Source organism: Pinus tabuliformis, chromosome 6, assembly GCF_031772625.1.
Source record: "Pinus tabuliformis cultivar Carrire ecotype Pingquan chromosome 6, CPIR1, whole genome shotgun sequence".
Taxonomy (NCBI): Eukaryota; Viridiplantae; Streptophyta; class Pinopsida; order Pinales; family Pinaceae; genus Pinus; species Pinus tabuliformis.
Genome location: NC_142292.1, coordinates 2,005,232,263 through 2,005,304,351, shown reverse-complemented (window position 1 = coordinate 2,005,304,351; position 72,089 = coordinate 2,005,232,263). Strand labels below are relative to the sequence as shown.

Here is a 72,089-nt window from a genome sequence, read left to right as displayed (position 1 = left end):
ATGGAAAATGGGATAGTCACATGTTTGTGATGTAAAATAATCTAGAAGATTATATTTTGTAACTCTAGTTAAGAGTTGATCTGGTCAAACTTAACCACTAGTAGGCTATTGAGCTGTGTTATAACCGAGCCACTAGGAGGAAGAGGCATTCCATTAGTTCGAGAGAATTTTGTTCCATAGTTGACCAAAGATAACCAAGAGAGATAGGAGGTAGAGAACACAGAGAGGATCTATGCACTATAGAAGCCAACAGGCCACATGCATTACTTCTTTGTATCTGCAACCATATTTCCAGATAGGGAAAGAGAGTGAAGCAGCCTCACCTTCTAGCTGGGTTTTCTCCCAAAAGGGTTTCGCAGAGAGAATATCTTTTGTATTATGTGTGTGTGATCTTATTTTGTCATTATCTACTTTTCTTATTGATTTACATTTTACATGTATGCACTAATTACAATTAATTTTATAGATCTAGAAATTAAATAAAATTGTAATAGTGTAGAATCTCAGATTTTTAACATAATATTATCAGATCTATTCTGACGAAGTGTCCAATAGAATATCCACGAAATTTTATGGATCCTTTGGTATCAGAGTAGGTTTCTTTGGCTATTTTGTGGATATTAAGGGGATCTAGATTGGTGGGGCCGAAAATTGTAAAACCCAAATCATGGGCGACGAATCTGTAAACGAACCTCATGATATTGCAGAGGTGAGGTTTTCACAGCTCGAACAACAAGTCATAGATATAAACCGCAATGTAAACCTCCTCATGGAGGCCCTAAGCAATAAGCTGGGGATATTTGGAGAAGAAGGGGGTTTGAATGCAGAGGAAAAATCATAAGGGGGATCGGGAGATTGGGAAGACACAGATAACCAGCTGAAGAAAGAACCCAGAAAAGATCAACCCAGTTCGAGTGTTGTGAACCAATCCCTGTTTAAAGTGGAAGAAAAATTCGATATCAAGCCATACCATGGCGAGATCGATGCTCTGAAGCTAAACCACTGGTTGCAACAACTGGAATTTTATTTCAATGTCCATCAGATCGATGAATGGCAGAAGATCTCATTCACACTGCTGAAATTGGAGAGCCATGCACTGACTTGGTTGGAGAGCCACACAGAAACCCTGAGGTCGAAGGGAGGACCTCCAGTGACTAAGTGGGAGGATTTCAAAACCCTCATTAATTCATAGTTTTATCCCATTGGGTATGTGGAAGACCAATGGATTTGGTGGAATTACTTCAGGAAAAAGTTGGGCTAAAGCGTACAGGAGTACACCACAAAATTTAGAAAGATGGCTATAATGATGGGTATCTCTCCAAAGAATCCAGATGTAATCCTCAAGTATTTGGGGGGTCTGCACCACCATCTACATGAGCAAGTGATGCTGTTCAGGCATAGTACATGGAGAACATAGGCCTAAAAAGAGCACAATCAAGTGGATTGAAGCAAAAGGAGCAAGAAAAATCCTACCACTCACAATTATAAAGATGGAAGTATTGTTGCTCCTAGCCTTCCACAACCTACAAGGTTGACACCACAACAATTGGAAGAAAATACACTAAAGGTCATAAGTGTGCAGAGAAGAAATTATTTTACATTTATTGTGAAGAGGAGGAAGAAAAGGATCAAGAAACATCAAAAGAAGAGGATATACACCAGGAACCAACCCCAGAGAAAGAAGAAATGAATTCGACCATATATTGTAATGCATTGGAAGGAATTACCACTCCTCAAACTCTCAAGATAGAAGGACATATCAAGAAGAAAAAGGATAACCTCACTTTCGCACAGAATCAAATGAAACAATAGGCAGATCAACATCACAGCGAAAGAAGTTTTGATATAGGTGACTGGGTATTTTTATGAATACAACCATACAAACAAATGTCCCTCAAGAAAGCTAAGAAGGATAATAAATTATCACAAAAGTACTATGGTCCTTACAAGGTGCTGCAAAAGATTGGTACTATGGCATACAAATTGGAGCTTCCTGCATCTTCCCGAGTGCCCCCAGTTTTCCATGTTTCATGCTTAAAGAAGGTTATAGGTGACAAGCTCCCAGTTCAAACAATATTGTCAGAACTTGATGAGGAAGGAAAAATCATATTGGAACTTGAAGCAGTCATAGAAACAAGAACTTTGACAGCTACGAAATCGATCAATTCTAGAGTATCTCATTAAGTGGATGAACGTACCCGCTTAAGATTCCACATGGGAGGATGAGAATTTTATACAGAAGCATCTAGAACTACTCAAGCATTGAGGACAACTCTTTTTGAAGGAGAGGGGCATGTTAGGTCCCTATATTACTTGTGTAAACCCTTATTGTTATTAGTGCAACCCCATTATTATATTGTTGTGCCCATGTAGTCCCCATATTGTTATTATTGTGCCTCATAGAAGCCCACTATTGTTATTGTTGTGCCCTTACATTATTATTTTTATGTCGGCTCTGATTATATTATGACCCGTTAGACTCCTATATATAGAAAGGAGGTATTGTCATTTGTAACATCCAAGAATTTTTCATTTGTGTAATGTAAAGGAGGTTGCCCCCTCGAAGAGGTTGATTTTTAAGTCGTTGATCTATCTTTTCCATATTTTTGTGAGTTGGTTTCATAACAATTTGAGGAAATTCAGAGCCTCGTTTTAAGCTGTAGCAGCACTGCTCCACACCATAATAGCAAGTGGCAAGAATTTCTAGTGGGGAAAAGGGAAGCAAAAGGCTTTCGATGAGTTAAAGAAGAAGATCAATGAAGCACTAGTTCTGGCATTACCAAAATTTCAACGTCCCTTTGAAGTGGAGACATACACGAGTGGGAATGCTATGGGAGCTTTATTGATGCAAGGAGGAAGGCTCGCTTGCTACAATTTTGAAGTCTTTCATGGGGCAGTTCTTAACTACCCTACCTACGATAAGGAGCTCTATGAAATGGTGTAGGCTATGAAGAAGTGGAAGCACTATCTAATGGGAAAGGAGACAATAATCCACACAGATCACTAGCCATTACAGTACTTGCAAGCCCAGAGTAAGCTACAACATACCAGTCATTACAAGTGGATGGGTTTTTTACAATAGTTTCATTTGGTAATCAAGTATAAGAAGGGAAACACAAATAAGTTGGTTGATATGATTTCAAGGCCACCCACATAAAATATTACAACTTTGGGGACTCTTACACACATGGATCCATTCACCCATGAAGCATTCAAAGAGGAATATTTAGAAGATGAGGACTTCAAGGAGGTGTATCTGCAGTTGTAGAGTTAGAGTCATGTGCATGATGGCAACAACACCATTGACTATCATTTCCAGGATGGGTTACTCTATAGGATAGATAAGCTCTGTGTTTCTAAAGGTGAGTGTTTGCATTTGATTAGAGAGGCTTATACCTCCAAGGTTGCAAGGCACTTTGGTGTAGGGAAGAGTGTGGCTAACTTGTAGAGGTACGTGTATTGGCCCAAGATGCAAGAGCAAGTAGCTAGGTTCATAAGAGGATGTGTGATTTGTTGTACCAATAAGCCTAGCAACAGGAAACATGGTTTGTATCATCCCTTACTTGTACCTACTCATCCTTGGGGAACCATTTCCATGGACTTTGTGGGAGGTTTACCGACAACCAGGAAGGGACATGACTACCTGTTCGTGCTAGTTGATAGGTTCAGCAAGATGTGTGCTCTGATGCCTTGTAAAAAGACCATTAGTAGATAAGAGGCAACAAACTTGTTCTTTGGACAAGTTTGGGTACACTTTGGGATACCAAGGAGCATCATTTCAGATAGGGATACAAGATTTCTTAATGCATTTTGGACTACATTGTGGGAGACGATGGACACGAAGTTGAAGAGATCTACAAGATTCCATCCACAAACAATTGGGCAGACATAAGTAGTCAAAAAGACTTTGGTGCAACTTCTGAGGGTTTACAACCAGAAGTATCCAAAGACCTAAGATGAAAATACAATATATATACAACATTCTTATAACAGAGCGATCCATACTTCTACAAGAAAGTCCCCATTTGAAACTTGTTTTGGATATTTTCCACCTTCACCTTTGGATATTGCACATGGGCAACAAGGAGGAGTGAATGAAGACATTATGGGAGATGATTTGAGTGTTGAAAATTTTATAAATAAGATTAGGAAGATCCATCTACAGGTACAAGAAACATTGCAGAAGTTGTAGGTGAAGTATAATTCCAGGCATGATCAACATAGAATAGAGAAATCGTTCAAGGTGGGAGCCAGAGTATGGCTACAATTAAACAAGGAGAGGCTACAAGGGCCTGGTAAGAAAATCAACGCTCTAAGGTATGGTCCCTTTGACATATTGGAAAAGGCGGGTGATAATTCCTATCGACTTAGTTTACCACCATATATGTGCATTACTTAGTTGTAAATGTAGAGAATTTGAAACTCTACGAGCCTTCCATTCTAGATTAGGAAGAGGAATAGGTCCTACCTTCTGTGGAGGATTTGGCACCAAACGCTTAGGCAGAGTTGATAGAAGATATAGTTTTGCAGAAGAGGTCTATAACTACAAGACAAGAGAAGCAAGACCTTTGGCAGATAGGGTTGCAGAGAAAACTTCCAAGCAAAGCTAAATGGTACACCAGAGAGAAGGTGGAGGAAAAATTTCCTCACCTCATTTGGTAAAATATTTTGGAGACAGAAATCCTCCCAACATGGGGAGGTGTGATCTGAATTGGATCATTATATTGTTTTTCATCCATCTCGATGCATTTGGAGTGGAAAAAGTGGAGGAATCAGCTCACGGGACCATTTTTATCGACGGGACCCAGTTTGGCGAAACAAGGTAGGAAACCTTCTGAGAGCATTTTGAGGTATCAAATGACGTTTTTTTGGGTTAAAAATTTATTGTCCATGTGTAGCACCTTTTCATGGTATTCTACACATAGAAATCTTTCCAATGATGGAAGAATCACGTCGATCGGAGTTTGTATGCAAACGTTATGCCACTCAGAAGTTAACCTTCCTATTTTCACCCTTATAGTTCAGGAAGGTGTCGCATCAGCCCCCATTATTCATGGAAAAGGGACTAGCCACATGTTTGTGATGTGAAATAATCTAGAAGAGTCTATTTTTTAACTCTAGTTAAGAGTTTATGTAGTCAAACTTAACCACTAGTAGGCTATCGGGTTGTGTTATAACCAGGCCACTAGGAGGAAGAGGCATTCCATTGTTTTGAGAGAATTTTGTTCCATAGTTGAGTAAAGAGAGCCATGAGAGATAGGAGGTAGAGCACACATAGAATATCTGTGCACTGTAGTAGTCCACGGGCCACATATATTACTTCTTTGTATCTGCAACCATATTTCTAGACAGAGAAAGAGAGCGAAGCAACCTCACCTTCCAGCTAGGTTTTCTCCTGAAAGGGTTTCCTAGAGATTATTTTTACATTCTTTATTTTTTTGCTTGATTTACTTTTTACATGCATGCACTAATTACAGTTAATTTTATAGATCTAAAAATTAAATAAAACTGTAATAGCGTAGAATCTCAATTTTTAACATAATATTATCAGATCTGTCGTGACGAACTATCCAGTGGAATATCCACGATAGTTTATGGATCATGGATTGATTACAACATGATATTATCGGTTAGTAGATAGAAAAGATAGATTAGTTTGAATAGTTTCACAAATTCTCTGAATAATAGAACCATCTTCCTCACGTAATGAATGTAATAAGCCATTTTCTTTTAACTAGTTACACACTGCACTAGAATTGTAATTGTCTAAAGAAGTGAAAAGGAATGCCAGTACATGAAACCAATCATGTTACAATGAGTGAAGAAGAATTTGATTCGCCCAATAACTGATGCATTCACTAGTATTCAAGAGTATTTAAGGTGTGATGAAGAAAAATAATAGTCATATAACATTCACAAGAAAAACTAGGAGTTGACTATCCTCAAATGCATCTGATAGACAAGATTCCTTCGGCCAAAGGTAATCTTTGAAATGATCAGCTTCACACTTCCATGCTTCTATGATAGATACACACTCCAAACCCAAGTTAAGTAGAATATCCTTACATGGAGATAAATTAACTAGAATAGAATCTTGAATTCAATCAAAAACCAAATCTTGAAAGTTCGAAAGACTATATCCGAAATACCACACATAGTTTAAGAAGGAATTCATATCCAATGAAACTATGTGAAGAAAATAATTTTGAGAGAAAAACCAAATCTGACTTAGTTCATGGATCTTACTAGAGTTGTGAGGTCCTGACATAACCATCAAAGGAAGTTGAAGTTCCTCAACTTCCTGAATAGTACTAGAACTTTCAAGGATTGCAAAATCACATTTTGAAGATTGAACTATATTATGGATGGAGTAAATATAACTACTACCACTAATTTCAATGAGACCACTATTAATCGGATGGAAGCCATCTCTATGACTAATTTTTGGATTTTACAACTTCAACAACCAGATTACTCAAGTAGACAAATTCTTATAATCACAAATCTAGAGATGTATGAGTCAGAGAGATCTCATGAGCAAGATGATTTGAAGAGTTGTCCTCATGCAAAACTAAAAATCACAAGGAGTTGAATGGATACTTAATAATTTGATTGTTTCCATTTTCATCATGGCTAACCTCACTACATTGTGTCAATGGAGAAGTTAACTCATCAGATTAAGAACTTGAAGAGCATGGAGTATATTAATTGCAAATAGATGAATTCCAACAGTAGAGCACAAGGAATAGTGAGATGAAGAGGAAGTTTTGATAAGAGCCTCTTCTTTGATTAAATCAGATTCTAGATCTAAATCTTTCAAATTAAAATATTCATGAGAAACCGAAATATCATTTGGTGCACTTGGGCATTCATCATTGCATACATCGAGAGAATAATCATTATCAGAATGATTTTTACTCAAGACTATAGATTGATTAAGAAAATTGACTTCATTCAATTGACTATAGAGATTAGTAGATTGAAAAAAAATCCAAGAATGAAGGAACAACATTGTGACCTGGAGGGTTTTCAAAGAGGGACAAGAGATCAAGAGCCTCCTCACTTTCTTGCTCCTATACATATGTATGGTGACTTCCTTGTACCTGATTGCAATTTGAACCAACAATTTTCAAATCAAGAGAGTGAAAATACCTAGTTGGTGGAGAAGATTGATTGTGAAAATAATGATACAAGGAGTCATGGCATGTAGATAGTAGAGGTGATAGATGTCCCTTGAAGAAGTAAGACTTTTAGTTGAACCAAATTCAGGATTGAGGTTAAGAATGTTAATATCATCTTGTAGAGTGGAAGGATTAGCCTTGATTGTAGGCTCCATGAACTGTTCCAAGGTTTCGTCCATCATAAATGGATCATGAGAAATGAATGAATATTGAAGATATGGATTGACGATTTGATTTACAAATTTCCCAACTTCAACATCATTGCAAGGAGGCACCCATACCATAACTGAAAAAGGAGGGAAGGTAAAAAAAGGAATAATAGGTTACCCCTCTGAAATTAGATTTGTATCATGATTTACAAGAGTTGAGGAATTGAAAACATTAGGGGGTTAATATTCACCATGAAAAGAGACATGAAAAAAATTCTCAAACTTTTGTTTCACGAAATCTCAATATGTATCTTCTTCCAGAAATTCATAAAAAAGGTGAAGGAATCCATTAAAAAAATCCTCAATTGATTCATTAGATTTCATTCTTAGTTAATTTATTCTTTTAAGAACATCTTGGTAATCATACCTATGAAACGCTAAATGAATCTCTTTAATGAGGTGTTCGAAAGATTGAATGGAAGGAAGTGGTAAAGTATGACACCATTAGTTAACTTGACCTTAAAGTGTAAGGAAGAAAAGAATACAAGCCACATCTTCACAATCAATTCCATAGTATTCATAGAACTCAAGAAAGTAGATGCACGCTCTGCAATGGATGTATCACCCTCAATATCAAACTTAAATTGTGACAAGTCATCAAATTCATCCATGGTGATGAAACGTTTACTAGGGGATATGTTAGAGAAACATTATGGGATTATCATTTGAGGAAGTGCCATTTAAGATAAAATGTTCAAAACATACTCAATAGGAATATCGTGTCATCTGACCCTCCTTCTAGTGAAATTTGTTGACAGTGTTGGAAATCTGTCAACCAAGAGGGTCTCCTTGATGAAAATTCCCAACTAGAATTGGCAGCAGTTGGTGTAGGAGCCATTCCAAAAATAAGGTACGATTGCCATATACTTTTAGAGCTACGCCTTAGCTACAATGTTCAACATGAGAGAGTAATGCATGTGTACTTTCATATTAGCATGCGAGTATGCCTTGTGGAATGTATTAGGGTTCTTCTAGTGAAAGGGGAGAGAAAAGTGAGCCTTTAAAAGAAGAGTAATAGTATTGATCCAATAAAGACACATAATCACACATAAGAATGAATCATTGATCAACCAAAAAAATAGTTTACACAGAAGAAATGATTGTCAAAACAAATACAACAAACCTTCAACAAGATAAGTACCAAATCCATTGAAATAGTTCAATATCCTTAATATAGATGAAAACACCATACATCGCAAAAATTCAAAGAATAGTCTTACAATATTTACAACATACGCATGAAAGTGTGTTGGTTCAGTGAGCTTCACAATTAAGCTAAAGTTCCAATATACACCTCATTATCACTTGTCTCAATTGAAGTTTGATGGTGGGGATGAAACATCCATAACCGAGCACATTTCTATTTTTCTTAAATTTTGTGAATATTATTGTTATGAAACTAGCTCACAAAAAGATAGAAAATATAGATAAACGCCTTCAAAATAAGTCTCTTCGAGGCGGCAACCTACTTTACATTACAAAAATTAACAATTCTTGGATGATACAAATGACAAGACCTCCTTTCTATATATAGGAGTCTAAGGGGTCATAATATAATCAGAGCTGACATAACAATAATAATGTAAGGGCACAATAATAACAATAGTGGGCTTCTATGGGGCACAATAATAACAATATGGAGACTACATGGGCAAAAAAATATAATAAGGGAGTTGTACTAATAACAATAAGGGGTTACACTAGTAGTATAGGGACCTAACAATTATGAAATCAATGATCAAGATTTTGCTTGTGTGGCTTTCTTCTTCACCCTTGAAGGTCATGTTAATAGATGGTGTCATACCTTACCATCTGCTTCCATCCATTCATTTAATCATTTCCTCAAGGAGATTAATCAAGCCTTTGGTAGGTATGATTATTGAGATGTTTATAAAATAATTAATCAATTAAGAATGAAGCCTAATGAATTAGTTGAGGATTTATCTCATCGATTCCTTCACCTTTGTTATGAATTTCCTAGTGAAGACACAATTTGGGATTTCTTTAAGCACACGTTTGAGCATTTTTTTCACATCTCTTTGCATGGTGTATCTGAAAATCCTGATATTTCTACTTCCCCAACTCTTGTAAATAATGAGACACCCCTAATTTCAGAGGAGGAATTTGTTGTTCCTTTTGTTCCTTGTCCTCCTCCTTTTCTATTGTCTATGAGGGTGCCTCCATTTGATGATAATAAAGTTGGGAAGTTTGCACATCGAATTCCTAATCCCTTTTTTAATCCTCTTTCCACTTTTTATGATTCAAATTCAATAGAGGAAAACTCAAAATGGCTCACGAAGCCTATGGTGAAAACCAATTTTTCCATTTCATAAGATGGTATTAACTCTCATAAATCTAGTCTTGAATTTTATTTGGATTTTTGTTATCCTCTAACATATATGTTCCATGACTCTTTGTACCATGATCTTCTTGATTAGTCTTCTCCACCAGCTAGTTTTTCACACTCTCTTGATTTTCAAGTTGCTGGTCCAATCGTGATCAGGTTCAAGGTAGTCACATTACATAGGTATAGGAGTAAGAAGGTGAAGATTCTTTCAATATTTCTTCTATTTTTCAAAATCCTTTGTGTGAAGATGGTGTTTCCTCATTCTTGGATGATATTGAATCTGGTAATATTGGTAATTAATCAAATGTGATCAATTTTCATAGTCAATCTCAAGTATTGTGCAACAATCATTCCGACAAGGATGAATTTGTTGATACATATGATGATGAATGCCCTGGTGCCCCAATTGATCCGTCAGTTTCTTAAGAAGATTTTGTTTCAAATGATTTAGATCTTAAATATCTTTCGGTCAAAGAATATTCAGTTATGAATACTTCTTCTTCTTCACCTCCCTATCCTTTGTGCTCTACTATTTACAATTCATCAACATGTGATGGAGACTCTCAATGCTCTTCAAGTTTGTTATCTCCTCAGTTGAATCTTGAAATAACACAAGATAGTGAGAATATCCATGATGAAGAAGAAAACAATGAAATTATAGAGTATCCATACCATCCCTTATTATATCTTATTTTTTATGGGAGAAACTCCTCAAATTAGCTTGCTCATGAAATTTCTCCAATTCATGCATCTTTAGATTTGCGATTAGAAGAATATTTCAAATTGAGTAATCTGGTTGTCAAAGTTGTAAACCCCGATCAAATAAATGATAGATATGGATTCCATCTGGTCAATAGTGGTCTCATTGAAACTAATGAAGGAAACTATCCCCACGCCATGCATGATCAGATTCAATATTCAGAATGCGATTTTACAATCCATGAAAGTTATGGAACTAGTCAAGGAGTCGAGGCACTTATACCTTCGTTGATGGTTATGTCAGGATATCGCAACTCTAGTAAGGTCCCCGAACTAAGTTAGAAATGGTTTCTCTCATGAAATGTCTCTCTTTTCATGGTTTCAATCGATGAAAATTTCTTCTTGAAAGATGTTTGGTATTTTAGTAGTATTTTGAGCTTTCAAGATTTTATTTCTGATCGGATTCATGAAGCTTCCTCAGTTGATTCACCTTCATGAAAATCTCTTGCATCACACTCGGGTTTGGAATGTATATCTCTCATAGAATCATGGAACTGTGAAGTTGATCATTTTGAAAATCATCTTTGGCCTAAGAAATCATGCCTATCAGATTCATTTCAGAATATTCAGCTCCTAGTTTTTCTTAAGAATGTTATATCGCAAATATTGTTCTTCATCACACTGGAAATCCTCCTAAGTGCTAATGAATGTGTGAGTTACTGTGCAAATACAAATCTTCTTCATCCACTATGTCTTGACTGGTCTCATATGTTTTTTATACTAGCATTCCTTTTCACTTGTTTCGATGATTACCATAATAGTACAACATACGACTAGTCACAAGGAAATTGTTTGTTGCATTTATCATGTGAGGAATATGAATCATTTTTTCAAGGAATTCGTAAATATGTTCAAACTAATATATATTTGTTATCTTCTAACTGACAATATCTTGCCACAAATAGTCCATCTGATCATAATATTAATGTCATTCGTTCTACCATTTTCCCACTAACATATTTGATGATAGTTGTTTCACATCGATTAATCTCTATGGTTCATCTTACTATTAGGATACTTGTCAGTCAGTTGAGGCACTTCAGCCTTTGATGATGGTTATGTCAAGCCCTCACTATCTCGACAAGAATTCTAAATGTGATTAGATTTATTTTTCCTTACAAGATTCTCTCCTGATCCCTTGCCCTTAATTACAAATTCAAACTTTCAAAACTTTCAGGATTCTCAAGAGGATTATTCTGAGTTTCATGATCCAATCGTTGAATGGTTGGAGAAATATTACATGGAAAACTTCATCATGATTAATAGGTTTCAATATTTCCTCATTCTTGCTAAGAAGTACAACGTAGATGAAGAACCATACAAAAGAAGATTCCAAGATTTGTTTAACTATGGTCTTCGTCGAAAAGGTAAGAATGTAAATTGGTTAAAAGTAGCGGTTGTGACACATCTTTCTGCCGACTCAAAATACCTTCTTTTTGTTGTGAAAATTCTTCAAGCTATTATCTTTTCTGTTGCACATTGTTTTATCTCAGTTTTAATCGGTCATATATTTATGATTGTAGGTCGGGAACAATTACGGTGGCTACATTGGAAGTTTCATTATACATGACCCTGACCTTCCAGCTGGTTAGGTTAGGAGTAGGTCTACTTGCATGTTAGTTTACTTGCACATTTATTTGGCATTCATTTTCTGTAGTTTGTCTTGTGTTTTCTGATTTTTGGTTTCGCATCATGTTTTGTTTTAACCTCCTTCTATTTTGTCTCCTTGTGTGTATTTTCTTTTCTTTCATTTTGTAAGGCCTTGCATGAAGATCCTTTGTTGGCTCGAAAAGCAATGTGGAAAAATAGAAAATGACTTTGTGACACTGCAACATTTGGCTAACTCTATGTCCTTCTTCCTTAGGTTGGTTACACCTTTTGGTCGATGATGTTCTGATGGGAAATACGATCCTTGCGCAAGGAAAGCCTTGTCTCTAATCATGATCTCCATGCCTATTCTAAAATCCTCATGACTACACTTGGGGCTTTATTTTTTGGTGTTTTCAAGCTGATCCAATCAAGTAGAGAAGGATAAGGGGAAAAAATAAACGAGCGAATCAATATCAAAATCCTTATATATTCTTCTCTGAAGGGACAACCTCTTCTACTTTCTGAAGAAAACTAACAAACTAATAAAATAATACACTCACACTCATAAAATAAATATCAGAAATATAAAAAACCCAGACATGGCGGAAAAGGCATGAGAGACTCTCCTGTAGTCTCTCATTCTCATGAATTTCATTATTAAAATAATGTTTATGATACATATAAATACATGAGGAAGTTGTCTCAAGATAGTACGTCTATCTTAGACACTATGGTTGAGAAAATATCTCAATAACACACTAATCTAGGAGCCTAACTAGTTGGAGAGTATCTCTCAACCAACTAGGCCTAAACTGACTCCTACCCATGAGGAACAAACTCAATCTAGAAAGGTAAGATTAAATCCTAACTTTCATGATTTTAATAAATTGATTATTTTGGACTTAGAATTGTTTTCATCACATGAGAGTGAGGCTAACATTCCCCCCCCCAATGATAAGTCCAAAAGAAGAACGAGGAACCAACTCCAAGTTCTCATGTTGATCCTCAAAAATGCTGCCTGAAAAACCGCCAACGCTGGATGTTGAAGAAATTGCAATATGAATAGACCATGACTCAACTGCATGTTTGATTCATCTCTGAATGTCGCTTAACAACTCCATCAAGTGCCAAGCTGCAAAAGGATCCATCAGTACTTTGCTTGCAATCAACATCCTTTGTCCACTGACAAAATATAGAGAATGCCCACTAGCTGATGACATTGAAAAACAACTCACTGTTTCTTTTGTTGTGTTTGAAAACTGCTCATGGCTAACTTTGCTGTTGATCGCCCACTGGCGAATTTTGTTGATGCTCACTCGCTGATGAAAATGCCCACTGGCTTCTTTGTTGATGTTGTCGAGACTTTCAGTCTGACAACCACTGAAAATGCCCATTGGCTGCTTTGCTGATGTTGTCGAGACTTTCATTCTGACAACCATTGTCAATTTCATTAACATTTCCCCCCCTTTGTCAGCTGAAAGGAGAGACAATCTTCTTCAAATTATTGTTGAACTTCCCCCTTCAGGTGTAGGAGTGTTTCACTGGTGTACTCCCCCTTTCAACTGCACAAAGTACCATCTTCATTTTCATTGTTGGTTGCATTATGTGTGAGTGAATTCGATCGTAAAACTTATACAATCTTTTGACCATGGATGACCATTCCCAGGGATCAATCCATGAATAATTGATCTTCAATCTCATTGATTGTTGTTGTTTGCTGCATCATGTTGATGAATGATTTGACTTGCCACAATGGTGACAAGGATGGAGATCAAAACACTGATCTTCTAGATGATCGATTCTTTGACAATGAAGGCAGTTTGGTTTGACTGCAACTTCAATTTGCACACATGTATGTTTGTTTGCAGCTTTCTCATGGCTTGTTGATGTTATTTGATCAAGAAAACTTGCACTGATGAACTTGATTGGCTTAGAATAATCGGGGATATGCAAGTTGTTTTCATCTTTGTCATATCGTAATCCTCGTCAATTTTTGTTAATTTGAAGTTCTTCCCATGGCTTGATGATTGGTTTGGAAGAAAGTTGAACTGGATCAGGAACCACTTCGACACTTGAAGTTGGTTGGATCAGTGACTTGGAATCAACATCTTTATCTTCATATGTACGAATGAAAGACTTGTAAACATCACTCTTCTGTTGCAACTCATCTCTTTGAAGTTGCGACTCTAGTTGAAGGAACCCAATTGTTTCATGTGCTTGTTGTAGATTCATTGAAATATCAACAAGAGTTGCTTTGCGGATTTGCACTATGTCTTCAGCAGTTGAGAGGATCAAATTGTTAAGAATCTGTAATAACTGAATGTTTTTCACCATGTGAACTTGTTGGAACTCACGCTCACTTGCTTTTAATATTTGCCAGATTTTTAGAACTCGCTTGCTTGAATGCTTGATATTGCTTGCTTGAATTCGCGCTCGCTTGTTGTAGATATGAATAGGCTTGATTGTTGGTTGAATATCTATTTTCGTTAAAGTTGAACGCACTCAGTTTCAGGCTCGCTTGATGTTGTGAACTTTTCACTTGCTTGAAATCACACTCTTGAGTGATCAAAAGAAGGGTGCCAAATACTATCGAAAATGCACCCAAGAGAAACGCTTACAATGATTTGAATGACGCAGTTAAAAAATAATGGATGAACTTGGTTTAATTAATTCCCTATCAATTCAAAGCGTGGGTGTCGGTTTCAACCGAGAATGCACCCTTACAATTCAACTTAATTTGACTTAGATTATAATCCAACTTACAAATTATGATTTGCAAGTTACAGTTTTGTATTGAGCTTATTAAAAAATGGTGCAAGTTCAATTTCCAAAAAATTGTTGTTGAATTGCTGCAAAAATTGTTGATGTAGATGGCAGCTTGATTGGATGTTGATGTAGAAATGTCGTTGACAACTTGACTATGTATTGTTGCTTCTTGATTGCTTGTAGTTGGCTTGATTAAATAAGCTTGAATGGAATTGATTATGTGCATGCAATTCGCTAATTTGTTGTGTGCTACATGTGTACCATATTATAAAGATACCACATGAAGGTTAGTGTCAAAACTAGACACAAAACAAAAACAATATCAAGAATCATGCGCCATCACAAACATACACATGATGTACCTAAGATCCCCTTATTCAATTTCAGGCAGATCTAGGACACAATCACCACCAAAAATATATGTCTTTATTAAATAGTGAATTACATCAACCTTCACCTTCACAACATCATGAATGGAATTTCTCAAGCACAAACTTTAAGAACTCCTTGAAGCAATCTGTCTTCAAAAATGAATTCTTTCAATAACGAACTTCCCTTTTAAAAAAGTTCACATATCACTCTAGATTTACAACATCCTTATCGCTCCAAAATTACAAAAAGAATTTCACCTTATCACTCCACAAAATCACTTCAAAAAAATTCACACCTACAAATTATGATTTGCAAGTAGAAAACTAAAAAACTAATAATAACACACTTATACCTCCACTAAAAAAAGGTACCTTTTCACTTTAATAAAATAATGTAATTTCTTTTTAAACTCTCATTTAAAAGAAATTAATAAAGGGAATAAAAAAATGAATTCAGGTTTATGGAGTCACTTTAAAAGTGAACGAATCTCCTTTTTGAAAAGTCAAAGCACACTTAATTCATAACCTTAATTTAACGCATTCACAAGTCTTCCTTTTCTGCTGGTTTCTGCTTCAACGCTGGTCCATGCACGCAGGTTACACGTTCACAAATATTGAAGGAACGTTCCAAAGGTCTGTACGCTATGCAACGCACAAGTCTCCAGGCAAGGCAAACTACTCCACGAAACTCTTCTTTGGTGCAAATCTAGAGCAGTACACACAGGAACTCGGTGAGGCACCAATCCAAGCAGCTATCCACGCAGGCACATCAACGTCCAACGCTTCATGTAGACGTTTTACAACTCAGCTCTTGTCCAACATTTTTACCGAAGTTCTCTTCCAAATTTGAACAACAACAGACCATCCATTATACAGCTGCGAATTCCCAATTTTCTCTGCCAATTTTTGTTCAGGGTAAATGAGTTTTGTAGGGTCGAAGGCCAGGATTTGCTGAGTTTTTGGTGGGCGATCTTAAGATGAATACGAACGCGAAGGCGGGGCCTCCTACCTTCAAACTTGTGCTCTTGGGCGACGGTAGAGTTGGAAAAACGTCCCTTGTGTTGCAATATGTAAATAATGTCTTCTCTGACTCACAAACGACAACAGTTCAAGCTTCCTACCTAACCAAGCGCCTCAAAATCAAACGAGTAATAGTGACACTTGCCATTAGGGATACAGCAGGACAAGAACGATTTCATGATTTGACAAGTTTACTAAGCCGATTTCATAGACAAACATGCACATAGCGTAGGAGACTGATCAACACAAGTACTAGTACCACCCATGAACATTTCATTTTTTTTTTTACAAAATTGTAGCAAAAAAAAATTGCTACGGAACTTTGAAAACTATGTAACCCTGAATCAAATTCCGGCGCACGTCGCAATCCCACTGCCTATTAATTCTCAAAGAGCTGAGGAGCTGTACACCAGTGAAGTTATTATGGCATCGCTACAACACCGACGAATGTTGTGGTTCTAAGTACCGTGCAACGAGTGTGGAATCTGTTTCCAAATTGAATGCAGGGAAAACCAACACAGATATTGCACAGGTTAACTCTCTTATCACTCAAAATTCCAATGGAGTGACACAACAAATCCTAGCCTTTGATACCACATGAAGAAAACTAACAAACTAATAAAATAATACACTCACACTCATAAAATAAATATCAGGAATATAGAAAAACCAAACATGGTGGAAAAGGCATGAGAGACGTTCCTGTAGTCTCTCATTCTCATGAATTTCATTATTAAAATAATGTTTATGATACATATAAATACATGAGAAATTTGTCTCAAGATAGTACATCTATCTTGGACACTATGGTTGAGAAAATATCTCAACAACACACTAATCTAGGAGCCTAACTAGTTGGAGAGAATCTCTCAACCAACTAGGCCTAAAATGACTCCTACCTATGAGGAACAAACTCAATCTAGAAAGGTAGGATTAAATCCTAACTTTCATGATTTTAATAAATTAATTATTTCGGACTTAGAATTGTTTCATCACATGAGAGTGAGGCCAACACTCTCAATAAGTCAGGATCCCTCTTCTGCCCATAAATTAAATAAGTGTCGATGCACAGTCCTATATAAAATAAATAAATAAAGGCAAGATAAGAGAAATTCCTCCTGCACAGAGAGGTGAAGAAAGAAACTCCGTCGGGGTACTGTCATGGTCTGTTGCTAGCGGAGCAACACTAGAGATGAAAAATTACACTCTAAAAATCTAAAGCTCGAAATCTTCATTACCCTTTCCTAATTAGAAACATTATGTGATCGCTCACCTTATGTTTGCATTTAATTGAGTAAAGCAATGAAGGGGACGATGTTTAGGCACGAGGTAAGTGGGGAAGCCATGGTAATCTTAATGATGAACGAATACTTCCTAAATAACTAGACCCTGCATGAAAAAATTGACCAAGGAAGAGAAGCTAGAGTTCTACGAATGTGTCGCCGAGTGTTGTCGTTGTGACAAACACCCTCTAAAATTTTTCCAGGAGCCTACTATGGATCTTGTGATCAATAATTCCATATTCACTTGTTGCTTGGTCGATTCTTTGATAAGTCTTTGAGATTTCTTTTGAATCATAAGTGTCGAAGTCACCTCCTCACACATGCTCAGTCTATGATGCATTCATGAAAGCATTCCTTCACGTAAGCTTGAATAGGTGTGGCATAGTCCACTAAGGAAATTCCTGTGCAATGTTCAACCCGTGTTGGTAGTCACTATGCATTTTCATTGACAGTACCTCACTTTGTTTGTGATCGTATTTCTATTTTGGTGAGTTTCTTCAATTGTCACCTTTTGCGCACTTTCATCTTCACAAGTGTCATTTTCATGCTTACGACTATCATTTTTGCTTGCATTCACTTTAGTTAGCATCATTTTCATGTTATCGTCATCCTATCATGTGTTTTGTTCACTGTTATTCACATATCGCAATTGTCATTCACACTTTTCTTGTCATATGGAAAGTGTTGTATTTTGGCATGGGAATTGTTGCTTATTGTGTAAAGTGGAGTTTTGGCTTGTTTCAAGGGGAAATGTTTGTGATAATGAGGTTTTCTTATCACTTAGACATGTTTCATACTCATTTCCAAATTTTCAAGCACCGTCACACAAGTATCGTCACTATCATTGCAAAGTTTACTTTTAGTGTCGCACTTGGGGAAGGCCATCACATTGAGGGAAGTACTTTGTTCATGTTTTCTGAGTGATCAATGTTGTGTCTTCAATTTTTCCAAGTGTGTGATCATGATCAAGTTTTTTCCTTGTTCACTTTGGTTCATTGATTCCACACTTAGCCTCATCTCAAAAATTTCACTCTTGGGAAAATCGACCTCACTCGGTCGTCCTGAACTGTGCATTGTGCAGTTCTAATCCTCAAGCTCTAACCTTTCCTCTTAGAACTATGAATTGCATAGTTACAATGCCCAACTTTGACCCTTGAGCTCCAGAACTACGAAATATTTGCCTCCGAGTTAGCCTTAACTACGCACTGCGCAGTGTCAAGCCTCAAGCTTCCATCCTAACACCTTGAGCTACATAATTGCGCAATCCTTGAGACTATTCTCACTCTAGAATTATGCATTGGGAAAATTAAACCCTCAAGCATCAATATTGAACCCTTGAACCCCTAAACTGTGCAATCTCCCAGCTTGTTCTCTTGTCTAAACTAAGAATTTGGCAACCTCAAGCCTCAAGCTTGACCTCCTGAGTTCCATAACTGCACAGTGACTTAGCCCAAACCCTCAGGACTATGCATTATGAAGTCTCAAGCCTCAAGCCTCTAACTTGAGCCATTTATTCCCTCAACTACTCATTCCCTCTGCCTAGGCCTCCTCAACTGCGAATTGTGCAGTCTCAAGGCTTAATCCTCTAGCCTAAGTCCTTGAGTCCCTAAATTGCGCAATCCTTTGACCCTGACCATCCTGAACTACACTTTGTGCAGTATCAACCCTCAATTCCAGACATTGGCCTCTGGAACTACGCAATCCTTTAGTCAGTATCTCAACAAGTCACCAGTTCCATCCCTAACAAGAGATTTCATGAAGCATCTTAGGCTAGGGGTTTATCAGATTGATGTCGTCTTTCCATGAGTGGATTGTAGCTGCAGGTATTTTATTACATCATGGGAAGATGATGATGAAGGAGACTATGCTAGAAGATACCCTTGTAACTATAAAGAAAAATTTTCCCATGAAGGGAAGACAAAGGGACATCGGTTTGCAAAAACAGCTGAAGACCAAGACCACATTGGAGACTCCTTATCTTCAAGTCATGAGGAGGAGGGAGAAGAGAATGTTCCTTCTTTCAAGAAGACAAAAAGGAAGTAGCAACAAAGAGTGACTTGACACTGCCATGTCATCATGCTGTCCATGTCACCAGTTTCAAGTCATGTCATGTCATAAGTCATCATCTGCCATATCATTTTATGGAATATGTAATTCAATATTGGAAAATGTATTGTAAAAGTGGAAGTTCAAGAGTCATCCATGTAATGTGAAAAGTCATGTAGGAAGTCAAATGGTGATGACGATAGTCCAAGAGTCATAAGGGAGGTGATTGGTCACCTCATTTTTTATATATACACCCTCATTGTACAGACAAAGGAATCTTCACCTTCGCTTCTCCGATAAGGCATCAAAGAGAGAGAGTTACTACTTTTGGGGAGAAAGTCATGGATCCAATGCTCCACTATTGGAGTTAGTGATGTTCATTGTATACATGTATATTGTGACTTTTACTTAATACTTGAAGCCTGATGGCTAACAGGTTTTCATGCATGGATTGTGAATATTTGAAAGATTGTTATGTGAATGTTTATGCTTCATGTTTTTTCCCGCCTGTACTAAAGTAGTTGAACTATTTCGATTATTTTAGTGGTTATCTTATTGAAAATGTGTTTTAATGGTTGTAACAATCGCCACTTCTATGTGGACTATTCTGCGTGATGTCAGGCGATTCTCTTTTTTACTTTTGTGTTCCTCTACTAGGGTGGTACTATTACCTGTCTTTTAAGAAGCTCACTTCTCCTCCCTCTGCGGTAGAAGAACCTTGATACAATTGAAGCCGAACATTCACTAGGCACACTTGCTTTTCACAAAGGTGCATACATGATTCTCTCTCTTACTGACAGCTAAAGGCAAGGTAAACCAATAAGGATACATGGAAACCAGGTTGATACTTTGGATGGGGCTCCTCCTCCAAACGATGTGAGCTCTAATTGGGACTTCAAATTGGGGGAAACCCCCTTGGTTGACGGATTTCTATCACTGTAAATAGGCCTTTATACTGGAAATCTCTTACGAGGAGGTGGAGTCAACAATTAAGGAGATGCCCAACAATAAAGCTCCAGAACTAGAGAGATTCACAATGGATTTCTTCAAAGCATGTCGACACTTCCTGGGAGAGGACATTCACACCTTGGTCAAGGAATCTTGTAAGATACATTAGGTATGGTCCAATATTAATGCCACATTTATCACGTTGATTCTTAAATCAAATAATGGTAATGATCCAAGTGGGTTTCAACCTATTGTATTATGAAATGTGATATAAAAGATTATTTCAATTGTGATTGTGAGAATATTGAAACCCCTTCTAAAGAATATCATCAATCCAAAGAAAAAATGATTTATGCTGTGTAGGAATATCCTATATGGAATTGTGACTACACATGATATGGTCTATTTGTTGAAACAAAGTAAAAAACTACGGATTCTAGTCAAGCTACTAGACCTCTACAAACAATATGACAATGTAAATTTGGGTTTCCTTACCAAAATGTCGGTGGCTTTTGGATTCTCAGTCAACTGGATCCCATCGATTAGGTCCCTTGGGTCTACTCCCTTCTTTTCAATCCTACACAACAGATCCCCCACGTCTACCTCCAGGTACTCTAAGGAACTCTGACAACGAGTTCCTATGTATCTGTTTTTATTCATCATTGTGGACGAAGGGCTTGGTAGACCCATTAGAGCTATGGTCTAGGATGTCAAATTTAAGGGAATTGGGATATTAGGAGACTATTTTCCATTGTCTCATCAACAGTTTGTGGATGACACCTTTCTTTTTGGGGATTCAACTCTTCAAGAAATGAAAACATTGGACACTATCTTATTAGATTTCTAGGACACCTACGGGATGTTGATAAATAAGTAGAAATCAAGCATGTATTTCTTTAACACCGATAATCCAGTTCAAACGAATCCGACTCGCATTTTTGGGTTCTTTATAAACACTCTACGAACTAAGTACATGGGAGTGCCTTGGTATCTAACCCTTTGAGGATAAATTGATAGAGATAGTTCTGTAGCAAAATCTCCAAGGAGCTAGCTATCTGGATATTCATATCTATGAATATTGTTGGGAAGACTACATTGTTGAAAGTTGTCTTGCAATCCGTACAGGCATATCAATTATTAGTATTTCTAGCCCCCAAAGGTATCTACAAAGAAATCATCTCACTTTTCTACAAATTTCTGTGGCAAGGGGTCAACCTCACCAACAAATGGGCATTGGTTTCATAGGATAGATTTTAACTTCTAAACTTGGAGGGGAGATTGGATTGCATGATTTGGAGGCCCTCAATGATGTGATGGGAGGAAAATTGTGGTGGAATTTTCTTCAAAGTGGAGCAGAACTTTGGAAGCCAATATGGGATATGAAGTATAAAAGAGGTCATTCATAAATAAAGAATCTAAGAATAAATAATTTTTCGGTGGGATCCCCACTATGGAATCTGGGAAAAATGAATAGGCACGTCGTTCATGACCACTTCTTTTGGGAGACCCACTACAGTCGATCTGCTCGTTTTTGGGACGAGTCATGGAAACAAATGCCCAAATTCGATAGAATTGAGGAACTTGGACCCATTAAGGAATTCTTGAGTGCCAGGGGTGCGACAATGGTGGCATACTTTTGGACTCGATTCTAAGCCGCAATCCACTTAGTGAGTGTGGAAATTAGAGGAGGATTGGCCACCAATAGAGGGAGTTTAGAATTGGATGATACTTCAGAACAAATTGAGGGAGCAGATAATTTCGATAGTAAAGCAGTAAGACAAATTATGATGGGGCTATAAGTATTTCGGCTCATTCACAATTAAAGAACTGTATAACTTAGTATCGAGTAATGTAGGGATTACATAAGAGCCCTTGTGGTGAAAAATATGGGCCTCCAAGTTATGGCCAAAGGTTTTGTACTTCCTTTGGGTCATTAGTAGGTGGCGACTTTTAACATGGGACCATCTCCAAAGGAAAGGGTATGTTGATCCATCTTGGTGCTACTTATGTCAACAACAAGAGTAAATCGTGGAGAAATTATTTAATCAACGTACCACAGTAGAAGAACTATGGGGGAAGGTGCATAACACGTTTAGATACTTGGACCACTTACTGAATAGCATGGGAGAAACCATAGAACAATGGATGGGATCACTCTTTTAAAATCCCAGTGATCAATTGTGCATGGGTTTTGGTTGTGGGATTTCTTCTCTGGAATATATGGAAGGAACACAACCGAGTAATCTTCAAAAATTAGATATCTTCTTTGCAAAACATATGGAATATTACAAAAGAGAATGTAAGGGAAACCATTCTAAAAGAGAAATGGGCAGTTGACGACTGGGATGCAGAGGGAGAGGAAGCAATAATTCTCTCAAAATTGGTTCTCTCCCAAAAAATGGTGGGATATCAGTCACATCCATTGGAGTGAGCTCATCTCTCGTCCTCGACAACGTTTGTCGCACCACTAGAAGGTTTCACGAAACTAAAATTCGATGGGGCCTCAAAAGGTAATCCAAGGTCAAGCAGGTTTGGGGGCGTCCTCCGGGGTTGTTATGGAGATTTGGTGGGTATTTATGATGGATAATTTTGAGTCATCACTGATAAATTAGTGGAATTTACTACTATGGAAAAGGGTCTACTACTAGCCTGACAGTTGGGGGTGTGAAAGATCTAGGTCACTGGGGTCTCTCAATTAAAGGTGATTTAGGTCTTTAAGTTGTTGATTAATGAATTCCATATCTCCAAGGTGATCAAAAGTTGATAATCAGAGAGATAAGCCTCAAGAATCCTAGACCTGCTCCTCTCTTTCAACTACGTCATTACCTCACATACAATAAGGGTAGGTAATCAAGTTGCGGATTGACTAGCAAATTGGAGGAATCATGAGTCCAACCCACATTTTTCGACTTGATGGCCCCCTCCTTTGAACTTGTTGGATCTTGAACATTTGGAAAAAATTCTAGAGAAAGATAAACTCCCCCTAATTAGGGTGATTGATGAATAATTGGAACCTCATGAATTGGACTTCAACCCCCCTCTCATGCATCATTAATGTCACAAAAGCATGTTGAGGTTGCTTCACTTAGCACTTGATCGTAGAAGGTTCTATAGGACCTATTTCGTTTAACTATCACTAATCTGGTCATGGGGTGTGTTTGTAGGATTTGGGAGATGAAGGACAAGTCTATGGTGTGGGGATTTTCGTCAAGAGTGTTGGGTGTCTTGTAGACAAAGCCATTCTTCACTCCCTGGGTGAAGGTCAAGGAATTCTGCAATCTCTACAAGAAGAATGGTGTTTACTCAACTTTAGTGGTGGCAATGGTGATTATCATCTAGGATCTGAGGGAGTCATATTTGGGCATGCCTAGATATAGTGTATTACTAGTAGAGCTAGGCATCTCCTTAGCCAAGAGGAAGGGCTTTTTAGGGTTGGGAATTTCCAGGACCCCGTCCTCACTGGTATATTTTTTCGGCTTGACCTTCTCTGGTTCTCTTGCTGAATGTGTCGAGGGGTTTTAATCTAGTGTTCTACGAGGGAGTTGGTGGCGCTGAGTCTTTGGGGAAATGAGTGTCAAAGGTGGTGATAATCCCTTTATGGTGTTGGTCAACTATCCAGGGCTCATTTTGTCCCTTCTCTCGATGGTGCAAGTACTTGTTTTCAGTCTAATTTTCATTGTATGTTTGATTTTTCTTTGTGGGGTTCTTGCGGTGGAAAATTGTGAGTCTTCAAATTTGGCTACGACATTAATTAGGGATAATGACACCTCCAATGTGGAATCTTATTTTTCTTCCTGTAACCTTTTGTATCTACACGGTGAGTCTGGTGGAGTGATAATAGATTTTGGCTATACTTTCTCTGAGGTGGTGGAGGTTTTTGTTTCGTCGAGGAGGTGGGTTTGCATAGGGGTGTGTATATAGACTCACACCATTTGGTTGTCCATGTGGGGAACATACTACCAACTTGGAGGGGTGCTCTAGGTATTTTGGGAGTGTTGGTGGACTATATTCCTTGGAAGTTGGGTTTCTGGTTTGGCTCTCTTGCGTGGGTTGAATTCAACGGCTAGTTGGGACAATATGCAATGCTAGCGGCATCGAGATTGATGAGGCGTTAGGCTGTGTAGGTAAGGAGGTGGTCACTGGATGGAGAAGGCATACGAGGGTGAGGGGATTGAGGAGCAATAGACACAGTTGTTGGGTCGAGACAAACCTCCGTCGCCTTCTGATGTGTTATTGGCACAAATTCAACAGATACCTGATGTAGTGGAGTGACTAGCAAGAGACCAACATAATGATTGAAACGAGGTTATCTTGTTCATGAATGACATCCAACAAAACCGATGGCACATGATGGATCATCTAATCTCCCTTTGACGAGGTCAGAAGTGAATCCGAGAAAATATGGATAACTTCGAAGGGAGGATGGCACATATTGAGGCTCACAACCATTAGGCCTTTCATTAGCCATGTGGGGATGTACTAGATGATCCAGCTCTAGGTAACCTTGCTGGCTAACAATGTTAGTAGGTTGTATTTGGTTCCTTCGACCATTTTGGTTTATATGGGGAATCCAGTTTTGGTCACTTAGTTTTGAGGTGCAATTGTATGTATCTTTTTGTCTTTACCACTGGGCCAACAAGTCCAGTTAGAATGTGGGTAGGGGTGTTTTGAAACAATGCAGTGCATGACGTAACTTTTTCATGAATTAATAGATTTTCTCGATTTACAAAAAAAAAAATTAAGGTAAAATAGCCAATATACAATTGGTGATTTGTGGGCTCCATATTTTGACAACTCAAAAATGCAAACCTCTTTTTAGAATGAAAAGAGATATTTGTAGTGTATCTAATTGTTTACATAATACTTCATATCATGGTAATCACCAATCGAGTTACACCTATGGACTTGTAATATAAGATGTTACTAATATACCTAGTAGTGTGGAATTACTTAACATACTATATATGTAATAAAACAATAATATATATCGAATTGAATAATATATATAAAAATAACATATACAATATCTTTTTTGATTTCAAAAAATCCATTGCATAATAGAAATAATAATAATTTTAATTTTTTATATCTATCTTAACAATGAATTTAACAATAATATAGTCTAAAGATTTCACATTTTTATATCCATCTTAAGAGTAAATCTATCACAAGAATAAGAAGATCAAATCCATAAAAATAGTGAATTTTGATATTTTTAGTTTTAATTTTAAAGTTTGACTTCTTTATTAATTAAAATTGTTTATATAATTATAATTTATCTTTATTTTAAATTTATTATAAAATCGTTAAAAAATAATAGCCATATAATTGAAAATATTAAGAAATATAAGTTAATTTAAATCTACACTAGTTGATAGTCAAAGATAAATATTATAATATTGTGTGACAACCTTTAACAAATTAGTGTATTTTAGTGTTTATATTGTAAGTCTCGATTAGTATATTCTAGTTTTATATTTTACAGTGTCCGGAATCGAGTGATCTTTATATTAGGAAAGAAATGTGAAATCTGGACTATCAGACCAGCAAAGATAAATATTAAAATATTGTTGAAAAACAAATTAGCCTCCAGAATTGAGTAATCTTTATATTCATCCCTATAGACACGATAAAGTCCGAACGGAAAATATACAAAAAAAGTATCTACACTTGTTATTATTTATAGATAATTCAGGATAAATGTTGTGTCACAATCTCCAATAAATTCGTATACTCCGGTTGTATATTTAAAAGCTATTCGCTGGCCGGGAAGGTATTTTTCCTACTTTAAGAGACAGAGCCGAGTAATCTCGATAATCATTATCGACTCATTAAAAATGCGAAAAATGATGTTTTATTTCTTGGTTCGAGAAAATTCCAGACTACGATCATTGTGCTTCTCGATGTTTGATGCTCGATATTACCATTAAAAAAGCAAGCGGGGATAAAAATTTGAGACCTAATTTTCATTCCCAAAGAATTGCAGTGGTCCAATGAAACAAATATATTCCTGGAATGTTGCGAATACTCTGAACAAAAATTGTATAATTTTCAGTAAAGCCGGTACACTAAGAGATCCGATATCTGGACCTCCATCATTTGTTCAATATGAACACATATAAATCAAGATATATACAACAACCCATAAAGGCTGCACCAATTTTCATTTAGGTCTGGTGGCTGCCACTCTTCATCACGCTACAGCAGCGAAAATACCCTCCTCATGGAGGCCTTGGCAGCAGACCTTTCCTCCGCGTCCACACCCATCCCGTTCTAGTTGCTTAATGCGTCTATTTATATTCACAAAGTTCCTTCTGATTTCGTTTTCCCTTCCCATAACTTGTGGACCATATATTTCCATATCTGGCCGATGTTCTTGAGCAGGCTGTGAAACCGAATCACTAAGAGAGATTGCAAGTTGCAAACTGGGTGGCAGGTCTGATCCTCCACTAACACTGGGTATCAAGGGGTACCAGTTCTTGATTGATACCGTGGGAGATGCCAACAAATCCTTCCATGGTATCTCAACCCATCCCACAACTTTGGACGCTCTGAACATATTTCCCAGAACTTTAACTTTGCCGCTCCTCTGCCTCAACTCAAACCTAACATTTTGCTTTTGCAATTCACGAATAACATTAGCGTCGTCCATAATCCCTCCGCACTCCAAGCAGAAAGTTTGCTTCCATTGAGGGTTTGACCTTGCCGTTACTTCCCTGGAATTGACAGCAATATTCTTGTCCTGGCCATTGCCAGTTGAAAGATAATAGCGAACAAACAGACTGTCTCTACCCCCGTCAGGCTTAACTATAACATTTCTAGCTTCCAAAATCTCCAAATTCAAGACCATACGCCTTTTCCTTCCATGGCCATCCATTCTACTGGTGCTTGAAGCCAGTTTAATGTACCAGTATCAAAATCGTCAGGCAGAAGGTTTCAGTATTAACAGGCAACACAAAAATTCCTCAAACTCCTTTTGTGCATAACTAATCCATAGCATATGATGGTATATACATATACCGGGAAACGATCTGATTTTATCTCCAGAATCTCAAAAGTTTCAGGGGTCGTCGTGTCTTCGACTTTGTGAATAACTAATCCTAAAAGATACATTCGAACCTAGGGGTTGATTTGATTGTAATAAAGTATGCAGGGAAGCAGACATAGATGGAATATGTGGTCACTGAGGGTAGTCAATGTTTGTGGGCTCAATGTGGAGGGCAGTAATTGACAATAGCTTTTATTATATGTAATCTCATGTGATCGGATAAGATCTGACGCTGCGGTAACAAGGATAATGAAATGTTTAAACAATTTATATAATCACAATGGTAGGTAGTATCTAGAAGTAATGATTTCATGTGTATTATATAGTGTGATTTTGGGCTATTCCTATTTCCCACTTTATTGAAAAATAAATGCCCCTTGACATGGGTCTGATATAACACCATATAACACGCCGCACGTTTTTTTTCTCTCTCATCACCTCACGGCGTGTTATATGGTGTTATATCGGGCCCATGTCACGGGGCATTTATTTTTCAATAGGGTCGGAAATAGGAATAGCCTTCATATGCTGTTACTATGGAAGATGTCTTTTTCTTATGTGAGAGTTATTCCATGTGTATTATATAGTGTGAGGTGTTATTCTAGAACATGTTTTTTAGAAGATGTTTTTTCCTTGTGTGAGTTATAGCTAAGTCATGTTCATGTCATAAATCCACATTCTTTGAATTTTATATTCTAAAAATTGTTGATCTATTCCTATATATGTAATTTCTTATGTGATCAATAAACATTGTGTATGATGCTCGCTATTACACATTTTCGAAACTTGGTATCCAAGTTTGTTCTAACTTAATTCCCTTACTAGAAGGCTAAGAAGATGAGGGGTGTTTGAGTGTTATTGTTCTATATATAGATTAGCATAGAGTGTGTGAGATCAAATTAATTTAGTGTGTGATATTTCTTGTGCGTATGTGTTTTTTTGTGGGTCGTGGATAAAGCGATATAACATTGTGAAAATAATAATTTCACGTTGTGTGTGGAAGTTCTTAGAAGAAGCAAGATTGTGATCTCACTTGAAGATGATAATGGCCTTGCCATCAAATTAATAATATACAACAAGACTCCCTTCCAAATGTTCAAGTTAGGCTAGTAGTCGAAGAGCCCTACTTTATATGAGTCACTAATGCTAGCATTCTTATTCACATGGATAACCATGCCAACGTCCACAAGCTGGTAATTAAGGAGATGTTGCGTGTGAATGTGAAGGAGGTGAGGAAGAGGGTCAACATGCACTTTAGAGAGAAAAATTGGTATGTAATGGCTGAGAACTATACAAAGTGCATCGACGCCACTCTCATTTAGCTCAAGGAGCGGGTGTTTAATGAAAATAAATACATCAATACAAGTCTTTGCCAAGCGTATTTCAACCAAGAAGATATGTGGCTATAGTTGAAGGAATTGTAATATACCCTTGAGGATTTTGATGAGGCCTTTGGGGATCGATTGTAACCATCTAAAATTGCTCTATCGAAAGGGCTATGCTTTGGTCCAGTTGAGGTACTATGCGTCAGCATGTGAATTTTTGGAGGAGAGTGGTTGATGGTTTTGTTGTGAAGGGACTTGTTTCCTTCTTTATTAAGCAATTTGTTTTCTCACTTGGCTTCAGTTACCTTTTGTGAGAGTGAAATTTGTTGTACTTGGTCTTGTAATTTTGATATATCATGTTGCATTTATTCCTCTTCTTCACAAGTCATGCTAGAGCTTTTAGGTTTCTTAATAGGTGTTTCCATTTTCTTTCTTCTGGGCATCAATTAATGCTAATAATTCTTCACTATTCCCTTTGAATTCCTTCAAACTAATTTTTCTAACCAATCTTATGCACAATTTAAAAAAAACTACACACCTTTTTTTCACTTTGTAAGAGATTGATATTGAATCTGTTGTATCTCTGTAACTGCAGATCTCGAATATCTAAAATCACATCCTGCCGTAGCCCTTTGAGTCCTCTTTCTAACCTCACACATCTAATCAAGACTGGATTCTCCAAGGAAGAGTTATGCCAAATCTCCCATAGTGACCTTATTATAGACTAGTTTAGTAGAGCGAACTTGTATGAAGTTCCATGTGTCACTGTTTCGACCTTAGTAACTGAAACTGATATACTGAAAACTACAGGTCGTCTTCTTTATGAAAATTCTTACAAAATTTCAATCTGATGCTAAGAACAAAAGTTATGATGATTTCCCCAGGTCACCTGTTTGGAATGTAATTCGGGAGTCTGCAAAAACCCTAACTTCCTCAGATCATATCTCCGAAAATATAGCGATACAAGCTCTGAAATTCAGACCCGAAGTTCAAAACTATTTCAGCTCAAATGGGTTTTTTTTTAGCTTCTAAAATGTCACAGGAAAAAAGTTATAGTGAAAATTCCACGATGACCTATTTGGAGCAGCGAAACCCTAGAATCCAAAGCTCTGATACCAAATGCTATGAAACCAACTCACAGAAAGATAGAAAAGATAGATAAACGCCTTCAAAATAAGCCTCTTCGAGGGGGAAGCCTCCTTTACATTACACAAATGAACAATTCTTGGATGATACAAATGACAAGACCTCCTTTCTATATATAGGAGTCTAAGGGGTCATAATATAATCAGAGCTGACATAACAATAATAATGTAAGGGCACAATAATAACAATAGTGGGCTTCTATGGGGCACACTAATAACAATATGGGGACTACATGGGTACACCAATATAATAAGGGGGTTGTACTAATAACAATAAGGGGTTACACTAGTAGTATAGGGACCTAACAATTATGAAATCAATGATAAAGATTTTGCTTGTGTGGCTTTCTTCTTCACCCTTGATGGTCATGTTAATAGATGGTGTCATACCTTACCATATGCTTCCATCCATTCATTTAATCATTTCCTCAAGGAGATTAATCAAGCCTTTGGTATGTATGATTATCGATATGTTTATAAAATAATTAATAAGCTAAGAATGAAGCCTAGTTAATTAGTTGAGGATTTATCTCATCTATTCCTTCACCTTTGTTATGAATTTCCTGGTGAATACACAATTTGGGATTTCTTTAAGCACAAGTTTGAGAATTTGTTTTACGTATCTTTGCATGGTGAATATGAACCTCCTGATATTTCTACTTCCCCAACACTTGTAAATAATGAGACACCCCTAATTTCAGAGGAGGAATTCGTTGTTCCTTTTGTTCCTTGTCCTCCTCCTTTTCTATTTTCAATGAGGGTGCCTCCATTCGATGATAATAAAATTTGGAAATCTGCACATCAAATTCTTAATCCCTCTTTTAATCCTCCTTCCACTTTTTATGATCCAAATTCAATAGAGTAAAACTCATAATGGTTCACGAAGCCTATGGTGAAAACCAATTTTTCCATTCCATAAGATGGTATTAACTCTCATAACTCTAGTCTTGAATTTTATTTGGATTTTTTTTTATCCTCTAACATCTATGTTCCATGACTCTTTGTACCATGATCTTCTTGATCAATCTTCTCCACCAACTATTTTTTCACACTCTCTTGATTTTCAAGTTGCTGGTCCATTGTGATCAGGTTCAAGGTAGTCACATTACATAGGTAGTGGAGCAGGAAGGTGAAGATTCTTTCAATATTTCTTTCATTTTTCAAAATCCTCTGTGTGAAGATGGTGTTTCCTCATTCTTGGCTGATATTGAATTTGGTAATCTTGGTAATCAATTTCCATAGTCAATCTCAAGTATTGTGCAACAATCATTCCGACAAGGATGACTTTGTTGATACATATGATGAGGAATTCCCTAGTGCACCAATTGATCCTTCAGTTTCTTAAGAAGATTTTGTTTCAAATGATTTAGATCTTAAATATCTTTCAGTCAAATAATATTTAGTTATGAATACTTCTTCTTCTTCACCTCCCTATCCTTTGTGCTCTACTGTTTACAATTTATCAACATGCGATGGAGACTCTCAATGCTCTTCAAGTTTGTTATCTCATCAGTTGAATCTTGAAATAACAAAAGATAGTGAGAATATCCATGATGAAGAAGAAAACAATGAAATTATAGAGTATCCATACAATCCCTTATTATATCTTATTTCTTATGAGAGAAACTCCTTAAATCAGCTTGCTCATGAAATTTCTCCAATTCATGCATCTTTAGATTTGCGATTAGAAGAATATTTCAAATTGAGTAATCTGGTTGTTAAAGTTGTAAACTCCGATCAAATCAATGATAGATATGGATTCCATCTGGTTAATAGTGGTATCATTGAAATCAATGAAGGAAACTATCCCCACACCATGCATGATCAGATTCAATATTCAGAATGCGATTTTACAATCCATGAAAGTTATGGAAGTTGTCAAGGAGTCGAGGCACTTCAACTTTCGTTGATGGTTATGTCAGGATATCACGACTCTAGTAAGGTCCCCAAACTAAGTTAGAAATGGTTTCTCTTATGAAATATCTCTCTTTTCATGGTTTCACTTAATGAAAATTTCTTCTTGAAATATGTTTGGTATTTTAGATGTAGTATTTTGAGCTTTCAAGATTTTATTTATGATCGGATTCATGAATCTTCCTCAGTTGATTCACCTTCATGAAAATCTCTTGCATCACACTTGGGTTTGGAATGTGTATCTCTCATTGAATCATGGAACTGTGAAGTTGATCATTTTGAAAATCATCTTTGGCCTAAGAAATCATGCCTATCAGATTCATTTCAGAATATTTAGCTCCTAGTTTTTCTTAAGACTGTTATATCGCAAATCTTGTTCTTCATCACACCGGAAATCCTCCTAAGTGCTAATGAATGTGTGAGTTATTGTGTGAATACAACTCTTCTTCATCCACTGCATCTTGACTGGTCTCATATGTTTTTTGTACTAGCATTCCTTTTCACTTATTTTGATTATTACCATAATAGTACAACATACGACTAATCACAAGGAAATCGTTTGTTGCATTTATCATGCGAGGAATATGATTAATTTGTTCAAGGAATTTGTAAATATGTTCAAACTAATCTATATTTTTTATCTTCTAACTGACAATATCTTTCCACAAACAGTCCATCTAATCAATAATATTAATTTTCATTCATTCTACCATTTTCCCACTAATATATTTGATGATAGTTGTTTCACATCAATTAATCTCTATGGTTTATCTCTATGGTTTGATGATTAGCTGAGGTACTTCATCCTTTGCTAATGGTTATGTCAAGCCCTCACTATATTGACAAGCCTTCTAAATGTAATTAGATTTATTTTCCCTTATAAGATTCTCCTCCTGATCCCTTGCCCTTAATTGCAAATTCATCTTTTCAAAACTTTCAGGATTCTCAAGAGGATTTTTCTGAGTTTCATGATCCAATCGCTGAATGGTTGGAGAAATATACATGGCAAACTTCGTCGTGAGTAATAGGTTTCAATATTTCCTCAGGCTTGCTAAGAAGTACAAAGTAGATGAAGAACCATACAAAAGAAGATTCCAAGATTTGTTTAACTATGGTCTTTGTCGAAAAGGTAAGAATGTGAATTGGTTAAAAGTAGTGGTTGTGACACATCTTTCTGCCGACTCAAAATACCTTCTTTTTGTTGTGCAAATTCTTCAAGCTATTATCTTTTTTGTTGCACATTGTTTTATCTCAGTTTTAATCGGCCATATCTTTATGATTGCAGTTCGGGAACAATTATGGTGGCTACATTGGAAGTTTCATTATACGTGACCCAAACCTTCCATCTGGTTAGGTTAGGAGTAGGTCTACTTGCATGTTAGTTTACTTGCACATTTATCTGGCATTCATTTTCTGTAGTTTGTCTTGTGTTTTCTGATTTTGGTTTCGCATCATGTTTTGTTTTAACTCTCTTCTATTTTGTCTCCTCTTTCTACTTGCATGTTAGTTTACTTTCACATTTATCTGGCATTCATTTTCTGTAGTTTGTCTTTTGTTTTCTGATTTTTGGTTTCGCATCATCTTTTGTTTTAACTTCCTTCTATTTTGTCTCCTCTGTCTACTTGCATGTTAGTTTACTTGCACATTTATCTGGCATTCATTTTCTGTAGTTTTTCTTATGTTTTCTGATTTTTGGTTTCGCATCATGTTTTGTTTTAACTTCCTTCTATTGTGTATCCTCATTTTGTCTCCTTGTGTGTATTTTCCTTTCTTTCATTTTGTAAGGCCTTGCATGAAGATCCTTTGTTGGCTCGAAAAGCAATGTGGAAAAATAGAAAAGGACTTTGTGACACTGCAACATTTGGCTAACTCTATTTCCTTCTTCTTTAGGTTTGTTACACCTTTTGGTCGATGATGTTCCGATGGAAAATATGATCCTTGCATAAGGAAAGCCTTGTCTCAAACCATGATCTCCATGCCTATTTTAGAATCCTCATGCCTACACTTTGGGCTTTATGTTTTGGTGTTTTCAAGCCGATCCAATCAAGTAGAGAAGGACAAGGGGAAAATATAAATGAGAAAACCAATATCAAAATCCTTATATATTCTTCTCTGAAGGGACAACCTCTTCTACTCTCAATAAGTCGAGATCCCTCTTCTGCCCATAAATTAAATAAGTGTCGATGCACAGTCCTATATAAAATAAATAAATAAATAAATGCAAGATAAGAGAAATTGTTCCTGCACAGAGAGGTGAAGAAAGAAACTCCGTCAGGGTACTGTCCTAGTCTACTACTAGTGGAGCAACACTAGAGATGAAAAATTACACTCTGAAAATCTAAAGCTCAATATCTTCATTACCCTTTCCTAATTAGAAACATTATGTGATCGCTTACCTTATGTTTGCATTTAATCGAGTAAATAAATGAAGGGGACGATGTTTAGGCATGAGGTAAGTGGGGAAGCCATGGTAATCTTAATGATGAATCAATACTCCCTAAATAACTAGACCTTGCATGAAATAATTGGCCAAGGAAGAGAAGCTGTAGTTCTACCAATGTGTCGCCAAGTGTTGTCGTTATGACAAACACCCTCTAAAATTTTTCCAATACATGAATTTTGGAGCCTACTGTGGATCTTGTGATTGATAATTCCATATTCACTTGTTGGTTGGTCAATGCTTTGACAAGTCTTTGAGCTTTCTTTTGAATTGTAAGTGTCGAAGTCACCTCCTCACACATGTTCAATCTGTAATGCATTCATGAAAGAATTCCTTCACGCAAGCTTGAATAGGTGTGGCACAGTCCACTAAGACAATTCCTATGCAATGTTCAACCCATGTTGGTAGTCACTATGCATTTTCATTTACAGTACCTCACATTGTTTGTGATCGTACTTCTATTTCGGTGAGTTTCTTCAATTGTCGCCTTTTGCACACTTTCATGTTCACAAGTGTCATTTTCATGCTGTTGAGGGCCCCGAAATCGGGTCAACAACAAGGGGGATACCCACCCGGTCCGGAACCTGGTTGGCGGCTCCTTGCCCGTTTGATGTAGCGGGTCCGACTGGGGGTAACGGGACCAGCTTCCCGATGCATGGGATGTGTGTGTGTGTAGATTTTGATTATGTTGATTCTGGAAGCATTCTAAAACTAATTTAAATCTAACATGCAAACTGATTCTAAGCTATAGTAATCTACTGAAAACAACATATGTAATCTACACTAACCCGGGATATATCTCTTCCATTATGCGATTTAGAAAGATTTCATATAATAACTGGTTCTCCCAAGTGAATCGCCAATTGTTGTGGCCAGCAACAACCCCCCTCGTTCAATCTAGTATCAGCCACGATACTGAATGAATGGGGAACCTTAGTTAATTTTTTAGGAGAAGCAAGGATTTCTTTTTGAAGTTACAACCATACGCTTAGAAAAGGTTTCTTGAACGTCTTAAGCCTAAGCCTGTGTTCATGAAAGCAAATCTTTAAGGTCGCACCACACAAGGATAAGAAACACCTTCATTTCCCTTCTAAAGACCAATATGCGCGCCACCCCAGTGTTAATAACGACATCGCATCGCAACATACTAGCATCCATAAAGAAAAGCTCACAAATCCGCCGACATGCGATATCGCGATCGCATATCGCAGAAATGAGGCAAGCGAAGTTTGGCAAACATTGAATTATTGCGATCTGCGATATTGCGATCGCTGCGATTTGTGATTGCGCGACATGCAAGGGTACGTTGGAAAATCATAAAGCACCTTAGTACGAATCCTTCGGGCGCGTCACCCAAAGAAAAGCCACTTACTATAACCTGACTTGAAAATATGCGCTTTTAATGATAGTAATAAATTAGTTGTCAGTTATTAAGTGGAATAAAGACGCATGCCTTGATGCGGATTTGCTTCACGTAAGGTGGCATATCTGATTATCTCTTGCATTTAAAACTCTCCCATCACCTTTCTGATCAGTCTTTCCATTTCACTCGTAACCTGCAGGAGCAAAGTGCGAAGGCAAATCAGACAGAAGTGCAAAGCGAAATGGGAAAGAAGAACAAAGCTCGAGGCTCCGAAACAAGAGAAAAAACCAAGGAGATGGCGCCCCTGTACACAGATACAGCCTGCAACAGAGATGCAGGTACCTCAACATGGGAAGGCATGTATAGGCTGTTAGAAGAAGAGAACCCTAGAATAATGAAGGTAACTGCTGCTGTTGCGGGTGCATCACGTCCTTCGGAGGCATCCCTGGAAGACCTAGCGTGTTCTTTCCTCCATAGAATAGCGGCAAGGCCGAAGATCCTACCATATACAGACATGATCAAGTGGATTCTAGATGATGCGGAATTGGCAAATAGGCAATTCAAAGTCCAGGGACATGGGGTCGTGGGATCGTTTGCTGCCCAAGACCTGAAGCTCATTGAAGCAGGAGCATCAAGACCATCTTTTCATTTGTAAATATGTGATAAAGGGGGTGTGACAATTTTAATATTTTATTAATTAATTTGTTATTAAAATGGGAGAAGGTGAGGATTTTGTAAATATCCTTTTAATTAATTAAGAGGATATGAGGGAATTGGTTAAGGATATGAAGGGATAAAATTCTAGATAATAGGGTTTGTTGAGATATTCTAGTGGTGTGGAGATATTAAGGGGATTGAGCATTTAATTAGTTCAGTGTGTAAATAGGAATGGGTTTTTTGAGAGAAAGATAGAGGAAAAAAGTGAGAGAGTGAGAGTGAGTGTGAGAGGTAAGGAAGATTCTCCTTGGGAGCCTTCTGGCTATTTGTAAAAGGGCCATGGATTTGCATATCTGGCCATGAAGAAACTCTGTGTGAATGTCTGTTTTATTGTAAATATGAATATGTTGGATTTAATAAAATTCTGAGATGGTTCTGTGGTTATGGCAGAAATCGATGTTTGATAATGTTGAATTTGCTAAACTCTGTGGGCGGACAGCACATTCCAAACACTGTGTATTCATGGTTGTTTTGCCTTGACTTTTAATTCACTGTGGGTATATATATATATTCTGGGAAAAAATGGTGAATCGATTTTCACTTCGTGATATATAGACAGGCTTGATTTTATATGCGCACCTATATGCAGTTATATAGTGTTGAAATCGCACGGTGCTGATGGTTCCCATGCGAATTTACCTTGTGTGTTAAACCGGTTGCCTTTCATTGCTTAACGCGCAGTTGTTGTGCGTATTTATCGTTAATCCCGCGTTCTGAGATGACATTGCAGGGCAGAGGACCTTCGGAACTGTTCATTGGTTTGTGTCCAGTTTCTAAAGCCTGTGGATGGGCATAATGATATATGGTAAATGTGTTGCTGTAGCATATTAAACCTTTATATGGTTTATCTCCAAGTAAAGGCGAGAGGGGTATATATATACCTACAGCGCAAACCAAGAGACGGTTCCAATATTGGTGTCTATCGCCGAGAGTGGTAATTAAAGTGCGATATATATAAAGCGTTGCATCCATATATATACCGGCCGAGAGTGGTATAGTGAACAGGGGAATTATATATGGTCATGAGGCTTGCCGGATTCATGTATATATATATAAAAGTCGTTTGAAGCGTTGTTGATCGCCGGATTATGTAAAGGACTGAACATTGAAGGCGGAGGCAGAGTTGTGGTCGGTATATGTGTACCGACTTTAAATTACAGCCAGCAATCTAGATGTGAGCTTGTCGGTGATAAAGCATGTGGTATATAACCAAGCATTCATTCGAATTGAACGAGCTGCGAATATATATATACATCTCTGTTCAAGTGAGCATGCCGTGGATGCGTATGATACATACAGGCTGTGTGGGTAAGTCTAGTAATTATATGTTTATTTAAAGGATTGCATGAAAGCGCCGAAAGCAAAGAATTGCTGAGGATGTGGCAAGTGAATATATCCAGGTATATGGTATACGCATGGCATGTTTCTGTTAAGAGTTTCTAGATTCGAATTTTGGGAGGAAAGTTTTTTATGTGAAGTTGAGATAATGGTAGGGCCATATCTTTTGTCGAGTTATGAATTGGGTTTAATGCAAGCATGGTTTTTATACACGGAGGAAGATATACATTGAATGCCCATGTTTAACAGTCAGTTGAAGGTTCGTTCTTCAGATGTTAATTACCCTGAACTAGCAAAAGTCGCGGTGTTTTTCTATTGTATGGATAGAGGAATTGTGAATTGTGGATTTGAATTGGAATACCGTGGATTAATTAAACAGTGAAGCTCAGTCTGTATATAAGTGCTGGAGCGTTGATTTTTGTTTGCGTGAGTGCGTGATTGTATATGTATGAACTGTGTTTAATTCCAGAGCAGAGGCTATCTGTGCGCATGTTCCTATGATGATCATTGCAGCGTATTTTCCAAATGGAGATTTGAGTAGTTGCCTCCAAAAGAAAGGCCAGCTTGTTATAAAAAGGAAAGGGCGCACATGTGGATTATGTAAGGAGAAACTTTGTATATGATTGGCTCTAGTGAATCATATGACAGCATTTGAATTGGAAAAAAACTGAAGAGCGTTTTTTTCACAACGTTTGAAAGATCCTGGTTATTTGCAGGTCTAACCTGCGTCACTCATGTATCATCTTCCTGAGCCGCAAGCGACCTATAATGCACAGTTTGTTAAGAAGTTCGCAGTAGAAAATCTGGATCTATCAGACACCACTAAAGAATGGTCAAGAAGAGATGAGCCGTTGAAAAAGGATAAAAATGGTATGTACAGCGCTGGTTCCCCTACCTCTCCATATTGTTTTGCTGCATCCATGCTCTGTAGATTATTTGGTATGCCTGATATCAATAAGTTTTCATCTGAATGGCTACCGTTAGTTGATGCCGCGACTAACTCCGAGATAGTAGATTGGGCCAAAATCCTTTCTGATACTCTATACACGGCGGTTGTCAATTACCGTTCTAAGAGATCCTTCTCCCAAAGGTTCTATCCTCCTTTTTATTTGTCTGCCTATATAATGGACTCCGTCTGTCTTGTATCAAATTTTCCTACCATGGGTTGGAAATGGACTACCCAAGACCCATTTCCCATCCATGTTTATAATAAAGTCTTATGGGATTCCCAGTTTGCCCCTCATTTTTACCAGATTTTCCATGGGCTCATATTGCCCATACATAGAATGATATATGATAAGGACCCCCCAAGGTGCTCTCCCGAGGCCCAAATTGACATCATCCCCATCGCGAGATGGTTTGGGGAAGAATGGTTTACCTACATTCGAGTTTTTGGAAGCACTGTACCTCCACATGTCCTACCCTTGTATGTCCCTGATAAACTGTTGGCCCGGGAAATCGCTTATCAAACTTGTTCTGAAGGTGGCTTAACCAAGGACCTAAAGGACAAAAAGAAGGCCATTTGGCCTCAATTTCCCGTCACTTGTGGGGCCTTCTCTTTGTTCGATGTGGGACACGCTTTTGACGAGGTGGAGAATGTGACGTGTCTTCAATTATTTAAGTTCTCATCAAGACCATTCGACCCAAATAATGTGGCCCAAAAATTTACAATCAACGTCAAGATAAGAGTGTTCTCTGGGAAGAAAGATCTGTTTGATGATCTCTTTCAGAGTAAAAGCTCGCTCAAAGAGATTTTGCAAGAAGCTCAGTCGAGGTTGTCTCCAGACGACCTCCGGAAATTCACGTTATATAGAGAGAGAAGACTGGCTAGTATTCCACTAGAAGGGCTGCGAGTAGCTACTAGAGAACCGACTCCGAGCATTAGCCTCAGTGAAAATTCCAGCGCTTCCAGATCTAAGTCCAGCGCCGCAAGAAAAATATCTGAACATCCTGAAGAGTCTGTGCACGACAAAGAAAAGAACGAAGAAACAACCAAAGACACAGCTCAGTCAAGTACGATGGCTCAGCAGCAAGTTATCGCCTCACCACCATCAAACGTTCCCCCTCCTGTCGTTGAAACACCTCTTGTCACAACAGAGTTGGATAAAGAGTGGGAAACCTTCAATGAATTAATTAATCTTGAAGGGCAAGTCCCGAAGACACCTGTGGGCAATACACAGGTGATGCAAGAGGTCGTCTCGACCATAGTCAGTAGCGCCGCAGAAGCAGAACACCTTCCTATCGCTTCGTCCTCAGAACTTCTACTCAACGTAGAAGAAATTCCTCCACTGGACGTATTCTACAGTCCCCAACACAAAGGAGTTGTAAGGAGACAAAGAAAGAAGAGAAAGCTTGAGAATGCACTGTCTCAAGATGCTGAACATCTAGACATCTTGTGGAAAGACCCAAATAATAATCCAACTGAGAATCTCATGAAGCTGTCTCAGATTGCAGGAGCATATGCTTCTGCAACTATTGACAAGGCCTCTGAAGTTCAGCAACTCCTAAAAGAACATGAAAATCAAATACAACTGCTACAACAACAGTTGCAACAAGCCAGCGCAAACACTGAAGCTTCCAGACAACTCGAAAAGCTATAGGAAGACTTTCGCCAGATGCAGGTAAGCTATCAAAGAAGTCTTGAAGAAAAAGAAAAGCAACTACAGACGGTGCAAGAAATGCATAAAGATGAACATAAGCTGGCAGAGTTTATTTCAGAGTCCATCGGCTTGAACGAGCAACTATCACAGCAACAGGAAGATGTGGTACGTAGAATATCACAGTGGAGACACTTTTGTGAACTAAGCGACAGGATCACCAGCCAGGTGGTGGAATTGTGGAACGACTATGATCAGAACAACAAAAGAATAACAGAATATTTGACTTGGTAAGATGATGAGGAAGGGAAAAGAGCAGGGGCACCCAAGATTAATGAAAATCACAAGGAACTGTTGTTTAATAAATGGGACGAACAAATCACACAGGCGGAGCAAGCAACAGAGACAGCGGCGACACAAGCGAGCATCCTTATCGACTGTGTAAATGAAAATTTACAGAGAGCCAATTTGAATTCAGAGACCACCCCGGGATACCTACCGAGCAAGTTGCAACTGGAGACAGAATGGAAGCAGAAAGCGCAGGCAAACAGGAAAACAATCTAGGCATTGGCTAGACTAAATTGGGAAAGTTACTGGACATATTGTTGTGGGGAAAAGTATCCAACACGGAATGACCCTATCCCACTCTAAGGGTGATAGTTCCTTAGCAACAGCTGAAGCAAAGCTATCTAAAGTTACTTCTTTATGACATGCAAGAGATGAAAGGAAGAGATCCACTTACCGATGTCTTGCGCAAATGGTCGATCCAATCTCCTCTATTTGCCGCTTGCTCCCTGCTCCAAGTCTTCTCACGGGCCCAGCTACACGAGATCCTGCGAACAAGACAAGAAGGGGAAACTACAAGAAGCATGCATTGATAATTGATTCAAGGATTAGCATAAATCAAATACGCAAGTAAGACAATACACCATTGAAACACATGCGAATAGAAGAACCTCAAATGCTTTATTAATATAAGGAAGTAAGGTTCAGGCGGTGATACAACCGTGAGAGGTCCAATCCAGCATCACCTTCCCGATGGAAAGAAATCTCCTCTTCACCTCCCTCAAGCAATCACCCAATACTCACAACTGTAAACCAACAGCAATTCTTTGCACAAAATTTCGGCCTCCAGATCCCATGGGATGAGATCCTTATATAGAGTTTTGGAGTGAAGATAAGTCAGCTTGATGTGTGACTTGTTGTCCTCTTCAACTCCAATTGTTCTTCAGTCCTTGAGTCCACTCGGAGTTTCTACCTTCCACTTGGAGTTTTAGAACCTCTTTACTCATCTTTAGGTGACTCTTCTGATCCAAGTGTCATTTTGGAAGCTTCCTGGGCACTGGTACATTGAGAAAAGATTCCTCCACATGTCAAAGTACGCCCAGCGCAGGTAGCCTTTGTTGCACTTGCTATGCAGCGCAGGTACACCATGGAGCTTTTGTCATTCAGCGCAGATGCTTAGTGGAGCGGCTGCTTTGATCCAAAATTGACCTGTTTTTGAGTGTTTTTCAGTGGAGAACTGATTTGCAGTGCTGTGGTTTGCTGACCTTGTTCCTCTAAGGGTAAGAACAACATGTTTAGGGACTTTGGATCCCTCAGATTATTGACATTTCATGCTCCATGCTGTAAGGCACAAAAATGTCTATAACAGTTGCCCCCTAAAGTATGAGGTCGTTTATCGGGTGAAATGCTTTATTAGGAGGATCCGAAGTTCATTCAATCGTCGGGAGGTGACCTGTAACAAAATACAATACAATACATTATCTTTTCATACTTTCTTTTCATGATCTAGCTGATGCGGGCATTTCCCATGCTCAGCTTTATAAATACATTTGCTGTACATAAACAGACGATCGTCTGATAATAGACTGATAATTCTCTGCTTTTAATTATCATCCTTTTAGTAGGATGATCATCTGCTGCACATGTCTATGTTTTTATCTCCTAAATATATATCGCAGCCCGGATGGATGAAACTAGATCCGGGGTCTTCAAACTTGTCCAACCTTCACTCTAGTACAAGTCGATCCATGTGAGAATTTCTTGAAGTCGAACATGGAAAGACATCGCTTGATTACCAGTCAATAATGTAAACTGTTAACAAGCGCGAGAGGAATCACCGATAATGATGATGACCCTCAAGGTACTGCAGCACAATTCACGTGGCGTGAATATAGGATCTCACGTCGAACACCACGCAAAGTCTCCCGGTCGAAGGTCATTAATGTATACCTATCGCCGGAAGTGAGAAACTTGCCATTGAGGCATTCAAGCTTCAAAGTACTGAGGGGGGTGTTCCTAGATCAACTTCTTGGATAGTGAGCTGATGTCGACAAGAAGTGATCCGTCAAAGGAGGGCCTTAATGAATCCCACATCAGTGACACGGAACGGAGCTAGTCATGATGGTGAAAATGATCTGTGAAATATGATTCAGGGTGGTGGTCATGGAAGGACGAAAGATGATGTATGGTAGTGGATGGGACCCGGTTGACACTTTCTGAATGACATCTCTTGAACATATAACGACACTGATGTGATGGATCGGTAGCATTACCCCATGTATGGATGGTATGGCGAGACCATGGTGAAGGGACCGGTGAATGATAATAACCCAACCCGATATTTACGGAGGCAAAAGTGTCATGTTCAAGAGCGACTTGCTACCATTTAAGCTTTGAGGTTCTCCCAATTTTTCCCCAGTCATTTCTGACCAATACCTCTTTATTTTTGTCAAGCTTGAGGAGGATAACATATGCTTGTTCTATAACCTGCCCTTCGGGTAAGCCCATCGCTATGTTTTAACGAGCCTAACGATAGGGAAACTCGTTCTCGTCTAAAGACAAGTTTGTCGCTATCTAATATTTTTAACGAGCCCAGCGACAAAGACAACTCGGTCCTTTTCATTTTTGGAGAGTCTGAAAAGGGTACATAAAGTGGACTCCAGGGGTCCTTTTTCGTCATCTAATCCCTTAAGTCCGAAAAAGTATAAAACAATACAGAAGGGATGAATGTTCGATATCTTTATCGAGCCGAACTAGACAAGCGCTCGATCTTTTTGTGCAATAATCCCTCAGGTCCAAAAAGATTAAAATCTAGAGGAGGGATAGCTCTTCCGGTCCTTTTAACGAGCTGGAAGGCCAAAACTCGGCAAACTTTTCATATTTTACGAGTTAGTGAAAAGAGCTCAAAGAAGACTCGTATTTTGAGGAACGAGTGATAAACAGGGATAGCAGCAGATTCCAGGTACAGGTTGGAATTTTCCAATCACGGCAATGTCACAAGGATGGCTAGGTGAAATCACTCTTCGCAGCTGTTCCTCAAAATAGGTAAACAATCAAGTGGATGTGAATGATCGGCCAAATGAAAAGTGGAGGTGACGGCGCACAAACACGACCAAGGCTTTTATGGCTGATGAATTTACGGTCTCAAATGGTTATTTACCAGTTCATTTTTTCTGGATGAGCTTGAACTCTAGGGGGGAAGCTTGCTCACATGCTTATGTTTATTTTTTAACGAGCATGAAGTCCGCGTTAAAACTGCTCGGTTTTGCGTTTATTTTTTAACGAGCATGAACTATGCCAAAACTGCTCGTTTTACCAGTCATAAAGTAGGAAGGTCTCCTGGTAGGTTGCTCGCTATTTTTTAAGGAGCTTCATCTCGCTATGCTTTGCTCCATATCCTCTCTTTATGCAAGCTGGGTATCGGCTAATCCTACGAGTTTAACGGGTTAGACCTACAGGTTTAAAGGGAGGACCTAAAAAACTAAAAAACAAAATAGCCGCCCGTGCTTGCATTCCAAGAGGTTTGCATGCCCCCAGGTGTAAGTCTAATTTCAAGGTCGCCCCTACTTGTCCGTCGAAAACCCTTGTTTTCAATGGGTGAGGCTTAACTCTTTCAGGTTATCCAAAGATCGTTCTGCTAATCCTTTCAAACAGAAATTTTCTTTGGCGATGTCTATCATTAGGTTACACAAAGATGGTTACAATTTGTTGCAGCAATAGAATCTCTTTCTTTGGAGGCTGCCCCTACTTATCCTTTAAAACATTTGTTTTAATGGGTGAGGCTTGCCTTTTACCCAAAGATGGTTACTACTTGCTGCCGCAAACGGATCCCCTTCTTTGGTAGAGCCTACTTATTTAGACAAAGGTGAATGACGATGCTCCGCCACACACTTAACTTTAACAAAAGAATCTTTTTCCAGAACAACCCCATTCCTAACTGCCCCTTCCTCTGCATGAGAGCTCTTGCCGGCTCTTCTATTTTACGAAGATGAAGGAGGGGACGGGGTACGGACTAGTCATATTCTCCCGCGGAAATTCTACTTTACACCCAAGGTTTTCTCTGACCCCAGCAGACCAGGATGCATGCCCCCTGGGTTCCGGCCCTACTTTCCCGAATTACTCGCACTCATCAGGAAGAAGAACCGGAGGTAGAGACCTTTCTTGATCAAATAGACCATTCAGGATAGGTATGTGACTATTTGCGATGTGTGATCCCGGAAATGAAAGTTGGTCTACGAGCTTGACCATTCTTCCTTCGTATGGAAAACACATTATTCGAAAGAGTGAGGAGACTATTGCTTCCATGCAATATATGTAGTCTCGTCCAAGGAGTAGGTTATAATCCAAGGGTCCTTGGACGACCATCAAATTCATCTTGACAGCCTTCCCTTTCAATGTAATAGGCACATTAGGTAGAATCCCTAATGGTCGACTGGTTCCTTTGTCAAAACCCGAGAGATTCCTTATCTTAGGCAAAAGCGCCGGGAAACCCAGTGATTTCCAAGCAATAGAGGACATGATACTCACAGATGCCCCTTCATCAATGATAGTCCCAGCCATCACCATTTTGTATATTTGGACTATAATTCTAAATGGTATGCTGGCTGGTAACCGGGGTCTGCCTAGTTGGTTCCAATCAAAGGACACAACCAGGTTGCTTGGTGGTGGGACCGAATATACGGCTGGGTATGATCCTGACGATGCTCCTTCCTGCGATAAAGGAGTGGGCACATTGCCCTGATGTTCATCAGAATCGGTGTTGACGAAAAGAATCTGGACGATGTCATCCTTACTCTCTTCGGTAGGGGTGTCAGCTGAAGATGAATCCTCAGTGACTGTGGTATTTGAAGATGAAACTTCTGAAGGGAGAACTGGGTCAACTGCCGTTTCGACCTTTGGACTTTCGTCTGGTCTGGATTCAATAGGTTCACTTTCAGTGACTGACACTTCAGCTGGCCCTATGAGCGGGGCAGCTGTATTTTCAACCAACGAAGGACTTGGCGCGAGTTTTTGGTATCCAGGAGGAAGTAGCAACGGTGCAACCGGTTGATCTTCCAAAACTCTCTTGGCTTCGTCCAAAAAGGGACAACGGCGGAGGGTGTGATTACCTTCACACAGTTCGCAGGGGAATCTCGTTCCCCTTCGTCGTCTAGGACCTTCACTTTCGTTGGTCGACGGTAAGCATTCAACCTGGTTGTCAGAGGTTGACGCTTCCGAACTGTGCAAACGAGGGGACCAGTCCCTTAGTATCCGGGGAATACTGGGACAATCACGGTGGAGGTGGTCCTCTCTACATATGACACATGGTGATTTGGGCCCGGTCCGTGCTGTGTGTGGATTTTTGTTAGATGCCTTTTGCTTGCCCCCAGGCGCCTTTGGCTCCGTCTGCTTCTTTTCTTTCTTCTTCTTTTCCTTCTTCTTTTCTATGGGAGCTCCGCTTTCGGCGGCTTGACCTCTCGAAGAAGAAGGATCGGAGGAAGGCTTATAAGAAGTGGAAGGCTGGAGGGTAGCTTTAGACTGGTCTAACTGTTGACTCGACTGTTCAGGAACGGTGGTGGTCTGAACTACAGTGGTTGAGAATAGCCAAACTGACAGGCCAATTGTCAGTCCTGGAAGCGACAACGTGGCCATGTGGGGCGCACCAACTTCTCCCCAAGAGGAGAAAGGGCTAGGGGTCCCACCATGTGGAATCCCTTGGTTGGTGTGTTCCATGTTCTCAACCTAAAGATCAACGTAGGAATAAGGGGTGATTATGTTCCGTTTAGAATGAATTTTATATGACGACGCTTTAGACACAACTTGCTTTTTCACTTTTTAAGAGTCGAGAAAAAGCTAAAGATGACTCTAGTCTCCTTCGATGTATTAACGAGCCCGAAGTGACAAATGCTCGGATGGACTTTTTCAGTTATAGAGTTTGAAAAAGGCCAAAAGAAACTACTCTGGAGTTCTAGGCAGAGGGTGTGCCAAACCTTTCGCGAAACCACAGAATACGTTTTACGGTACGAGTGGTCGATCTTCGTGAACGCTGTGTTCATTGCATCGCGATCAGTAGGGCGGCCGACACGGCTTCCTATGGATAAAGGCTTTGTTCCTATAGGGGTCCCCCAATATACGCGACGGTACGCGGGGGCACAAGTCCGTATTAGTGCTATCGTCCCTCAGGAGGAATTACCCACCTTCGTAGAGATCGACAGTCACTATGTTTAACGACGCCGGTTCACGTCTCTACCTAGACCTCTACTGTGTTTCGTTATGTTTCAAAGCGTTGTTAGGTAAATTCAGTTCGTTTTAGGTTGATCTTGCTTAGCAGTTTGCCTTTATGGATCACCACGTGATGTATGATACAACTCGTAAATGCGGCTTAAGAATGATAAGCAAGCTTTTTCAATTCTTTCAACTTATGAAAATCTTAACTACTGAAGGAAAAGAAAGACATCATCTTTTCAAACAGATCATAGAGCACACACTGATGCACTTTCCTAAATCGACATGCAAACTGTCAAAATGCACATGCACAATGCAAGTATTTCTTTTCTTCTTCCTTAATGTTGATGTATTACAAAAAGAAAGCTGTTGTATAATTTCGAATTCAATTTCAAGCGAAAGCAACCAAGTTTTTGTCCAATAATCAAAAGAACACCTTAAGATTCACTCGTTTCAACACAAGAAATACTGAAATTCGAACCATATAACGAAAGCAAATGTTCAAGCAGCTATGAACAGCAATAAACTAGCTCTTAGAATCACAACGACACTTTATCACAGGTCTAGATCCAAGAGGTCACAACAAGACTAGTTCACTTTCGCTACGGGAAACTGTGAATGAAAGCAAGAAATACAATAAGAACAATCACGGTTTCTTCATACAACTGAGGCGAAATGAAGGCAAAGAAAGGTAGTTTCAGCTGGGTATACAGGTTGACAACCGACTGCAAAAACAATATTGAAAACTGGGCAACAGACAGTGGGGAATCCCAGTTGCACAAGGCAAAACTGGATCAGCACAGGTGCTGCACTGTCAATCTGACATGCAGCGCAGGTAGCCCCTTCAGGACCTGCGTTGCAGCGCAGGTAGCCTTTGCTGCAGCTGCACTGAAGAGACAACTCTCGTCTCTCTCAGATTCCGGGTCACAGTTTGCTCAAAAATCAATGGTTTTTGGCCAAATCAGAGGCTATCAGTCAAGTATACACTAGAGGATGATTAAAGGAAGATGAACACTATCACAAAGAGCTAAAAAGAGTCCTCGTGGATCAGCTCTTCAAATCATAAACATGCCCAACACTGAGCTAGAGTAGCTGCCCTCTACTTTGCATTCGAAGGATTCGAATGCAGTTCGATTCGGTACTCCCTTTGTTTAGGAAATGAATAGCAAGAAACACAAGCTACCAACAAGACACGATCCCCAGTGGAGTCGCCAGTCTGTTGTGGGGAAAAGTATCCAACACGGAATGACCCTATCCCACTCTAAGGTGATAGTTCCTTAGCAACAGCTGAAGCAAAGCTATCTAAAGTTACTTCTTTATGACATGCAAGAGATGAAAGGAAGAGATCCACTTACCGATGTCTTGCGCAAATGGTCGATCCAATCTCCTCTATTTGCCGCTTGCTCCCTGCTCCAAGTCTTCTCACGGGCCCAGCTACACGAGATCCTGCGAACAAGACAAGAAGGGGAAACTACAAGAAGCATGCATTCATAATTGATTCAAGGATTAGCATAAATCAAATACGCAAGTAAGACAATACACCATTGAAACACATGCGAATAGAAGAACCTCAAATGCTTTATTAATATAAGGAAGTAAGGTTCAGGCGGTGATACAACCGTGAGAGGTCCAATCCAGCATCACCTTCCCGACGGAAAGAAATCTCCTCTTCACCTCCCTCAAGCAATCACCCAATACTCACAACTGTAAACCAACAGCAATTCTTTGCACAAAATTCCAGCCTCCAGATCCCATGGGATGAGATCCTTATATAGAGTTTTGGAGTGAAGATAAGTCAGCTTGATGTGTGACTTGTTGTCCTCTTCAACTCCAGTTGTTCTTCAGTCCTTGAGTCCACTCGGAGTTTCTACCTTCCACTTGGAGTTTTAGAACCTCTTTACTCATCTTTAGGCGAATCTTCTGATCCAAGTGTCATTTTGGAAACTTCCTGGGCACTGGTACATTGAGAAAAGATTCCTCCACATGTCAAAGTACGCCCAGCGCAGGTAGCCTTTGTTGCACTTGCTATGCAGCGCAAGTACACCATGGAGCTTTTGTCATTCAGCGCAGATGCTTAGTGGAGCAGCTGCTTTGATCCAAAATTGACCTGTTTTTGAGTGTTTTTCAGTGGAGAACTGATTTGCAGTGCTGTGGTTTGCTGACCTTGTTCCTCTAAGGGTAAGAACAACATGTTTAGGGACTTTGGATCCCTCAGATTATTGACATTTCATGCTCCATGCTGTAAGGCACAAAAATGTCTATAACACATATTTAGTTAAACCGCACAGCCAATGCATGACAGTGAGATGCATCATGAACGCAGCCGAGAAGGTAGCGCCAGCTCTTATGGATGCCATTTTCGTAGCCCAGCTAAGCGCAGAAATCAGCCAAGCTACTCTTCTCAAGCCTATGCTTGACAGCTGCAACTTTAAAGACCAAGTTCACAAGTAATTTCATTTAGAATGTTGTTTTTTCCTTTTTAACTAAATTAGAAAAAGGGCGGTCATTTGAGAACCGTATCCTCAATTTTGTAATAATACTATTATTAGAATTAGGAAGTAGTATTTTAACCCTTCTCATTGCATTGGAGAAGGGTCCAGAAATTTGTCAAAAACTTGTCCTCGGAACATGCACTTCTGCACCCTCAGAGGAGGTTTTGATGAATGGAAGGATCGAGATTTATTTATGTTTGCATTTTAATGTCTGCTACTGATGTTGCACTACTGTACTCTTAGTAGATATTAGAACAAGTAGAGATAAATCGTTATTGCTTGAAGTCTGTGAGTAAAAATCAGTCATAAATGGTACTTTTATCTCTTGACGAATTTCTGCTTATATTCTTAGAGTGATATGCAGCTGATATTGTTTATATGTTAATGTATGAGCATATGGGTTATCATTTGGCACTTTTTTACGGTGGACTCATTTATTTATGCTTAACATATGAATGATTTATTTATGCGATATGCTGTTCACAACCGTTTTGTTTAACTTCTTATGCAGAATGGCTCATCTTAAATGGTTTATATTCTTGTGATAGCTGAATGATCTTTATTACCAGTTATTATATGAAATCTTTCTAAATCGTATAATGGAAAAGATATATCCCGGGTTAGTGTAGATTACATATGTTGTTTTCATTAGATTACTGTAGCTTAGAATCAGTTTGCATGTTAGATTTAAATTAGTTTTAGAATGCTTCCAGAATCAACATAATCAAAATCTACACACACACACATCCCATGCATCGGGAATCTGGTCTCGTTACGCCCAGTCAGACCTGCTACAACAAACGAGCAAGGAGCCGCCAACCAGGTTCCGGACCGGGTGGGTATCCCCCTTGTTATTGACCCGATTTTGGGGCCCTCAACATATTTGGCGCTAGAAAGAGGGCCTGAGCATACTGTCTGTTGGAATGTTTTTAAATTAGAAATCTTGAAACAGAATGGCTGCTCATAGAATTCCTATTTGGAGTTGCATCCATGTTCCTGCCTCTTCCAACACTCCACCAGATGTGGTAAGGCTATTGTCTCAAGTAAAATTCAATGGTAAGAATAATTCTTCTGCATTCCACCATGCCCTGCAATTCATTCAAAGAGTTTCGAGTTCTGATATTCAGAAAATTGATGAAGGCGTTTTGTGCAGGATTTTTACTCTTACATTCACAGCGGAAGCTAGAAAATGGTGCAGAAACCTCCCAGTTGCATCAATCCACAGCTGGGACCAATTCGTTAGGACTTTCAACTTGGAATTTGATTGCTATGAATACGACCAGGTCTATGATGAAATCGACTATCTGCGGAAACAAGACGAACCCATAAGGGATTTCAATATGCGATTTCATCTTAAATGTCTACAATATGACCTCGAGAATGAGCTCACAGATGAAGAATCTTTAGATTGTGACGAGTATTTCCTACCTCCTGTATCTGACCAAACAGAGATTAGCCTAGGAGTCTTGCATGCTCTAGTACCAGAAAACAAAGACGAAAATACTGAAAGGGAGACTACCTTGGAACCAGAAGATGACTTTGACATAGAGTCAGACAATATCATTTCAAATCAACAAATGCTGATGCCAAGGTTAGATCCACCAACTGTTTCTCTTTCAAAAAATATCGGTACAAAAAGGTATGATCTAAAGCCCGATGCTTATAGTGAATCTGATGAACAAAATTTATTTGATGTTTTTAAATGCATTATTCCAGATTCCCATTTTTCTCTTTACCCCAATGTTTTTAGTGATGACGATTTCCCCCCTCATAATATCAAGCATATCTCAATAGACACAGAGGGTTATTCAAACAAATCATCATTGGGTTTTCAAAATAAAGAGACCACTTTAGCACAGCCTTTGATCAATATCAAACGAGAGCTGCCTAACCTCCCTTGTCTGAAAACATATAATGAAAAAGAGGAACCTAGGGAAAACTGTAAAGTCTTTCGTGATAGTTGCTTTGACAATTGTGATGATGTTGAGTTATCACAGGTAACTCATCTAGGGTCAGTTAATAAGGAACATATTAGATCAGGAACTATTCCATCTGACCCTCATCTCAAAGCAAAAGCTCATTTGAATAATTCTACTATCCAAGACAATACTCCGATCTATGATTCATATCAAGAGGAAAGCTCCATCCCTGTTTGCAATCATGACTTAGTTCCTGATTCACAAAACTTGGCCAGTTCTTGTGAAAATCAAAAAGTTGCAAGTAACTCCCAGTTGTGCGATAACACTATTTGTATAAATACCCAATCATTTCTTTCTCACTTGCATTTATTTTGTACAAAATCGGATTTATTTTTAAATTTTCAAATTTTTGATAGATTATATTTTAGCGATTTATATATGAGAACTTTCATTATCGCTAAAAACTCAACGTCAACAAGCAACGGGTTACAAGCCATCGAAACTGAAAAAACCTTTTCACAATTTGACTCGTTATCCCTCCTATTGAAAGATCACCAATTCACATCAGAAATTCATCCTAATTTTTATGATCCAATAGGTACTCAGTTGGAAAAAACTTCTCATGAGAAAAGAAAATCAGACAGAATTCCAATTGAGGCTGTAGGTTCTTATTCCCTAGCCAACAATTTCGATCCAAGGAAAATTCGGTTCTTTTTACTGAGGCTTGGAAGATTCATATGGCTAGGAATAATAATGAATCGTTGGTTCCATTGGAAATATCATTTTACTTAGTTATTTCCTGTATATAGTTAGAATAGGAGTAGGAGTAATTTAGCTAGGTTGTTAGTTTTGCTTTCAATAATTGATAGGCAAAGCTATCTATATTCTCTACATGACCCTAGGGAATGTTTGCCTCTCTCAAGTAATGTTTGTTCTGGCTAAACGAAATTTGACATTTACTAAAGACACCTTGTCTCTGTTAAATATTTTGGACTTCGGCTCCTATGAACAGCAAATCTTTTGAGAATTTGATCTTTATTATCGATAGAACTTTGACCTGGAAATGATGATAGTTTCAACTCCAAAAAATTAAAAGAAAGCTATCTCAGTGAAGGATTTGTTTTAGGTCAGCACAATGAAAGGTATCAATATTAAAATAAAGATTCTCTGTGAAAGCAACCATTACCAAAAGCAGCCCTATCATTGTCGTCCAGAACTTTCTTAAGGAAAGAAAATTTGACTTCCTCCCTGCTGAAGGAAAACACAACATTCAGAGGAATGACCTAAAAAGATGCTATATCTCAAAGAATAAGAGGTCTCATCACGAGCCGACTTATCATGATCACATATATTATAACTTGCTGACTTTGCCAAGACTGTCTACCAAAACAGGGCAATGACTCAAGATTGTTGCAATCAAAAGACAAGGGGTCTCATCACGAGCCAACTTGCTCAGCAAAAGTGTAAATCAAGTGAATGACTGTGTCATAATTTGGCCACCAAACCAAGAAATTGTTCTTTAGAGAATAAAAAAGGAAAAAGCATCAAGAAAGGGATTCTTTCTGAAAAAGTTGTAAATAACCTGAGGCAAGATAAAGGATCATTCCTGGATAATAGGTAACCCTGTCGAGGCTATGGACGCCTGCTGGCAGCAGTGGCTCTACCTGCGACAAAGGAGCATATTTGAGAAAGACTGATACATAGAGAACACTTTATTTTTATGTTTTACAAGACCAAGTAATGACTGATTTAAATTTGAATACAATCTGGGGATGCAAGTAATTGAGCTAGAATGGAGCTGAAACAAAACATCATTGACGCTTTGAAGTATCATTTGTTTTTATCTTTTTATAATAAAGTTCAAAATTCCTGAGAAATTTTTTTTTAGAAGTTTGAAAACGTCAATAGAAAAAGAGCAGAGATAACTGGTTCTCCCAAGTGAATCACCAATTGTTGTGGCCAGCAACAACCCCCCTCATTCAATCTAGTATCAGCCACGATACTGAATGAATGGGGACCCTTAGTTAATTTTTTAGGAGAAGCAAGGATTTGTTTTTGAAGTTACAACCATACACTTAGAAAAGGTTTCTTGAACGTCTTAAGCCTAAGCCTGTGTTCATGAAAGCAAATCTTTAAGGTCGCACCACACAAGGATAAGAAACACCTTCATTTCCCTTCTAAAGACCAATATGCGCGCCGCCCCGGTGTTAATAACGACATCGCATCGCAACATACTAGCATCCATAAAGAAAAGCTCACAAATCCGCCGATATGCGATATCGCGATCGCGCGATCGCATATCGTAGAAATGAGGTAGGCGAAGTTTGGCAAACATTGAATTATTGCGATTTGCGATATTGCGATCGCTGCGATTTGCGATTGCGCAACATGCAAGGGTACGTTGGCAAATCATAAAACACCTTAGTACGAATCCTTCGGGCACGTCACCCAAAGAAAAGCCACTTACTATAACCTGACTTGAAATTATGCGCTTTTAATGATAGTAATAAATTAGTTGTCAGTTATTAAGTGGAATAAAGACGCGTGCCTTGATGCGGATTTGCTTCACGTAAGGTGGCATATCTGATTATCTCTTGCATTTAAAACTCTCCCATCACCTTTCTGATCAGTATTTCCATTTCACTCGTAACCTGCAGGAGCAAAGTGTGAAGGCAAACCAGACAGAAGCGCAAAGCGAAATGGGAAAGAAGAACAAAGCTCGAGGCTCCAAAACAAGAGAAAAAACCAAGGAGATGGCGCCCCTGTACACAGATACAACCTACAACAGAGATGCAGGTATCTCAACATGGGAAGGCATGTATAGGCTGTTAGAAGAAGAGAACCCTAGAATAATGAAGGTAACTGCTGCCGTCGCGGGTGCATCACGTCCTTCGGAGGCATCCCTGGAAGACCTAGCGTGTTCTTTCCTCCATAGATTAGTGGCAAGGCCGAAGATCCTACCATATACAGACATGATCAAGTGGATTCTAGATGATGCGGAATTGGCAAATAGGCAATTCAAAGTCCAGGGACATGGGGTCGTGGGATCGTTTGCTGCCCAAGACCTGAAGCTCATGTATCATCTTCCTGAGCCGCAAGCGACCTATAATGCACAGTTTGTTAAGAAGTTCGCAGTAGAAAATATGGATCTATCAGACACCACTAAAGAATGGTCAAGAAGAGATGAGCCGTTGAAAAAGGATAAAAACAGTATGTACAACACTGGTTCCCTTACCTCTCCATATTGTTTTGCTGCAGCCATGCTCTGTAGATTATTTGGTATGCCCGATATCAATAAGTTTTCATCTGAATGGCTACCATTAGTTGATGCCGCGACTAACTCCGAGATAGTAGATTGGGCCAAAATCCTTTCTGATACTCTATACACGGCGGTTGTCAATTACCGTTCTAAGAGATCCTTCTCCCAAAGGTTCTATCCTCCTTTTTATTTGTCTGCCTATATAATGGAATCCATCTGTATTATATCAAATTTTCCTACCATGGGTTGGAAATGGACTACCCAAGACCCATTGCCCATCCATGTTTATCATAAAGTCTTATGGGATTCCCAGTTTGCCCCTCATTTTTACCAGATTTGCCATGGGCTCATATTGCCCATACATAGAATGATATATGATAAGGACCCCCCAAGGTGCTCTCCCGAGGCCCAAATTGACATCATCCCCATCGCGAGATGGTTTGGGGAAGAATGGTTTACCTACATTCGAGTTTTTGGAAGCACTGTACCTCCACATGTCCTACCCTTGTATGTCCCTGATAAACTGTTGGCCCGGGAAATCGCTTATCAAACTTGTTCTGAAGGCGGCTTAACCAAGGACCTAAAGGACAAAAAGAAGGCCATTTGGCCTCAATTTCCCGTCACTTGTGGGGCCTTCTCTTTGTTCGATGTGGGACACGCTTTTGACAAGGTGGAGAATGTGACGTGTCTTCAATTATTTAAGTTCTCATCAAGACCATTCGACCCAAATAATGTGGCCCAGGAATTTACAATCAACGTCAACATAAGAGTGTTCTCTAGGAAGAAAGATCTGTTTGATGATCTCTTTCAGAGTAAAAGCTCACTCAAAGAGATTTTGCAAGAAGCTCAGTCGAGGTTGTCTCCAGACGACCTCGGGAAATTCACGTTATATAGAGAGAGAAGACTGGCTAGTATTCCACTAGAAGGGCTGCGAGTAGCTACTAGAGAACTGAATCCGAGCATCAGCCTCAGTGAAAACTCCAGCGCTTCCAGATCTAAGTCCAGCGCCGCAAGAAAAATATCTGAACATCCTGAAGAGTCTGTGCACGACAAAGAAAAGAACGAAGAAACAACCAAAGACACAGCTCAATCAAGTACGATGGCTCAGCAGCAAGTTATCGCCTCACCACCAAGAAACGTTCCCCCTCCTGCCGTCGAAACACCTCTTGTCACAACAGAGTTGGATAAAGAGTGGGAAACCTTCAATGAATTAATTAATCTTGAAGGGCAAGTCCCGAAGACACCTGTGGGCAATACACAGGTGATGCAAGAGGTCGTCTTGACCATAGTCAGTAGCGCCGCAGAAGCAGAACACCTTCCTATCGCTCCGTCCTCAGAACTTCTACTCAACGTAGAAGAAATTCCTCCACTGGACGTATTCTACAGTCCCCAGCACAAAGCAGTTGTAAGGAGACAAAGAAAGAAGAGAAAGCTTGAGAATGCACTGTCTCAAGATGCTGAACATCTAGACGTCTTGTGGAAAGACCCAAATAATAATCCAACTGAGAATCTCACGAAGCTGTCTCAGATTGCAGGAGCATATGCTTCTGCAACTATTGACAAGGCCTCTGAAGTTCAGCAACTCCTAAAAGAACATGAAAATCAAATAAAACTGCTACAACAACAGTTGCAACAAGCCAGCGCAAACACTGAAGCTTCCAGACAGCTCGAAAAGCTACAGGAAGACTTTCGCCAGATGCAGGTAAGCTATCAAAGAAGTCTTGAAGAAAAAGAAAAGCAACTGCAGACGGTGCAAGAAATGCATAAAGATGAACCTAAGCTGGCAGAGTTTATTTCAGAGTCCATCGGCTTGAACGAGAAACTATCACAGCAACAGGAAGATATGGTACGTAGAATATCACAGTGGAGACACTTTTGTGAACTAAGCGACAGGATCACCAGCCAGGTGGTGGAATTGCGGAACGACTATGATCAGAACAACAAAAGAGTAACAGAATATTTGACTTGGCAAGATGATGAGGAAGGGAAAAGAGCAGGGGCACCCAAGATTAATGAAAATCACAAGGAACTGCTCTTTAATAAATGGGACGAACAAATCACACAGGCGGAGCAAGCAGCAGAGACAGCGGTGACACAAGCGAGCATCCTTATCGACTGTGTAAATGAAAATTTACACAGAGCCAATTTGATTTTAGAGACCACCCGGGATACCTACCGAGCAAGTTGCAACTGGAGACAGAATGGAAGCAGAAAGCGCAGGCAAATAGGAAAACAATCCAGGCATTAGCTAGACTAAATTGGGAAAGTTACTGGACATATTTAGTTAAACCGCACAGCCAATGCATGACAGTGAGATGCATCATGAACGCAGCCGAGAAGGTAGCGCCAGCTCTTATGGATGCCGTTTTCGCAGCCCAGCTAAGCGCAGAAATCAGCCAGCCTACTCTTCTCAAGCCTATGCTTGACAGCTGCAACTTCAAAGACCAAGTTCACAAGTAATTTCATTTAGAATGTTGTTTTTTCCTTTTTAACTAAATTAGAAAAAGGGCGGTCATTTGAGAACCGTATCCTCAATTTTGTAATAATACTATTATTAGAATTAGGAAGTAGTATTTTAACCCTTCTCATTGCATTGGGGAAGGGTCCATAAATTTGTCAAAAACTTGTCCTCGGAACATGCACTTCTGCACCCTCAGAGGAGGTTTTGATGAATGGAAGGATCGAGATTTATTTATGTTTGCATTTTAATGTCTGCTACTGATGTTGCACTACTGTACTCTTAGTAGATATTAGAACAAGTAGAGATAAATCGTTATTGCTTGAAGTCTGTGAGTAAAAATCAGTCATAAATGGTACTTTTATCTCTTGACGAATTTCTGCTTATATTCTTAGAGTGATATGCAGCTGATATTGTTTATATGTTAATGTATGAGCATATGGGTTATCATTTGGCACTTTTTTACGGTGGACTCATTTATTTATGCTTAACATATGAATGATTTATTTATGCGATATGTTGTTCACAACCGTTTTGTTTAACTTCTTATGCAGAATGGTTCATCTTAAATGGTTTATATTCTTGTGATAGCTGAATGATCTTTATTACCAGTTATTATATGAAATCTTTCTAAATCGCATAATGGAAAAGATATATCTCGGGTTAGTGTAGATTACATATGTTGTTTTCATTAGATTACTGTAGCTTAGAATCAGTTTGCATGTTAGATTTAAATTAGTTTTAGAATGCTTCCAGAATCAACATAATCAAAATCTACACACACACACATCCCATGCATCGGGAAGCTGGTCCCGTCACCCCCAGTCGGACCCGCTACAACAAACGGGCAAGGAGCCGCCAACCAGGTTCCGGACCGGGTGGGTATCCCCCTTGTTGTTGACGCGATTTCGAGGCCCTCAACACATGCTTACAACTATCTTTTTTGCTTGCATTCACTTTAGTTAGCATCATTTTCATGTTATCTTCATCCTATCATGTGTTTTCTTCACTGTCATCACATATCGCAATTGTCATTCACACTTTTCTTGTCATATGGAAAGTATTGTCTTTTGGCATGGGAATTATCGCTTATTGTGTAAAGTGGAGTTTTGGCTTGTTTCAAGGGGAAATTTTTGTGATAATGAGTTTTTCTTATTACTTAGACATGTTCCACACTCATTTCCAAATTTTCAAGCACCGTCGGACAAGTATCGTCATTATCGTTGCAAATTTTACCTTTAGTGTCGCACTTAGGGAAGGCCATCACATTGAGGGAATTACTTTGTTCATGTTTTCTGAGTGATCAATGTTGTGTCTTCAAGTTTTCCAAGTGTGTGATCATGATCAATTTTTTTCCTTGTTCACTTTGGCTCACTGATTACACACTTAGCCTCATCCAGAAAATTTCACTCCCGAGAAGCTCGACCTCACTCGGTCGTCCTAAACTGCACATTGCACATTATTAATCCTCAAGCCCTGACCTTTCCTCTTAGAACTATGCATTGCGTAGTTACAGTGCTCAACTTTGACCCTTGAGCTCTAGAACTGTGAAATATCTGCCTACGAGTCAGCCTTTACTACGCACTGCGCAGTGTCAAGCCTCAAGCTTCCATCCTAACACCTTGAGCCACGCAATTGCGTAATCCTTGAGACTATTCTCACCCTAGAATTGTGCATTGTGAAAATTAAACCCTCAAGCATCAATATTGAGCCCTTTAACCCCTAAACTGTGCAATCTCACAGCTTGTTCTCTTGTCTGAATTAAGCATTTGGCAACCTCAAGCCTCAAGCTTAACCTCCTGAGTTCCCTAACTGCATAGTGACTTAGTCCAGACCCTCAGAACTGTGCATTGTGAAGTCTCAAGCCTCAAGCCTCCAACTTGAGCCATTGATTCCCTTAACTACGCATTCCCTCTGCCTAAGCCTCCTCAACTACGAATTGTGCAGTCTCAAGGCTCAATCCTCTAGCCTGAGTCCTTGAGTCCCTCAATTACGCAATCCTTTGACCCTAGCCATCCTGAACTGCACATTGTGCAATATCAACCCTCAATCCTAGACATTGGCCTCTAGAACTACGCAGTCCTTGAGTCAGTATCTTAATAAGTCACCAGTTCCATCCCTAACAAGAGATTTCATGAAGCATCTTAGGCGAGGGGTTTATCAGATTGATGTTGTCTTGTCATGAGTGGTTTGTAGTCATAGGTATTTTATTACATCATGGCAAGATGATGATGAAGGAGATGGAGAGTGAGACTATGCTAGAAGATACCCTTGTAACTGTAAAGAAAAAATTTCTCATGAAGAGAAGACAAAGGGACATCGGTTTGTAACAATAGATGAAGACCAAGACCACATTGGAGACTCCTTAACTTCAAGTCATGAGGAGGAAGGAGAAGAGAATGTTCCATCTTTCAAGAAGACAAAAAGGAAGTAGCAACAAAGAGTGACTTGAGACTGCCATGTCATCATGCGGTCCATGTCACCAGTCTCATGTCATGTCATGTCATCAGTCATCATCTACCACATCATTTTATGGAATATGCAATTCAATATTGGAAAATGTATTGTAAAAGTGGAAGTTCAAGAATAATCCATGTAATGTGAAAAGTCATGTAGGATGTCAAATGGTGATGAGGATAGTCCAAGAGTCATAAGGGAGGTGATTGGTCACCTCATTTTTTATATATATACCCTCATTGTACAAACAAAGGAATTTTAACCTTTGCTTCTCCCATAAGGCATCAAAGAGAGAGAGAGTTACTACTTTTGGGGACCAAGTCGTGGCTCCAATGCTCCACTATTGGAGTTAGTGATGTTCATTGTATACATGTATATTGGGACTTTTACTTAATACTTGAAGCGTGATGGCTAACATGTTTTCATGCATGGATTGTGAATATTTGTAATATTGTTATGTGAATGTTTATGATTCATGTTTTTTTCCATCTGTACTAAAGTAGTTGAACTATTTCAATTGTTTTAGTGGTTATCTTATTGAAAATGTGTTTTAATGGTTGTAACAATCGCCACTTCTATGTGGACTATTCTGTGTGATGTCAGGAAATTCTCTTTTTTACTTTTGTGTTCCTCTACTAGGGTGGTACTATTACCTCTCTTTTAAGAAGCTCACTTCTCCTCCCTCTGCAGTAGAAGAACCTTGATACACTTGCAACCAAACATTCACTAGGCACACTTACTTGCTTTTCACAAAGGCACACACATGATTCTCTCTCTTGCTGACAGCTAAAGCCAAGGCAAACCAATAAGGATACATGGAAACCAGGTTGATACTCTAGATGGGGCTCCTCCTCCAAACGTTGAGAGCTCTAATTGGGACTTCAAATTGGGGGAAACTCCCTTGGTTGACGGATTTATATCACTGTCAATAGGCCTTTATATTGAAAATATATTTCGAGGAGGTGGAGTCAACAGTTAAGGAGATGCCCAACAACAAAGCTCTAGAACTAGAGAGATTCAAAATGGATTTCTTTAAAGCATGTCGACACTTTCTGGGAGAGGACATTCACACCCTGGTCGAGGAATCTTGTAAGATAGTAGGTATGGTCCAATATTAACTCCACATTTATCACGTTGATTCTTAAATCAAATAATGGTAATGATCCAAGTGGGTTTCAACCTATTGTATTATGAAATGTGATATAAAAGATTATTTCGACTGTGATTGTGAGAATATTGAAACCCCTTCTGAAGAATATCATCAATCCAAAGAAAAAGTATTTATGCTGTGTAGGAATATCCTATATGGAATTGTGACTACACATGATATGGTCTATTTGTTGAAACAAAGTAAAAAACTACGGATTCTAGTCAAGTTAGACCTCTACAAAGAATATGTCAGTCTAAATTTGGGTTTCCTTACCAAAATGTTGGTGGCTTTTGGATTCTTAGTCAATTGGATCCCATAGCGATGATCCCTTCGGTCTACTCCCTTATTTTCAATCCTACACAATAGATCCCCCACATCTACCTCCAGGTACTCCAAGGAACTCTGACAACGAGCTCCTATGTCTCTATTTTTATTCATCATTGCAGACGAAGGACTTGGTAGACCCATTAGAGCTATGGTATAGGCTGTCAAATTGAAGGGAATTGGGATATTAGGAGATTATTTTCCATTGTCTCATCAACAGTTTGTGGATGACACGTTTCTTTTTTGGGATTCGACTCTTCAAGAAATGCAAACATTGGACACTATCTTATCATATTTCTAGGACACCTACGGGATGTTGATAAATAAGGAGAAATCAAGGATGTATTTCTTGAACACCGATAAGCCAGTTCAAAGGAATCTGACTCGCATTTTGGGGTTCTTTGTAAACGCTCTGCCAACTAAGTACATGGGAGTGCCCTAGTATCTAACCCTCTGAGGGTAAATTGATGGAGAGAGTTCTGTAGAAAAATCTCCAAGGAGCTAGCTATCTGGACATTCATATCTCTGAATATTATTGGGCGGACTACATTGTTGAAAGTTGTCTTGCAAGCCATACATGTGTATCAATTATCAGTGTTTCCAGCCCCCAAAGATATCTACAAAGAAATCATCTCCCTTTTCTACAAATTTCTATGGCAAGGGGTCAACCTCGAAAACAAATGGGTGTTGGTTTCATGGGATAGATTTTAACTTCAAAACTTGGAGGGGAGATTGGGTTGCATGATTTGGAGGCCCTTAATGATGTGATGGGAGGAAAATTGTGGTGGAATTTTCTTCAAAGTGGAGCGGAACTTTGGAAGCCAATATGGGATATGAAGTCTAACAGAGGTCATTCATAGATAAAGAATCTAAGAATAAATAATTTTCCAGTGGGATCCCCACTATGGAATTTGGGAAAAAGGAATAGGCACATAGTTCAGGACCACTTCTTTTGGGAGACCCACTACGGTTGATCTGCTCGTTTTTGGGATGAGTCATGGAAACAAATTCCTAGATTCGATAGAATCGAGGAACTTGGACCCACTAAGGAATTCTTGAGTGTCAGGGTTGCGACAATGGTGGCATACTTTTGGAATCGATCCTAAGTTGCAATCCACTTAGTGAGTGTGGAAATTAGAGGAGGGTTGGCCACCAATAGAGGGAGTTTAGAACTGGATGATACTTCAGAACAAATTAAGGGAGTAGATAATTTCGATAGTAAAGTAGTAAGACAAATTATGATGGGGCTATATGTATTTTGGTTCATTCACAATCAAAGAAGTGTATAAATTAGTATCAAGTAATGTAGGGATTCCTTAAGAGTCCTTGTGGTGAAAAATATGGGCCTCCAAGTTATGGCCAAAGGTTTTGTACTCCTTTGGCTCATTGGTAGGTGGCGACTTTTAACATGGGATCATATCCAAAGGAAAGGGTATGTTGATCCATCTTGGTGCTCTTTATGTTAACAAAAAGAGTAAATCGCGGAGAAATTATTTAATCAATGTATTGCAGTAGAAGAACTATGGGGGAAGGTGCAAAGCACGTTTAGATACCTGGACCACTTACTGAATAGCATGGGAGAAACCATAGAACAATGGATGGGATCTCTTTTAAAATTCTAGTGATCAATTGTGCATGGGTTTTGGTTGTGGGATTACTTCTCTGGAATATATGGAAGGAACACAACTGAGTAATCTTCAAAAACTAGATATCTTCTTTGCAAAACATATGGAATATTACAAAAGAGAATGTAAGGGAAACCATTCTAAAAGAGAAATAGGTAGTTGACGACTAGGATGCAGAGGGAGAGGAAGCAATGATTCTCTCAAAATTGGTGATCTGCCAAAAAATGGTGGGATACCAGTCACATCCATTGGAGTGAGCTCATCTCTCCTCCCCGGCAACGTTTGTCACACCACTAGAAGGTTTCATGAAACTAAACATCGATGGGGCCTCAAAAGGTAATCCAAGGTCGAACAGGTTTGGGGGCGTCCTCTGGGATTGTTATGGGAATTTGGTGGGTATTTATGATGGATAATTTGGAGTCATCACCGATAAATTAGTGGAATTTATTGCTCTGGAAAAGGGTCTATTACTAGCCCGACAGTTGAGGGTGTGAAAGATCCAGGTCACTGGGGTCTCCTAATTAAAGGTGATTTAGGTCTTTAAGTGGTTGATTAATGAATTCCCTATCTCCAAGGTGATCAAAAGTTGATAATCGGAGAGACAAGCCTCAGGAATCCCAGACCTGCTCTTCTCTTTCAACTACGTCATTACCTCACATACAATAAGGGTAGGTAATCAGGTTGCGGATTGACTAGCAAATTAGGGGAATCATGAGTCCAACCCACATTTTTCCACTCGATGGCCGCCTCCTTTGGACTTGTTAGATCTTGAACATTTGGAAAAAATTCTATAGAAAGATAAACTCCCCCCAATTAGGGTGATTGATGAATAATTGGAACCTCATGAGTTGGACTTCAACCCCCCCTCATGCATCATTAATGTCACCAAATCATGTTGAGGATGCTTCACTTGGCACTCGATCGTAGAAGGTTCTATAGGAACTATTTCGTTTAACTATCACTAATCTAGTCGTGGGGTGTGTTTGTAGGATTTGGGAGATGAAGGACAAGTCTATGGTGTGGGGATTTTCATCAAGAGTGTTGGGTGGCTTGTAGACGAAGCCATTCTTCACTCCCTTGGTGAAGGTCAAGGAATTCTGCTATCTCTGCAAGAAGAATGGCGTTTACTCAACTTTAGTGGTGGCACTGGTGATTATCATCTGGGATGTGAGGGAGTCATATTTGGGTGTGTCTAGATATAGTGTATTACTGGTAGAGATAGCTATCTCCTTAGCCAAGAGGAGGGGCTTTTTAGGGTTTGGAATTTCCAGGACCCCATCCTCAATGGTATATTTTGTCGGCTTGACCTTCTCTAGTTCTCTTGTTGAATACGTTGAAGGGTTTTAGTCTGATGTTCTACGAGGGAGTTGGTGGGAGCCAGGTATTTGGGAAAATGAGTGTCAAAGGTGGTAATAATCCCTTTATGGTGTTGGTCACCTATCCAGGGCTCATTTTGTCCCTTCTCTCAATGGTGCAAGTACTTGTTTTCAGTTTAATTTTCATTGTATGTTGGATTTTCCTTTGTGGGGTTCTTGCAGTGGAAAATTGTGAGTCTTCAAATCTGGCTACGACATTAATTAGGGATAATGACACCTCCAATGTGGAATTTTATTTTTCTTCCTATAACCTTTTATATTTGTAGGGTGAGTCTCGTGGAGTGATGATAGACTTTGGCTATACTCTCTCTGAGGTGATGGAGGTTTTTGGTTGTCCATCGAGGAGGTGGGTTTACATAGGGGTGTGTCTATAGACTCACACCATCTGGTTGTCCATGTGGGGAACATACTACCAAGTTGGAGGGGTGCTCTAGGTATTTTGGGAGTGTTGGTGGACTATATTCCTTAGAAGCTGGGTTTCTGGTTTGGCTCTCTTGCGTGGGATGAATTCAATGGCTAGTTGGGACACTATGCAACGCTAGCGGCGTCGAGATTGATGAGGCATTAAGCTACGTAGGTAAGGTGGTGGTCACTGGATGGAGAAGGCATACGAGGGTAAGGGGATTGAGGAGCAACAAACACAGTTGTTGGGTCGAGTCAAGCCTCCGTTGCCTTCTGATATGTTAGAAGCACAAATTCAATAAATACCTGATGTAGTGGAGTGACTAGCACGATACCAACATAATGATTGAAACGAGGTTATCTCATTCATGAATGACATCCAACACAACCGATGGCACATGATGGATCATCTAATCTCCCTTTGACGAGGTCAGAAGTGAATCTGAGAAAAGATGGATAACTTCGAAGGGAGGATGGCACATATAGAGGCTCACATCCATTAGACCTTTCGTTAGCCATGTGGGGATGTACTGGATGATCCAGCTCTAGGTAACCTTGAAGGTTAACAATGTTAGTAGGTTGTATTTGGTTCCTTTGACCATTTTGGTTTATATGGGCAATCCAATTTTGGTCTCTTAGTTTTGAGGTGCTATTGTCTGTATCTTTTTGTCTTTACCACTGGGCCAACAAGTCCAGTCAAAATGCGGGCAGGGGTGTTTTGAAACAATGCAACTCATGATGTAACTTTTTCATGAATTAATAGATTTTCTCAATTTAAAATAAATTAAGGTAAAATAGCCAATATACAATTGGTGATTTGTGGGCTCCATATTTTGACAACTCAAAGGTGCAAACCTCTTTTTAGAATGAAAAGAGATATTTGTAGTGTATCTAATTGTTTACATAATACTTCATATCATGGTAATCACCAATCGAGTTACACCTATGGACTTGTAATATGAGATGTTACTAATATACCTAGTAGTGTGGAATTACTTAACATACTATATATGTAATAAAACAATAATATATATCGAATTGAATAATATATATAAAGATAAAATATACAATATCTGTTTTGATTTCAAAAAATCCATTGCATAATAGAAATAATAATAATAATAATAATAATAACAATAATATAGTTTAAAGATATCACTTCTTTATATCCATCTTAACAATGAATCTATCAAAAGAATAAAAAGATCAAATCCATAAAAATAGTAAATTTTGATATTTTTTAATTTTACTTTTTTATAATTAAAATTGTTTCCCAATTATTGAATTAAATAAAAATAAATTTTATTTAAAAAATTTCTATAATTTAATATATATATATATATATATAAAATTTAAATTTATCTATATATATAAAATTTAAATTTATCTTTATTTTAAATTTATTATAGAAACCTTAAAAAATAATTTGAAAAATTTCTATAATTTAATATATATATATATATGTTTATTTTAAATTTATTATAAAAACCTTAAAGAATAATAGCCATATAATTGAAAATATTAAGAAATATAAGTTAATTTCATCCCTTCTGAATCCAAAGAAAGAAATCTACACTAGTTGATATTCAAAGATAAATATTATAATATTGTGTGACAACCTTTAACAAATTAGTATATTTTAGTGTTTATATTGTAAGTCTCGATTAGTATATTCTAGTTTTATATTTTACAGTGTCCGGAATCGAGTAATCTTTATATTAGGAAAGAAATCTCAAGTCTGGACTAGCAGACCAGCCAAGATAAATATTAAAATATTGTTAAAAACAAATTAGTCTCCGGAATTCAGTAATCTATATATTCATCCCTATAGACACGATAAAGTCCGAACGGAAAATATAAAAAAAAAATATCTACACTTATTATTTATAGATAATTCAGGATAAATATTGTGTCACAAGCTCCAACAAATTCGTATACTCTGGTTGTATATTTAAAAGCTATTCGCTGGCCAGTAAGGTATTTTTCCTACTTTAAGAGACAGAGCCGAGTAATCTCGATAATCATTATCGACTCATTAAAAATGCGAAAAATGATGTTTTATTTCTTCGTTAGAGAAAATTCCAGACTACGATCATTATGCCTCTCGATATTTGATGCTCGATATTACCATTAAAAAAGCAAGCGGGTATAAAAAATTGAGACCTAATTTTCATTCCCAAAAAAGTGCAGTGGTCCAATGAAACAAATATATTCCTGGAATGTTTCGAATACTCTGAACAAAAATTGTATAATTTCAGTAAAGCCGGTACACTAAGAGATCCAATATCTAGACCTCCATCATTTGTTCAATATGAACACATATAAATCAAGATATATACAACAACCCATAAAGGCTGCACCAATTTCCATTTAGGTCTGCACCAATGTTCATCACGCGACAGCAGCGAAAATACCCTCCTCATGGAGGCCTTGGCAGCAGACCTTTCCTCCGCATCCACACCCATCCCGTTCTAGTTGCTTAATGCGTCTATTTATATTCACAAAGTTCCTTCTGATTTCGTTTTCCCTTCCCATAACTTGTGGACCATATATTTCCATATCTGGCCGATGTTCTTGAGCAGGCTGTGAAACCGAATCACTAAGAGAGATTGCAAGTTGCAAACTGGGTGGCAGCTCTGATCCTCCACTAACACTGGGTATTAAGGGGTACCGGTTCTTGATTGATACCGTGGGAGATGCCAACAAATCCTTCCATGGTATCTCAACCCACCCCACAACTTTGGACGCTCTGAACATATTTCCCAGAACTTTAACTTTGCCGCTCCTCTGCCTCAACTCAAACCTAACAAACTGCTTTTGCAATTCACGAATAACATTAGCGTCGTCCATAATCCCTCCGCACTCCAAGCAGAAAGTTTGCTTCCATTGAGGGTTTGACGTTGCCGTTACTTCCCTGGAATTGACTGCAATATTCTTGTCCCGGCCATTGCCAATCGAAAGATAATAGCGAACAAACAGACTGTCTTTACCCCCGTCAGGCTTAACTATAACATTTCTAGCTTCCAAAATCTCCAAATTCAAGACCATACGCCTTTTCCTTCCATGGCCATCCATTCTACTGGTGCTTGAAGCCAGTTTAATGTACCAGTATCAAAATCGACAGGCAGAAAGTTTCAGTATTAACAGGCAACACAAAAATTCCTCAAACTCCTTTTGTGCATAACTAATCCATAGCATATGATGGTATATACATATACCGGGAAACGATCTGATTTTATCTCCAGAATCTCAAAAGTTTCAGGGGTCGTCGTGTCTTCGACTTTGTGAATAACTAATCCTAAAAGATACATTCGAACCTAGGGGTTGATTTGATTGTAATAAAGTATGCAGGGAAGCAGACATAGATGGAATATGTGGTCACTGAGGGTAGTCAATGTTTGTGGGCTCAATGTGGACGGCAGTAATTGACAATAGCTTTTATTATATGTAATCTCATGTGATCGGATAAGATCTGACGCTGCGCTAACAAGGATAATGAAATGAATAAACAATTTATATAATCACAATGGTAGGTAGTATCTAGAAGTAATGATTTCATGTGTATTATATAGTGTGATTTTGCGCTGTTATTGTGGAAGATGTCTTTTTCTTATGTGAGAGTTATTCAATGTGTATTATATATTGTGAGGTGTTATTCTAGAAGATGTTTTTTCCTTGGGTGTGAGTTATAGCTAAGTCATGTTCATGTTCATGTTTATGTGATCAATAAACATTGTGTATGATGCTCGTTATTACACATTTTCGAAACTTGGTATCCAAGTTTGTTCTAGCTTAATTCTCTTACTGGAACGCTAAGAAGATGAGGGGGGCTTGAGTGTTATTGTTCTATATATAGATTAGCATAGAGTGTGAGGTTAAATTAATTTAGTGTGTGATATTTCTTGTGCCTATGTGTTTTTTTGTGGGTCATGGATAAAGCGATATAACATTGTGAAAATAATAATTTCACGTTGTCTGTGGAGGTTCTTAGAAGAAGAAAGATTGTGATCTCACTTGAAGATGATAATGGCCTTGCCATCAAATTGATAATCTACAACAAGACTACCTTCCAAACATTCAAGTTAGGCTAGTTGTCGAAGAGCCCTACTTTATATGAGTCACTAATGCTAGCATTCTTATTCACATGGATAACCATGCCAACGTCCACAAGCTGGTAATTAAGGAGATGTTGCGTGTGAATGTGAAGGAGGTGAGGAAGAGGGTCAACATGCACTTCAGAGAGAAAAATTGGTATGTAATGGCTGAGAACTATACAAAGTGCATCGACGCCACTCTCATTTAGCTCAAGGAGCGGTTGTTTAATGAAAATAAATACATCAATACAAGTCTTCGCCAAGCGTATTTCAACCAAGAAGATATGTGGCTATAGTTGAAGGAATTGTAATATACCCTTGAGGATTCTGATGAGGCCTTTGGGGATTGATTGTAACCATCTAAAATTTCTCTATCGAAAAGGCTATGCTCTGGTCCAATTGAGGCACTATGCATCAGCATGTGAATTTAAGTGGAAAATAGAAACAATGAAGGCATTTTCATATCTGAAGAAGAAGGTGACATAGAAAATTATTTTTTCATTTCCAAAATTTGATAAAGTATTCCAAGTTTACTATGAGGCAAGCGAGACATCAATTAGAGTGGTTTTGAGCCAAGAAGGAAAACCAATTCCATTCTTCAGTGATAAATTCAATGATGCTGAGAAGAAGTATTGTGTATATGATCAAGAATTGTATGTTATTGTGCAGGCTTGGAAGAAAGGGAGACATTATTTGTTAGCCAAAGAGTTTTTCTTGTTTAGAGATCCCAAGGAATTGCAATAGATCATCAGTTAAGGTATGTTAAACTAGTGACATCCTAAATGGGTTGAATTCTTTCAAAATGACACATTTGTTTTGAGCCATAGGTTTGGAAGGTCAAATAAGGCGGCAGATGCTTTTAGTAGGAGAGTGGTGCTACTCAACACTTTGTCAATAGAATTAGTAATTTTGGAAAGCATGAAGGAGTTGTATGCATAAGATAATAATTTTGGAGAAGCTTAAATAGCTTGTAAAACACCTTGGGGTATAAATAGAACCAAATGCTTGGATTATCATATTCAATAAGGATTTCTATATTAAAATCAACAATTGTGTTTTCCTTAAGGATCAGTAAGGATGAATCTTATTAAAGAGGTACATGGTGGAGGCTTTGGTGTACATTAAAATATGGGAAAGACTAGAATATTGGAAAGGGAAAGGTATTTTTGGCCTAGCATCAACAAGGATGTCAAGAAGTTTGTTGAGTGTTGTAGAGATTTCCAACTAGTAAAGGTTAGAACCAAAAATACGGGGTTGTATACTCCATTTTTGGTGCCAAAAATGCCTTGGGAAGATGTGAACATGGACTTTGCCTTGGAGATGCCTAGGACACAAAGGAAGTATGATTTAGTGAAGGTTGTTGTAGATTGGATTTCAAAGATGGCACAATTCATAGCCTACAAAAAGATAAATGATGCTATTGAAGTGGTTGTATTATTCTTCAAAGAAGTGGTTCGACTTGATGGTTTCAAAAGAACCATTATTTCAAAGACAGATACAAGATTTTTTGGTCACTTGTAGAGGATACTTTGGAATAATATTAGATCTAAACTATTGTATAGTTCATCCTATGTTGGGCATGGGATCCCTCGCAGCAGGTTTTGGGGCTTAAAGCCTGAGTTTTGGTCAATTGTATGATAAGACTCCGCGAAATGCGGGCACAGAGCGCAAAAGTCTAGGACGAGTCATAGGGTTGTCCGCCCTAAGAATTGTAAAATAATGTAAAGTTGTCTCGGCCTACCCATGGTCTGTAGACCATGGGATTGTATAAATAGAGTGAGGCTCTAAGTGAAAAGGTAATTTGCTGGCAAGCAAGTAATAGATAGATGCGAAGGCATGGTTGGAGCATAGGAGAAAAGTTGAAGTGTATTGGGTCGTAGTAGTAGGAAGAGGCTCTGCAGCTGAGTGCGCAGAGGCCTAGTAGAGTCCGTAGCTGAGTGCACAGGGCAGAGTCGGGTCTGTATTTGGAACTGAAAGTTAATAAAGAAGACTATTCTGTGCATCTGTTCTTGAATCCTTATTTTGATGTTATACTTTGTTGTTACTCTATTTATTTACTGCGTGCACTAGATAAATACTCGTATTAATGCTTGTATGTAAATTTAATCTAAGTAATCAGCTAACGAAGACTAATTAAGGAAGACTTGGGTAAATAACACAGGTCGCGCGGCGACTAGAACTGCGTGAAGACAATATCACAGGGCGAGGGGTGCCTGCAGGTACGCGTAGCGCAGTAAATGTGAAGGTTGGACCACGTACCAATAACCACATATTAGACATCCCCAGGGTGTATAAACCTAGTTCTAACACTCTCCCACAGTACTTCAGGTGAGACCTCAGTCCGCACTTCGCGGACTGTTGTTGAAATGGCCAGTAGTACTGGGATTTGCTTGGCTAAATCACTTCTGAACCTGGGTCAGGCCCCATCAAGCCAACAAATGGTTCCGTTGCTAGGACCAGGATCTGCATAAGGGATGTTTGATGTCATGCCACTGGAACCCAACAAAGAAGGAAATTGAAGAGTGGTTGGACAAGAAGATTCACGAGTTCGCGACACAAGAAAACATAACTCCGCAAGTATCTAAGAAAAAGTGGTTGGATCGCTACGTGTATACGGAAATCCACGAGATTTTCTTTGCATCCTTTCCTTCTGAACTGTATGAGTGGATCACGAGGTTAGCTGACAGCCAGGGAAGGTGTAGGCTCGACCAACCAATAGTGTGGACTCCAGAATTAGTGCGTAGATTGGAAGCCTCAGAAGATAAGATAGCGTGAGCTGTGGACCACTGGCTCGACTGAATAATAGGAGGATTTATCACTGAGTTTGTGGTGGACACAACCGTCAGTTACAACGAGGCAGACCGTGAGGTAAGTATATTAAATCTTTGAATACCTGGATTAAGATGTTTTTATGTGAAAAGTGGGTTATACAAATAAATTAATGTTTAGGACTACGCGGAGTGGGAGAATCTACAGAGGCAAAAGTAGTGAAGAATTAGAAAATAGTCCCTTAATTTCACCCTCACGGGAAAGTGACGACGAGCTTGCGAAAGTTTCTCCGAGAAGCACGGTCAGTTTGATAAGGTAGTAGACTCTGCGGTTACCACCCACACCGCCACCAACTTCACCTCCTTCACCTCCATCTTCACCCACTCCACCTCCCCCACCTCCACTATTTAGTATGGTGAGCGCAATCAAACTACCAATATTCAGAGGAGAAAAGAATGAGGGTTCGGACCAATTCTGGTTCGTGGTAAGAGCAGTATGGGAAGCACAAGGTGTCACGGATGACAACATTAAGAGGGCTACATTGGTGAGCATGCTGCAGGATCGCGCATTAACATGGTAAATCAAGCACTCTAACGACCACCCAAACGCAGGGATAACAGAGATCCAAAATGTGTTGAACAGAGAATTTGGTAGGCCAAAATCAGAGACACAGTCAATCATCGGGTTTAAAGAGATCGCGATGCTTTCGGGCGAGACCCCCTGGGATTTGGACCAAAGGCTGAAGAGTACGATCCGTGAGTCCAATATGATGCTAACGGATGCACAACATCATGTATGGTTTGTAGCATCTCTAACACCACACTTGAGGACGACGCTTTCACAACGGAAACTTTCTACCCAGGTTGAA

General features: G+C 38.8%; 2 protein-coding genes across 2 annotated transcripts; both read right to left on the bottom strand.

Moving 5' to 3' along the window:
• Positions 1-26,536: 26,536 nt before the first annotated feature.
• Positions 26,537-27,654, bottom strand: LOC149267290 (uncharacterized). Its single transcript, XM_089398438.1, has one exon. The coding sequence runs from the start codon at positions 27,395-27,397 to the stop codon at positions 26,714-26,716; it is 684 nt and encodes a 227-aa protein (XP_089254564.1). The 5' UTR covers positions 27,398-27,654; the 3' UTR covers positions 26,537-26,713.
• Positions 27,655-66,578: 38,924 nt separating this feature from the next.
• On the bottom strand, positions 66,579-67,687 carry LOC149267289 (uncharacterized). Its single transcript, XM_089398436.1, has one exon. It carries the CDS (start codon positions 67,431-67,433, stop codon positions 66,750-66,752), a length of 684 nt encoding a protein of 227 aa, XP_089254562.1. The 5' UTR covers positions 67,434-67,687; the 3' UTR covers positions 66,579-66,749.
• Between the last annotated feature and the right edge of the window lie 4,402 nt (positions 67,688-72,089).

Bases quoted from the DNA above. Each gene is read 5' to 3' on its own strand.
- LOC149267290 (XM_089398438.1), bottom strand. From the start codon at position 27,397: ATGGATGGCCATGGAAGGAAAAGGCGTATGGTCTTGAATTTGGAGATT.
- LOC149267289 (XM_089398436.1), bottom strand. From the start codon at position 67,433: ATGGATGGCCATGGAAGGAAAAGGCGTATGGTCTTGAATTTGGAGATT.